This window comes from Pinus tabuliformis, chromosome X (genome assembly GCF_031772625.1).
Source record: "Pinus tabuliformis cultivar Carrire ecotype Pingquan chromosome X, CPIR1, whole genome shotgun sequence".
Taxonomy (NCBI): domain Eukaryota; kingdom Viridiplantae; phylum Streptophyta; class Pinopsida; order Pinales; family Pinaceae; genus Pinus; species Pinus tabuliformis.
Genome location: NC_142308.1, coordinates 498,117,816 through 498,189,904, shown reverse-complemented (window position 1 = coordinate 498,189,904; position 72,089 = coordinate 498,117,816). Strand labels below are relative to the sequence as shown.

Genomic DNA, 72,089 nt, shown 5'->3' with positions numbered 1-72,089 from the left:
TCCTTGGATTTGAAGGCAGTCTTCCACACATCGGAGGGTTCGATAGGCACTTGGTGATAACCAAATTTCAAGTCAATCTTGTTGAAATATTTGGCCCCCTTGAGCTGGTCTAGAAGGTCGTAAATCTGTAGGATTGGGTACCTATTCCAAACAGTGATCTTGTTCAACGCCCGATATTCGATATAGAGTCTCCAGGTTGCATCCTTCTTCTGTAGCAATACAATCGGGCTCCCACAAGGTGATGAGCTTTGCCTGATGTGCCCTTTCTGCAACAACTCCTGAATCTGCCTCTTGATCTCATCGTTCTCCAAAATAGGGCGTTGATAGATTGGTCCATTGGGTAGCGGCCCGCCCGAGGTCAGATCGATGGAGTGCTTAACTTGACAATGTAGTGGTACCCCTATAGGTGAGGAGAAAATGTCCCTGTACTCCTCCACGACCTTGCCCATTTGTTGCTGCTATGCAAAGGAACCCTGTCTGGAAGCCATGGCCACAACCTTCTTCTTTCCCTAAGGGAGAATCATAAGGAAAAAAATTTCCTGATTTGGGAAATGATCTTACTGCATTATTTTGCAATGATTAAAGAGATGGCAGTAGGCGGGGCTACCTCCCGTATCCTGTACAACTTATTGCCTAAAGTAATAATCAGAGAGCGATGTTTAGACTCATATATAACATGCCACTTCCACAAGTATGGTTGTCCTAATAATACATCACAAACTTCAATAGGAGAAACATCACAAAGTACCTCATTCGTGAAGGGCTTTATGTTGTAGGGAAGGCAACATTGTTGGCTAATGCAGAGATCTTGTCCTTGATGAAGCCACCTGGTGGTGTATGGTTGTGGATGTGTTGTCATCGGTAAGCCCAACAGCTTCATGACCTCTACTGAAATGAGGTTCTTTTGTATCCCGATGTTGACAATGAACTGCAACGGAGAACCATTCACCCACATCTGTGAGTGGAAGAGGCATCCCCCCTCCTCTGGATCTTTGAGCTCATTCTTCTAGATCTTGGTGGTGGCTCTGGTAGCACTAGTCTCCACGTCAATGATCTTCTTCCCTTTGTCATTCCCCTTGTCGGGTTCTGACTGAGAGTCGAAACATGCGTCTGATACAGAAGCCTTCAGCTCAAACACCAATGACTGCTTGGCCTGATATTCACTTGTGTTGTGAGTGGAGCTTTAATGGAAATCACACCATTTTCTCGTGTCCTTTTTTGTCTTCAGGGTGTTGTTCTTTGCTTTCAAGTTCAATGGGTTGTCATGGGTCACCCTGCCTTGGCTTTGGCCTTTGCTCTGTGGTTTGGGGGTGCCTTTTCCTTGCTTCGGATTCATAGATCCAAAGTCTCATTCTTATGTTTAAACTTCTTCTCAATCTTGACAGCGTATCGGTATGTCGTGCCGAGCGTGGTGATGTTTAGGAACTCCATCTTATCTTGGATGTACTTGTGTGGGCAATCACGGTACTTGAGTACCAAATACTTCTCAGAATTCTTGATACCCAATTTTGTGTAGAGGGTATGGAAAACATTTGTGAACTCTGACACATCTTGGTCCCTTCCTTGTCATAGCATGGTCCAATTTATGTATTTATCTTCATAGCTCCCGACAAGGTAATATTGTTACTTGATGGCATCTCGAAAAGAATCCCAAGTGGGTGCAACTGAAAATAATGAGGATTCCCTCTCGTATTTTTGTTCACAGTAGGTTTACCACCAGTCCTTGCATGTGGGGCAGCTTTGAGAAGTGAAAAAGTAATATTTTCCCGATTGGAAAAGTCATGAACTGAAAAATATCCTTCCAACAGATTCAACCATTTATCTACGGCGTCTGCATCTATTTAGCCTTCAAATATTGTAATTTCAAAGTTAAATTGTACCTTAAAAGGAGTGGGGCCTCGAGAGTGGTTGTTGGATGAAGATGTGTCGCTTGTGGGTAGTCGTCAAAGGATCTGGGCAAAGTTATCCATCATTGCGTTCCTCTGTCGCTCGAGGGCTTCCTCGAGCAATATTTTGATAGGATATCCTTCCCCCTCATCTTTCTTTTCTTCCTCCATAGGAGCTCGTTGGGGTTTGCAAGGCTGGTCTTGCAAAACTTCAACTAGATCGAGCCCTAACTCCTTATACCCTGACATCATTGTGGACATGCAGATAAAAATAGAGAAAGAGAAAACCACTATGATAACACTTATCCAAACTTAAACAGGAATGCAACAAATTAAAGATATAACCATAAATACAAAGATGCAGTAGAAATAACACTTCATTTCATTAATATCAGAATACTGAAATATGCTTACAAAGATAATGGAAGTAAACTAGCTCGGGTGATGGTAGCTTATCTCTGAGAAGAGATGTGGTGGCTACATGCCTTTGAACTGTGTTACAATGAAGCTCAAGGGCCTATTTATTATTGAACAACAAGGGAAAACCCTAAACAACCAAAACCCTAACCCCAAGAGATGGAACACCAAGACTTTGAGGGCCCCACTGGGGTTAGTTGGGAAGCCAACTTCCTAGGGTTGTAACATGGTCATATTATATCCGTTTGGCATGTACGATACCTTGTCCCTGGAGTTGGGTTGGACAAATTCTCTGGAGCCTCGGAAGGTTGTGGGTTGAGTTACTAGTTCATGAAGCCTTGGACAACTTGGGTAAAGACTGATCTGGTTGATGTTATTGATGTTACACCATAGAGGTGGAATCATTGTGGATGAGAGTTGAGGTGGTTTGGCCTCTGGAAGACCTGGTTTGGTTTGGTTTGGTTTAATCCATGAGATCCCGTATTCATGCTTGGAATAGGGGGTGGTTGCCTAAAAGGGAGATTTGGTTCAACCCAATCTATGGTCGAATGGTACGTGGAAGTCCCTGAATTTGTTTTCATTTCCATATGTTAATACAAGACATTTTACTATTGTGATCCATGATTAGTTGTAGTGATTATATTGGTGATATTATGGTTGAGTTGTTGTGGTTTCTATGTTGGTTATATGATGTGTATTATCTATTGCTCTCATCATAAATTGTTTAGCTATTGATTGGTTTATTAATGTATGGACTAATAAGTATTGTTGAAACTATGTGGAGAGGGCATAGAGCCTTCTTGGTGATTCTTAGATGAATCTCAGACTATTATGATCATATATGCATTCATGACCTGTAGCTTACATGTCTTCCATGTGTTTGACAAAATGTCTAATTTGTTCTAGGCTATCTAGTTCAAGTTCTTGATTCGATTTTGGATGTTTAGCTCTGTCCTCATGTCAAGAATGATTTTGGAAAGTCTCAGGAAGTTATGGGTAGTGGTCTGGACGCTGGCCTGTAATTGTGGCTCAAATATCGAGACCGCACCCTCTAAACTGGTCGATCTTCCCACTATGCATAGGATCACACATCTTAAAGAGTTTGAAGAGGAGGAGAGAAAGACAAAAGAGGAGGAAGAAGACAAAGAAATTATAAGAAGAATTAATTGCAAGAAAAGGAGATCAAATAAAGAATGTGGAAGTTGAACCAATAGTAGCCACCCTTAACATTCAACCTCCAACTCCTCTCATAGGAGGACATCTCCCACCTAGTGAGATGGGTATCCCTACATCAGGAGAAGAAAGGATTTTGGACATCTCCAATTTAACTTTCAATCAACTCAAGCATAAGATCACTCAAGAGAGGAGGAAATACTTTTCCAATGAGCTACACATTGGATTAGAGGCCCTGGTTCGAGTACATAAGATACCTTCTGTTGGTGTACCTGGAGAAGTGAATCCAAGAGAAGAAATAAAACGAGAGCTACAAGGAGCATTGGATGTCATAAAGCATGATATCATTCAAGAATATTTAGAAGTGACCAAGGAAACCATTCTTTAATATGTTGTCAAGCTTGTTAAATTGCATACCAAATTGACATTGCTTTTGAACAAGTTACAAGTGGATTCAAAGACAGTGTTTCCAGATGCTTTAGAGTGCATAATAAGGTATGAATGAGAGCTAGTGTAGAAGGTGAAGGACATAATAGCTGAGTACAAGGCACGGTACTAGTATGTCACTAAAGAGCTCCATGTCGAAGTGCCAAAGTTACTCATTACACAAATTTGCACATGAATGCATTTTATTTTTCATAATTTTAGTTATATTTGTAAATGATCATTTTTGTAAATAGAAAAAAAATGAAAAGACACGTAGAAGTCAAAAGGTCACATAGAGGTTGAAGAGTCACGAGGGAAGTCCAAGAGTCACATGGGAGGTGCAAATTCACCTCATTTCTTATAAATAGACCCTCATTGATAAAGCAAATGGAATTTTAGCTTTGGTTTCTCTTGTAAGCATATTGTAGAGAGATTGTTATTCTTTTGAGAAGCAAGTAGTAGCTTTCATGTTCCACTATTGGATCGAGTGAGTGCTTCTTGTAATTGTGCATTTAAATACTTCTACTTGATCCTCAAAAGCTCTTTGAGCCAGACAGTTGTTTCACACATATTTCATACAACATTGTTAGACTCTCCTTGTTATGGTTGATGGTATGAGTTTACATTTATATGTGTTGAAGAGAAATGAACTATTTTCTTATTTCTAACACAAATCTAATTTGAAATTGTATGCCTTTATGCTTTAGTGATCATTTTGGTTGTAAACTATTTTCTACATGTATCTTTATTAGAGTAATGCTAACATTGTTTTGGTGAAGGTTAATGCTATTCACTTTGCTTGTAGCAATATTTTATGCATATTATTTGTAAGTAGTTCACAAAGATATCATTACTTGTATATATCAAAAGTGATAGTGGTTTTCTCACGTGTTTCTGATTTGTACCAAAGCATATCATTAAACAAGAAATAAATGGCAGTTGGACCAATATATTGGATGGGACTCCTATTGTTATGAGGAATTTTGCTTCTACGGACAAATACTAATTCCCTAGGTAGCTAGCTATACCTAGAACAACAAATTTAAAGCGCTTATCCTTTTCTATAGACGATAAATAGACAAGGGAATCAAAGGACCTACTTGTTCTTTCGCTTTCCTTTTGTCTCCTTTGTATGACTCTCGTCGCTCCTTCTTGAACTTAACTCACTCATAAAGTCCTTGCAAGCATAAACAGAAGACAAAGAACCAATCAAAGCAAGAGATCTATCAACCAAAAGCAAATGGAATCAGATACATTCACAGATATAAACATCATATCTCAAGATAAGCATATGGAAAAAGGTGTAAACAACATTATTACGTAGAAGGAAGAATTACAACAATGAAGTCTGATTCATTGCCACTCTTCCAGCTTGGGTTCCAACCAACATCACATCAATAGCATTGCACTCCAGCAACATAGCAATACTTTCTTATACTCTCAATTCTCACACCAACAGTATCTCCTTACAAATTCTCAAAGTCTAGCCCCTGATCACTTAGATGAGTGCTCATTTTATAGGCAGATGGAGAAGGTTTTGTCATAAATGAGGGTATTGAATGGCCTTCCATACTTAGAGTTAGTTTCCATGGAGAAAGGGATGAGAGGATAGGAGGTTATTTAACTCATTCCCTATCTAATTTCGAGCTTATAGGAGATGATAAGTGTGAGAATCTTCCAAATGGCTTCAGAAGATAAGAATATTCCCAGAACCCTATGTGAATTTCACTCAATCTCACCCAGCGCAGGTCAAAGTGGGCCTAGGTGCTCTGCAGAGCGCCCTGTCATGGGCCTACCTACACTGAAGCGCACTTATTCCTGTCCAAGGTTGCGCTGGTCCCTCAAGGAGGCAATTCTAGAGGGCTTCAGGCCAAGAAACTCTCAGGGAAGTGTTGAAGCCCCGAAAATCGGGTCTACAACAAGGGGGATACCCGCCCGGTCCGGACCTTGGTTGGCAACTCCTTTTCCGTTTGGTATAGCAGGTTCGACTGGGGATATGGGACCAGTTTCCCAATTTCAGTGTGTGTGTGAGAAAGATTGATATTTCTGTTTCTAACAGTTTCTAAATGGAATACTTCTAATCTAATTCTAATCTAATAATAAGGAAATTATTATTCTAATGACAGAAATATGTAAATCTACACTAACCCGGGGTGTAATCTTTCTTCTATGCGATCTAAAATGATTTCAAACAACAACTGGTAATAAAGATCATTCAACTGTTATGAGAAAAGAATTCAGTACAGATGAACCACTTCGTATAAAAAGTTAGACGAAACAGTTGTGCAAAACATATCGCATAATGAGCTATTCATACACTAAGCATAAATAAATAGCTATCACTGTACAAAAGTGCCAAATGATAACTCAGGCATTCATACATTAATATATAAATAACTGAACTGGAAATCACTCTAACACAAGGCAGAAATAGTTAAGAGATAGAAATACCATTTATAACTATTCCTACTCATGAGCTTCAAGTGATAACGATTTATCTCTCCTTGATCAAATGTCCACTAAGAGTACAAAAGTGCAACATCAGTAGCAGATATCAAATGCAAACATCAATAAATCTTGTTCCATTCATTCATCAAAACCTCCTCATAGGGTACAGAAGTGCATGTTCCGGGGATAAGTTTTTGATAAATTTCAGGACCCTTCTCTAAATGCATGAGAAGGGTTTAATTACTACTAACTAAATCTAAAAATAAATTATTACAAAAATGTAGGATGCGGTTTAAATGACCGTCCTCTTTTCAGGAAAATAAAACAAAATAAAGCTAAAATTAAATCTAACATTAAACTACTTCTGTATTTGGTCCTTGAAATCGCATGCATGCAGCATCTGTTTGAGAAGAGTCGGCTGGCTGACTTCCGCTTTTAGCTGAGCTGAGAAAACAGAATCGACAAGAGCTGGCGCCATTTTTTCGGCCGAATTGATGATACACTTAACAGTCATCCACTGGCTATGTGGCTTTACCAAGTATGCCCAGTAATAATCCCAGTTCAACCTGGTTAATCCTTGGATTGCTTTTGTCTTTTCTTGGGCTCCTTGTTTCCAATCTGTTTCTAGTTGTTGTGCGTTAGGTAAATATCCTGGAGTGGTCTCTGCGATCAAATTTTCCCTGTGCAAATTTTCATTTACACAATCAATATTACTGCTTGTTTCCATCGCTGCTCCTTCTGCTGCTTGCTCTGCCTCCCTGATTTGCTCGTCCCATTTGCTAAAGAGCATTTCTTTGTGGTTTTCGTTGATCCTTGGTGCACCTGCTCTTTTTCCCTCATCTTTTTCTTGCCAAGCCAAGTATTCAGTCACCCGTTTATCAATTAGATCATAGTCACTTCGTAAATCTACCACTTGATTAGTGATCTTATCACTTATTTCACAATAATAGCTCCACTGTGATATCTTTTGGCCCAACGCTTCTTGCTGCTGTAGTAGTTGTTCATTCAAGGAAATGGCCTCCGTGATAAATTCTGTAAGTTTAGGATTTTCCTTGTGCATCTCCTGTAAATCCTGTAACTGTTTTCCTTTCTCATCCAAAAATTTCTAATATCCTATCTGCATTTGCTGGAAGTCCTGCTGCAACCTCTCAAGCTGTTTCTGTGCTTCATTGTTGGCGTTAGCTTGTTGCAACTGTTGTTGCAATACTTGTATCTAGTCTTCCCTTTCTTTTAGCAATTGTTGTACCTCAGATGCTTTATCAATAGTCGCAGAGGCGTATGCTCCTGCGATCTGAGATAGTTTGGTGAGATTCTCAGTAGGATTGCTAGTGGGATCTTGCCACAGGACATCTAATTGTTCTGCATCTTGAGGGAGCACGTTTTCCAATTTCCTTTTCTTCCTCTGTCTTCTTACTACTGCTTTGTGCTGTGGGCTATAAAACACATCAAGGGGAGGAATTTCTTCTATTTTGAGCATAAGCTCAGAGGATGGGGCAATAGGAATATGCTCCATATCTGAGACATCGCTGACTGTTCTTGTGACTACTTCTTTTGCTACCTGTGTGTTGCTCACAGGTGTTTTTATGGTTTGTCCTTCAAGATTGATCAAGTCGTTGAAGGTTTCCCATTCTTTGTCTAGTTCGGTTATGACTAGCGGTGCTTGAATGACGAGAGGGGGAGGATCTCTTTGCGGGGAGGCAATAACATGTTGGTGTAGAAGTTCCATTGACTGGGCAGTATCCTTTACTGACCCTTCGCTCTTATCCTGTTCATTTCGGATCTTTTAGAATGTTCAGACATTTCTTTTTCTGACTTGGATTTAGATCCGTTAGTGCTTGAACTCCCACTAAGACTAACACTTGGAGTTGGTTCTCTTGCGGGTTTTATGCGTAGTTTCTCTAAAGGAATATTGGCTATCCTTCTTTCCCTGTATATTTTGAACTTTTGAAATTCTTCTGGAGAGAATTGCAATTGGGCTGCATGCAAAATTTCTTCAAGTGTGCTTTTCTATTGGAATATATCATCGAATAAATCCTTTTCTCCAGAGAACACCTTTATCTTGACTGTAGTGGTGAAATTCCCGGCAACCTCATTAGGGTCAAATGGTCTTCTTGAAAATTTGAATAACTGTAGACATGTTATATTATTTACTTATGTGAATGCGTGGCCTACATCAAAAAGCGAAAAGGCCCCACAAGCTACAGGAAATTGTGGCCATATAGCCTTCTTTTTGTCCTTTAAATCTTTAGTTAGACCACCTTCCCCACAGGTTTGATAGGAAATCTCTCGAGCCAAGAGTTTATCAGGGATATACAAAGGCAGGACATGAGGGGGAGCAGAACTTCCAAATACTCTGACATAAGTAAACAATTCCTCTTCGAACCATCTCGCGACAAGGAGCATGTCTACCTCTGCTTCAGGCGAGCATCTCGGAGGGTCTTTATCATATAACATTCTATACAAGGGCAACATAGTTCCATGACAAATCTGGTAGAAGTATGGAGTGAACTTAGAGTCCCATAATTCTTTGTGATAGACATGAATGGGTAGGGGGTCTTGAGTTGTCCACTTCCAACCCATAACAGGAAATTTAGAAACATAACATATCACATCCATTACATATGCATATAGGTAAAAAGGAGGATAAATTCTCTGAGCCGTAGCTCTTTTGGACCGGTAACTAACAATGGTCGTGACTAGGTTATCAGACAAGATTTTGGCCCAATCTACAATAGTGGCATTTGTGGCGGCATCTAATAATGGTAGCCATTCTGATGATTTTTTTTTATATCTGGCATTCCGAACAATCTACAGAGCATGGCAGTAGCAAAGCAATATGGGGAGGTAAGAGAACCAGTATTGTACATACTGTGTTTATCTTTCTTCAGCGGTTCGTCCCTCCTAGACCAGTCTTTGGTGGTTTCTGCCAGGTCCTGATTTTCCTTTACAAATTTCTCCATAAACTGCTTGTTATAAGTTGCCTGTGGCTCCGGCAAATGATACATGAGCTTTAAATCCTGTGCAGCGAATGAACCGATGAGTCCTTGACACTGAATTTTTAACTGTCTATTTCTGATTTCTGCGTTGTCCAATATCCACTTGACCATGTCCGAGTATGGGAGGATTTTTGGCCTTACTGCTATCTGGTGTAAGAATGAGCAAGCTAGCTCTGTAAGGGATGCTTCAGGAGAACCATTTGAGCCCGCGGTAGCAACTACTTCCATTACTCTGGGATTCTCCTCTTCGAGCAGATTATACATGCCTTCCCACATAGTTATTCCTGCGTCTCTGTTACAGGCCGTGTCTGTATATAAGGGCGCCATTTCCTTTTCTTCTGAGCTCGGGGCTTTGCTTTTCTTTCCCATTTCAACCTGCGTATTTCTTTGTATCGGCCTCTTTTGTCCGTTCCTGCAATTCACAAGTGAAGCGAAAATGAATGACAGGGAAGGGTGATGGGAAAAGTTTTAAATGCCGCAGACATATCAAGCATACCACCTTACGTGAAATGATTCTTTTGATAAGCACGCACCCATAATCCATTAATAACTGGAAACTACCTCATTTATTAGCATTAAATCGCATAACCAGGTGTCAGTTTAGGGAAAATACTTTTCTTGAATAACGTGCCCGAAAGATCTGCGATGAAGCGATTTTGCGATTTGCTTCGCAACATCGCAGATCGCAAAATCATAACATCGCAAAATTGATCGCTCGTGACATCGCATTATCGTATTATCGCAGTATCGTGAAATCGCAATATCGCAAATCGCAGAAATGTTATGCATGACAATCTTTGTTAACCTATCTTCTGCGAAATGCGATCTGGCGATCGACGTCATCGCATATCGGCAAATTGAAGTGTTTCAATGTGAGTTGTGCTGAATGCGATGCGATATTTGTTTATTATCGCATATCGCGATCTCGCAAATGTTGGAATTGTGCTTGTAAGGTGGCATCCCGCTATCTTATGCGATGCGATATTTCCTAAGGAAAGATTTTATTTTACCTTATCATAAAACTTAGCTTTTTTGGATTTTCCAAGAGGGTTTCCTAAGCTTATGATGGTAAGTTTATTCAAAAAGGAAATTTAAACACTACTTTGATTTTTTAGATTTTTAACTAAGGGTCCCCACTTATTTAGTATTAGGAATAACACTTAATAAAAAGGGGGGTTGTTGTTGGCCACAACAATTGGCGATTCACTTGGAAGAACCAGTTATCTCTGCTGCTTTTTGAATTTTCAAAACTTCCAAAACAGAAAATTTTCCAGAAAGTTAAACTTTATTATAGAAAGATAAAGTACATTATATTCTAACCTGTCAATGACATTTTGTTTCAACTATTTTCAACTTTGATTATTTGTTGCCTCAAGCTAGTCCTTGTATTTACATCAGTCATTACTTGGTTTGTAAAGATAAAACAAAGTCTTCTCTGTAAACCAGTTTTAAATATGCTCATTTGTCGTAGGTAGAGCCTCTGCTGCCAGCAAGCGTTTATAGCCTCGACAGGGTTACCTGTTATCCAGCAATGATCCTGTATCCTACTTAAAGAAACCCATAATTCCCAAAGAAGAATCCATATCCACACTTTCTACTTTCATTTTCTTTTTATTCTTAAAGAGCAATGTCTTGGTTTGATAGCCAATTTATGACATAGTCATTCACTGATTTATAACTTTGCTGAACAAGCTGGCTCGTGATGAGACCCCTTGCCTTTTGATTGCAACAATCTTGAGTCTTTGCCCTGTTGTGGTATGCAGTATTGGCAAAGTTAGCAAGTTATAATATCTGTGATTATGATAAGCCGGCTCGTGATGAGACCTCTCACTCTTTAAGATAAAGTGTATCCTTGGATTGTTCCTCTGAAAGTTGTGATTCCCTTAGTAGGGAGGAAGTCATTGTTTCCTTAAGATAGCTCTGGACGACAATAGCAGGGTTTTTGGAAATAGCTGTTCTACATAGAATCTTTATTTTGTTATTGATACTTTTCATTGCACTGATATAAAACAATTTCTCACTAAAGGTTGTTTTCATCAAATTTTATGAAGTTGAAACTAGTATCATATCTAGGCTAGAGTTTTTAACTGTATCTTTCAATAATAAAGATCAATTTTCCAAAAGATTTGCTATTTATACAAGCGAAAGATCAAAATTTGAAAGAAAATTGGTGTCTTTTTCATAAATGCCTATCGTAACCATTCACAACTGGTTTTATTATGAAAAGAAAAACAACTACTCTACAAAAATAGAAGAATATTCTTCTATGGAAAATATTTCTTGAGAATTTGACCATTAACAGGTAGAGAATCTCTTTTCCCTGCTAAATCTTGTAACATGAAGGTCGATGGACCTATGATTTCTACAATTTGAAAAGGACCAAGCCACATTCTTTGAAATTTTGTATGTTTTCCCTTTTCCTCATGAGCTTTGTCCCATTTTAAAACTAAATCTCCTATCTGAAAATCTTTTCTGGATACCATATTGGAATCAAAAGAGGCTTTTACCAATGCTTGATGATGAGTGTGAGTAATCTTAGCCCTTTCTCATTGTTCTTCTAATTTAATTAATTCTAGCTGCCTAAGTTGTAAAGAAGAAGTTGGTACTTCATCAATGTACTGAACTAAGGCTAACGAAGGAATTGCCAGATGTGTTGGAAGAACCACTTCTTTCCCATAAACTAAATTAAAGGGAGAAGTGCCGATAGAGGCTTTTTGCATTATTCGGTCTACCCATAAAGCATATATTAAAGACTTATGCCAATTCTTATGATTTTGGTCAATGGTTCGCTTGATAATTCTAATTAAGTTCTTATTTGTTGATTCAGCTAACCCATTCCCTTGCGGATAATAATTGGCCGAGTATTTAAGTTTGAAACCCCTTTTGAGTGCGAATTCAGTCATTGTATTACCAGAAAAGTATGATGCATTATCAAACATTAAAGCGGAAGGTAATCCAAACTTGGTGATTATGAACTGATCTATGAATTCAATGATATTTTCAGCATTAGCCGTCTTGAGTGGAACTGCTTCTACCCATTTAGTAAAGTAATCTGTCGCTGTGAGGATGTATCTATGCTGTTTAGAAGAGTGAGGAACGATCTCACCTATTATGTCTAATCCCCACTGATCGAAAGGTTGTTCGATGGTAACTGGTTGCAGTGGCAAGGATGGTTTCTTTTGTCTCCCAGCAGCGGTTTGACAGACTTGACATTTCCTTACGTAGTTATGTGCATCCTTGAATAATGTGGGCCAGTAATAGCCTGCGCGTAAGATCTTATGAGCAGTTGCATCTCCAGCGTAGTGTCCGCCTGCTGGCCCATCATGGAGTTCCTGCAAAACTTTTTCAGCTTCAGCTTTCTCAAGACATCTAAGTAGAACAGAATCATAATTTATTCTGAAAAGAACGTCATTTACAAGTTGATATTGTTTGGCTTTTAGCCTTAGGGCTCTTTTCTTGGTGTGATCAAGATTTGGAGGAGCATATCCATTCTTTAAATAATAAATAATATCAGCATATAATGACTCAACATCGTTTAGGCTTACCTCATACACTTGTACCTCTTCAGATGGATTTTCGGGCATTAGCGATGCTCCTGCCAGCAGTTTGCAAAAGCCTTGACCTTTTACAATGTTTGTTGGTTTGATTTCTACATCGTATTCTTGTAAGGCAGTAACCCAATTTGCCCTTTTCTCACCCACATCCTTCTGTACTAGAAGACTTCTTACCGCTGGAAATGGTACTATGATCTTGGTATGTGTTTTGAGTAAGAAAGGTCTGAAGTATTTAATTGCTTTAAAAACAGCATAGGCTTGTTTCTCCACATCTGAATAATTCAATTCAGCACCTTGTAAATTGGAACTAAAAAAAGCAATTGGGGCTTCCACCTTCTCTTGATTTGCTTGAGTGAGTATCGCAGCATATGATCTATCTGAGGCAAAGGTATACAAAATAAAAGGATCGGAAAAATTTGGAGTTGCTAACGATGGAGCATTAATAATGGCTTGTTTGATCAGGTTGAAAGCCTCATGTTCATCTTGGCCCCATTTAAAGTTTGCGTTCTTTTTAATCATGGCTTGTAAAGGAGACACAATTCTTGAAAAATCTGGGACGAATCTCTTTACAAAGTTGATCTGGCCAAGGAAAGATTGCATGGCTTTCTTATTGTGAGGTAGGGGAACTGCGGAAATTTCTTTGATTCTGTCAGGATCAATGTGAATTCCAAATTTTGACACTATGAATCCTAGAAGCTTTCCTTCACTTAATGCGAAAAAGGATTTTTTTGGGTTAAGCGAAATTCCATACCTTAAACAACGTTGGAAGATTTGTTTTAAATCCCTGAGATGGTTGTTTCGTTTCTTGGAATAAACAATAATATCATCCAAATAGATTACCACTGACTTATTAACTAACCCTTTGAATGCAATATCCATGGCTCTTTGAAATGTGGCGCCTGCGTTAATCAAACCAAATGGCATCTTTTGATATGCGTATGTGCCCCATTTAGTTCTGAATGTAGTTTTCAATTGATCGTCGGGATGTACCAGCACTTGGTTGTATCCTGAGAATCCATCCAAGAATGACATTAATTCTGAGCCTGCAACTGCCTACAGTATTTGTTCCATGGGAGGTAAAGGAAAATTATCCTTTTGGCAGGCCTTGTTAAGGTTTCGAAAGTCAATGCAGATTCTGATATCTCCGTTTTTCTTTCTAACATGTACCATATTGGAGACCCATTTAGAATGTCTAACGGGAAATATTATTTTGGCTTTCAATAACTTGTTGAGTTCAGTTTTGATCTGATTTTCTAAATTTGGATGGATCTTTCTCAACTTCTGTTGGACAGGTTTTTCATTATCAATCATTGGGATAGTATGTTGGATGATGGAGGTGTCGTATGTTTTGAGTTCATCGTAATTCCAAGCAAAGACACTTTTGTATTGTTTCAAGAGACGAATATATGCTAATTTCTCTTCAGGGGCTAGGCCAAGGCCTAGGTTGATATTCTGTGGTTTGGCATTAGTTCCTAGATTTACTAATTCATAATTCAAAGTTGAACTTTGGAGTTTTGAATTGGTAGATCTTTTAAATCGATCTTTCAAATCATAAAGGTCTTCTAATTTGACTACTGATTTAGGTATAGCATTGTTAGTACTATCCTGTTGCAATTGTTGGTCATGTTGGTCTTCGTCAATTATTTGATTGGTGTAGGATCCTTCAGATGTGAGAAAACTCACGATATCAGGATCGTCGTTGAAAATCCTCCAATTGGTGATGTTATCAGGGATAGATGGTCTAAAGATTAACTCAATTGAAAATCGGTCAGGGCTAAAATCTTCTGAAGGAATGAGCTTGGAAGCTACGTTGGCTAAGAGGTCTGCGCTAGCATTCTGGAGTCTGGGAATTGACGAGATATTAAATGCTATAAAATGTTCAGTCAGATCTTGAACTAAAGATTGGTAATGCTTTAAATGACCTAATAAACAATGTATAGTATTGCGTACCTGTCTGATTATTATTTCAGAATCTCCGAAAACTTGCAGGTATTTGACGCCTAATCTGATTGCCTTGTACAAGCCTTGGACTAGAGCTTCGTATTCTGCGGTATTGTTGGTGCACTCGAATTCGAGTCTGCAAGTTAACATGGTTTTATCTCCCTCTGGGCTTACTAACACACATCTTGCTCCTGCTCCTTCGTTAGATGTAGAACCATCAAAAAATAATTTCCAAAACAAAGATTTATTTACAGGACTATCTATAAAATTAATGCATTTAGAACTATCTGTTTGAGAAAAATTTTCTACTTGAAACAAAACATAATATTCTAAGTAAGGTGATGTGTGAGCATTAAAATTTCCTAAGAAAGAATCTACTGAATAGTTGCCAATGATGTTAGAATTATATGCTACAGGTTCATTTTCTTCCTCGAGTTCTGTTACTATGTATTTCTGATGTCGTTCACGTTCAGCTTTTATTTGGTTTGGTTTACCACTATAAGGCAGCCACATATGTGACCAGTCAGTTGCAAAGTATCCATGAAGTTTTTCTGACCAATCTCTGCTAAGAATTAAGCCATAAAATTCAGGAATATCAGCAACTAAAATGTCGATAACTTGACATACCTTTGGATTGGATGACAGCCTTATGGTAACCTGATTTAACTCGCCAATCACTTCAACTTGCGATCGATCTAGCTGAACTATGCGCACAACGGATTTCTGTGGTTGAACATTCAATTTTGCACAAATTGATCTTGGCAAAATATTTGATGAAGCTCCAGAATCCACTAAGCAATTATGCACATTTTTATTGAAAATTTCATAAGTAAGGAGAAATGGGGGAGTATGCGATCTCGATCTTCCTCCAATTAATGCGATATCGTTTGGATCAACTTTATTTATCGTATTAGTTGGAGGTCTTCCCATATCATGGGAAGCTTGAGAGATTACAACAACTGGTAAAGGCGCAACTGGCACATCATGTAATTCTTTCAAAAGTACTTTCTGCTGGTGTTTTAACTTGCTCAATTCAAAAAGAGTAATATTTGCCCTAGTATTTTTTATGTCTTCAACAATATTATACTCCATTTCATCGGAAATGATTAGCGTTTTAGATGGAGTCGATGTGTCTGTTTGGACTGGGCTGGTTTGAGTCGCTTTAGGTGATGTTTTCTTGGCTACGACTTTATCCTTAGTCATCGAGCTTGCGCTCTTTGGCTTAGGTGTAGGCTGAGGAGGATCAAGTTGATTTCTGCTACGAGTACTAACCGGGAATACCTCTTGATCTTCTTCATTTGGGAGGATGAAATCCCACATACCTTGTAATTCTACAACTTCTTCTTCATCGGTATGCTCTTCAGTAGTGTTTTCCTCTTCTTCTTCTTCTGATTCAGCATTTGAAATAGCGTTAGGGGGTTTGGAATCAGTTGAAGGATTTCTTTTAAAAGGCCTGTATGGCTTTTTAGAAGAAGTTTCTGCCACTTGTTTCTTAATGTCGACCATTTCATTAGACATGGTCTTTAAAACTTTTTGTAATCCTTCTAAATCGAATGGATCTTTGGGTTGTTTTTTCTTGGGATCTTCTTTGAAAGAGACCTTCTTAGATTTTCATTCTTCCATCGCATTTTTCTTTTCTAGGGCTGTAATACGTTTCTCTACTGCTATTGCTTCTTTCATATTTTCAACTAAGGTTGTTTTGTTAGCCCTATCAACAAAGATTGCTAAGTTTGATGGTAAAGCAGTAATATACCATTCACTTCACACTTCTTCACTAGGCTGAGAAGCAGTAGGTATTTTGTTTAGGATTTTATTGAAACGTAAATTGAAATCTTTGATAGGTTCTCTTGACTCGGCCCTAAGGTTAGACAAGTCATTGATCAGTGTCGCTGTAGACCTGTCATCACCAAACTTGGTCAAGAATTGTTCTTGGAAGATGTCCCAACTAGTAATAGATCCAGATGGTAATGAGAAATACCATGATCTGGCTGTCCCTTGCAAAGTATAAGGGAAAAGTCGAACAACAGCATCTTCATTAACAACTCCATTGAGATTTATGGATAGCATAAAGTTATTTATATGTTCTTCTGCTAGCATGCCTGCCTCAGGGTTAAACTTAGGCAACCCTTTTTCAGGATGGGCTGGTATCTGACTCAAGGGTGCAGGCATTAAGACTGCCCCTGAGTTATTCCATGGAGATTGGGCCATTGCTGAACTACTAACAGAAGAAAGTGCAGAAGATGATCCCTGCGGTTGAGAAGATGAGGATATTATAACTCCAGATGTTTGAGAAGGAGTTGAGGAAGTTGCAATAGGCTGATGGACGATGATCTGAAGTGGAGGAGTGGATGGTTGACTTCGCGGTGAAGAGGTTGATATGGATGATGATGATGAAAGAGTCTCGCTATCGGATCCTTTAGGAGACTTCCTTGCTCTCTTCCTAGAAGGTAGAGGTAATTCTGTTAGTTGAACACCAAACTTTTCACTCTTTAATTTGGTGAGAGGATGAGCAGGGTTGTATTGCGAAGTCACGCTGCCTTGAGATTTATCAGATTTTTGAGGAGATATAGAAAATCGTTGAAGTTTGTGAATCAAAGATTCAACTTCAGGAGGTTCAATAGTAGATTGTTTTGAAATGTCAGGGTTTGTAGTAGCAGTTGTTGCTCCAGCGACTTGTAACTCTGGATTTAAAGTTTCTGAATGTAATGGAGAAGTCGGAGGAGATGGTGAGGGCGATTTACTCTCAGAATGGTATTTAGATTTGGATTTGCTTGCCATTCACAGTTTGGAGGCCCTCCTTCTAGCGCCAAATATGTTGAAGCCCCGAAAATCGGGTCTACAACAAGGGGGATACCCGCCCGGTCCGGACCTTGGTTGGTAGCTCCTTTTCCGTTTGGTATAGCGGGTCCGACTGGGGATATGGGACTAGTTTCCCAATTTCAGTGTGTGTGTGAGAAAGATTGATATTTCTGTTTTTAACAGTTTCTAAATGGAATACTTCTAATCTAATTTTAATCTAATAATAAGGAAATTATTATTCTAATGACAGAAATATGTAAATCTACACTAACCCGGGGTGTAATCTTTCTTCTATGCTATCTAAAATGATTTCAAACAACAACTGGTAATAAAGATCATTCAGTTGTTATGAGAAAAGAATTCAGTACAGATGAACCACTTCGTATAAAAAGTTAGATGAAACAGTTGTGTAAAACATATCGCATAATGAGCTATTCATACACTAAGCATAAATAAATAGCTATCACCGTACAAAAGTGCCAAATGATAACTCAAGCATTCATACATTAATATATAAATAACTGAACTGGAAATCACTCTAACACAAGGCAGAAATAGTTAAGAGATAGAAATACCATTTATAACTAGTCCTACTCATGAGCTTCAAGTGATAACGATTTATCTCTCCTTGATCAAATATCCACTAAGAGTACAAAAGTGCAACATCAGTAGCAGATATCAAATGCAAACATCAATAAATCTTGTTCCATTCATTCATCAAAACCTCCTCAGAGGGTACATAAGTGCATGTTCTACGGATAAGTTTTTGATAAAGTTCAGGACCCTTCTCTAAATGCATGAGAAGGGTTTAAATACTACTAACTAAATCTAAAAATAAATTATTACAAAAATGTAGGATGCGGTTTAAATGACCGTCCTCTTTTCAGGAAAATAAAACAAAATTAAAGCTAAAATTAAATCTAACATTAAACTACTTCTGTATTTGGTCCTTGAAATCGCACGCATGCAGCATCTGTTTGAGAAGAGTCGGCTGGCTGACTTCCGCTTTTAGCTGAGCTGAGAAAACATAATCGACAAGAGCTGGCGCCATTTTTTCGGCCGAATTGATGATACACTTAACAGTCATCCACTGGCTATGTGGCTTTACCAAGTATGCCCAGTAATAATCCCAGTTCAACCTGGTTAACCCTTGGATTGCTTTTGTCTTTTCTTGGGCTCTCTATTTCCAATCTGTTTCTAGTTGCTGTGCGTTAGGTAAATATCCTGGAGTGGTCTCTGCGATCAAATTTGCCCTGTGCAAATTTTCATTTACACAATCAATAATACTGCTTGCTGCCGTCGCTGCTCCTTCTGTTGCTTGCTCTGCCTCCCTGATTTGCTCGTCCCATTTGCTAAAGAGCATTTCTTTGTGGTTTTCGTTGATCCTTGGTGCACCTACTCTTTTTCCCTCGTCTTTTTCTTGCCAAGCCAAGTATTCAGTCACCCATTTATCAATTAGATCATAGTCACTTCGTAAATCTACCACTTGATTAGTGATCTTATCACTTATTTCACAATAATAGCTCCACTGTGATATCTTTTGGCCCAATGCTTCTTGCTGTTGTAGTAGTTGTTCATTCAAGGAAATGGCCTCCGTGATAAATTCTGTAAGTTTAGGATTGTCCTTGTGCATATCCTGTAAATCCTGTAACTGTTTTCCTTTCTCATCCAAACTTTTCTGATATCCTATCTGCATTTGCTGGAAGTCCTGCTGCAACCTCTCAAGTTGTTTCTGTGCTTCATTGTTGGCGTTAGCTTGTTGCAACTGTTGTTGCAATACTTGTATCTGGTCTTCCTTTTCTTTTAGCAATTGTTGTACCTCAGATGCTTTATCAATAGTCGCAGAGGCATATGCTCCTGCGATCTGAGATAGTTTGGTGAGATTCTCAGTAGGATTGCTAGTGGGATCTTGCCACAGGACATCTAATTGTTCTGCGTCTTGAGGGAGCACGTTTTCCAATTTCCTTTTCTTCCTCTGTCTTCTTACTATTGCTTTATGCTGTAGGCTATAAAACACATCAAGGGGAGGAATTTCTTCTATTTTGAGCATAAGCTCAGAGGATGGGGCAATAGGAATATGCTCTATATATGAGACATCGCTGACTGTTCTTGTGACTACTTCTTTTGCTACCTGTGCGTTGCTCACAGTTGTTTTTATGGTTTGTCCTTCAAGATTGATCAAGTCGTTGAAGGTTTCCCATTCTTTGTCTAGTTCGGTTATGACTAGCGGTGCTTGAATGACGAGAGGGGGAGGATCTCTTTGTGGGAGGCAATAACCTGTTGGTGTAGAAGTTCCATTGATTGGGCAGTATCCTTTACTGACCCTTCGCTCTTATCCTGTTCATTTCCGGATCTTTTAGAATGTTCAGACATTTCTTTTTCTGACTTGGATTTAGATCCGTTAGTGCTTGAATTCCCACTAAGACTAACACTTGGAGTTGGTTCTCTTGCGGGTTTTATGCGTAGTTTCTCTAAAGGAATACTGGCTAACCTTCGTTCCCTGTATATTTTGAACTTTTGAAATTCTTCTGGAGAGAATTGCAATTGGGCTGCATGTAGAATTTCTTCAAGTGTGCTTTTCTGCTGGAATATATCATCGAATAAATCCTTTTCTCCAGAGAACACCTTTATATTGACTGTAGTGGTGAAATTCTGGGCAACCTCATTAGGGTCAAATGGTCTTCTTGAAAATTTGAATAACTATAGACATGTTATATTATTTACTTCTGTGAATGCGTGGCCTACATCAAATAGCGAAAAGGCCCCATAGGCTACAAGAAACTGTGGCCATATAGCTTTCTTTTTGTCCTTTAAATCTTTAGTTAGACCACCTTCCCCACGGGTTTGATAGGCAATCTCTCAAGCCAAGAGTTTATCAGGGATATACAAAGGTAGGACATGAGGGGGAGCAGAACTTCCAAATACTCTAACATAAGTAAACAATTCCTCTCCGAACCATCTCGTGACAGGGAGGATGTCTACCTCTGCTTCAGGCGAGCATCTCGGAGGGTCTTTATCATATAACATTCTGTACAAGGGCAGCATAATTCCATGACAAATCTGGTAGAAGTATGGAGTGAACTTAGAGTCCCATAATTCTTTGTGATAGACATGAATGGGTAGGGGGTCTTGAGTTGTCCACTTCCAACCCATAACAGGAAATTTAGAAACATAACATATCGCATCCATTACATATGCAGATAGGTAAAAAGGAGGATAAATTCTTTGAGCCGTAGCTCTTTTGGACCAGTAACTGACAATGGCCGTGACTAGGTTATCAGACAAGATTTTGGCCCAATCTACAATAGTGGCATTTGTGGTGGCATCTAATAATGGTAGCCATTCTGATGAAAATTTGTTGATATCTGGCATTCCGAACAATCTACAGAGCATGACAGCAGCAAAGCAATATGGGGAGGTAAGAGAACCAGTACTGTACATACCGTGTTTATCTTTCTTTAGCAGTTCGTCCCTCCTAGACCAGTCTTTGGTGGTTTCTGCCAGGTCCTGATTTTCCTTTACAAATTTCTCCATAAACTGCTTGTTATAAGTTGCCTGTGGCTCCGGCAAATGATACATGAGCTTTAAATCCTGTGCAGTGAATGAACCGATGAGTCCTTGACCCTGAATTTTGAACTATCTATTTCTGATTTCTGCGCTGTCCAGTATCCACTTGACCATGTCCGTGTATGGGAGGATTTTTGGCCTTGCTGCTATCCGGTGTAAGAATGAGCAAGCTAGCTCTGTAAGGGATGCTTCAGAAGAACCATTTGAGCCCGCGGTAGCAACTACTTCCATTACTCTGGGATTCTCCTCTTCGAGCAGATTATACATGCCTTCCCACGTAGCTATTCCCGCGTCTCTGTTACAGGCCGTGTCTGTATATAAGGGCGCCATTTCCTTTTCTTTTGAGCTCGGGGCTTTGCTTTTCTTTCCCATTTCAACCTGCGTATTGCTTTGTATCAGCCTCTGTTGTCCGTTCTTGCAATTCACAAGTGAAGCGAAAATGAATGACAGGGAAGGGTGATGGGAAAAGTTTTAAATGCCGCAGACATATCAAGCATACCACCTTACGTGAAATGATTCTTTTGATAAGCACGCACCCATAATCCATTAATAACTGGCAACTACCTCATTTATTAGCATTAAAGCGCATAACCAAGTGTCAGTTTAGGGAAAATACTTTTCTTGAATAACGTGCCCGAAAGATCTGCGATGAAGCGATTTTGCGATTTGCTTCGCAACATCGCAAAATTGATCGCTTGTGACATCGCATTATCGTATTATCGCGAAATCGCAATATCGCAAATCACAGAAATGTTATGCATGACAATCTTTGTTAACCTATCTTTTGCGAAATGCGATTTGGCGATCGGCGTCATCGCATATTGGCAAATTGAAGTGTTTCAATGTGAGTTGTGCTGAATGCGATGCGATATTTGTTTATTATCGCATATCGCGATCTCGCAAATGTTGGAATTGTGCTTGTAAGGTGGCATCCCGCTATCTTATGCGATGCGATATTTCCTAAGGAAATATTTTATTTTACCTTATCATAAAACTTAGCTTTTTTTTGGATATTCCAAGAGGGTTTCCTAATCTTATGATGGTAAGTTTATTCAAAAAGGAAATTTAAACACTACTTTGATTTTTTAGGTTTTTAACTAAGGGTCCCCACTTATTTAGTATTAGGAATAACACTCAATAAAAAGGGGGGTTGTTGCTGGCCACAACAGGAAGGAGGCATTCAAAATGGTGACTTGTATAGGAGGCATTCCCAACAAGTTTCAATTTGGAAATTGGGGTATGAAACCACTTTGAAACATTCCAAATCCATTTGAGGCATCAAACAACATTTTTTGGGGTTAAACCTCTCCTTTCTTGCACTAGTACCTTTGAAGTTGATCTATGTTCAAAGACCTTTCCAACAACACAAGAATCACATCAATAAGAGCTCGTATGAAAAATGTATGCCTATCACAAGTTTCCATGTCATGTTGACCACCATGGTATGAGAAGATGCGATGTCAGCCTCCATTACTCACATATATGGGGCTATCCATATCTTGACTTTTGAGAAGATTCTAGAAGGTCCATAAATATAACTCTAATTAAGGGTCGAGGAAATCAAAAACCTGCCCCTATATGGCTATGGAGCAATATTAAATATTGAGTTTCTAGGAGAAGAAGGGGTTCCATTCTGTGTTATTGATCCATAAACTATCGTGGATATTCCACTAGAGAAATCATCACAATAGATCTACTAAAATATATTTGAAAATTTAAAATCTATATTATGAGGGTTAATTTTTCCTTTGGTTTCTAGATTCGTCAATTATTGTGTTATGCTTATGCATGCAATATATAAAATGTGGAAAATAGAGAACAAATAAATAAAACTCACAAACCACAATGAACACAAGATATGATTTGGGAAACCCTTATGGGATAAAACCTAGTTAGAAGGTGAGGTTGTTATGTTGTCTCTTTCTTTGAGTGGAAATGGATGCAAGTGAAAAGGAGTGAGATATGTGGCCATGGGTTGCATATTACATAAACTCTCTCTATTTTATCTCTCTCTCTATCTATTCTTAGCTACTCTTCTCATCTATGGAACAAGATGCACTTGAATAGACTGGAACCCCTTTTCCTCCTATTGACCTAGTTATAACACAACGTGATAGCTTACTAGTGGTTAAGTTTGACTCCTTCAACTCTTAACTAGAGTTACAATATTAAATCTTCTAGAATATTCTTTACCATGATCAAGTGTCTATTCCATTTTCCATGAATAATAGGGAATAACATGGCATCCTCTCAAATCGTGGTGGTCAAAACAAGAAGGTCAACTTTCGAGTAACATAAATTTTGCATACAAACTTTGTTTTAGGTATTTCTTGCATTGTTGGAAAGGTATCTGAGTGTAGAATAGTGCTAAGAGTGTGATGTCAAAGTGACAAAATTTTACTATCAAACAATGTTATTTGATGCTAGACCTCAATTCACCAAACTAAAACCCACAACTAAAAATTATCTTGTGAGTTGATTCCTCCTCTTGTTCCACTTAGTGTTAGGTCCATATACTACTAGTGTAACCCCTTATTGTTATTAGTTAAACCCCCTTATTATATTTTTATGCCCATGTAGTCCCCATATTGTTATTATTGTGCCCTTACATTATTATTGTTATGTCGGCTATGATTATATTATGCCCCTTAGACTCCTATATACAGAAAGGAGGTCTTGTCATTTGTATTATCCAATAATTGTTAATTTGTGTAATGTAAAGGAGGTTTCCCCCTCAAAGAGGCTTATTTTGAAGGTGTTTATCTATCTTTTATATATTTTTGTGAGCTAGTTTCATAAAATTTGGTATTAGAGCTTTAGATTCTAGGGTTTCGCTGCTCCAAATAGGCCATTGTGACATTTTCGCTATAATTTTTTTTCTCGGACGTTTCAGAAGCTAAAAAAAAAACCATTTGAGCCGAAATCGTTTTGAAGTTTAGGTCCGAATTTTAGAGTTTGTATCGCTATACTTTCGGAGATATGATCTGATGAAGTTAGTGTTTTGCAGACTCCCGAATTACATTCCAAACAGATGACCCGAGGAAAATCGTCATAACTTTTGTTCTGAGCATCAGATTGAAATTTCGTAAGAAGTTTCAGAAAGAGGACGGCCTTTAGTTTTCTATATATCAGTTTCAAGTACTATGGTGGAAACAGTGACACGTGGAACTTTGTACAAGTTCGCTCTACTGAACTAGTCTATAATCAGGTCACCGTGGGAGATTTCGCATAACTCTTCCTTAGAGAATCCAATCTTGATCAGACTTGCGGGGTTAGAAAGAGGACTCAAAGGGCTACTGAAGGACACGATTTTAGATATTTAAGATCCGTAGTTACAAAGATACAATAGATTGAATATCGAGCTCTTACCAAGTGAAAAAAAAGGTGTGTTTTATATATATATATATATATATATATATATATATATATTTTTTTTTGCATAAGATTGGTTTGAAAACTTAGTTTGAAGGAATTCAAAGGGAATAGTGAAGAATTATTAGCATTAATTGATGCCTCGAAGAAAGAAATGGAAACACCTAGTAAGCAACCTGGAAGCTCTAGCATGACTCGTGAAGAAGAGGAAGAAATGCAACATGATATATCAAAATTACAAGACCAAGTACAACAAATTTCACTCTCACAAAAGGTAACTTAAGCCAAGATGAATGACGTGGAAGCTAATATGAATGGTGTGCAAGTTAAGATGGATGGCATGGAAGCTAAGATGGATGGCATGGAAGCTAAGATGAATGGCATGGACGCTAAGATGAAAGAATTGAAGATAAATTTGAATAAGTTGCTACAAGAAATGGTTACTAATGGTGAAAGGGTAGTAAAGGAAACTCATGATGAGAACAAAAGAAATGTTAATCATGATTTCATAGACTCTAATGTTGGATTGAATACCCACCATGTTCCAAAAATCGATATGAGGAAGTTTGATGGCAAGGATCCCAGAACATGGATAATACAGATGGAGCAATTTTTCGATCTCCATAATGTGCAAAATGCACAAAAGGTACGTATTGCAACTTTATATTTGGAACCAAATCAGTTTGTATGGTATTGATGACTTTTCTCTCGTAAACAAATTGCCACTTGGCCAATTTTTATGGAAGAAATGATAGCACATTATGAGGATACAAAAATCAACACCTTTTTTAGCCAATTGATAAATCTCAAACAAAAGGGTTCAATGATGGAGCACATTGAGGACTTCCAAAAATTGAACATAAGGGTAAAAAATATTCCAGAGGAGCATAGGATTGATGTGTTCATAGGGACTTTAAAGGATAATATCCAACATGAGGCTCCCAAAGATTCATTGGAGAAGGCATTTAGGTTAGCAAGAAAAATGGAAAGTAAAATTATGGCAACCAGGAAGCCTACCACTCACAACTATAAAGATGGAAGTGTTGTTTCCCCTAGCCTTCCACAACCTACAAGGTTGACACCACAAAAATTGGAAGAAAAAAGAGCAAAAGGGCTTTGTTATAGTTGTGATAGCAAATACACTAAAGGTCATAAGTGTGCTGAGAAGAAATTATTCTACATAGATTGTGAAGAGGAGGAAGAAAAGGGACAAGAAATTTCAAAAGAAGAGGATATACTCCAGGAACAAACCCTAGATAAAGAAGAAATGAATCCGACCATATCTTGTAATGCATTGGCTGGAATTACCACTCCTTAAACTATCAAGATAGAAGGACATATCAAGAAGAAAAAGGTAATAGTGTTGATTGATTCGGGAAGTACCCATAATTTTATTCATTGTAAGATAGCCAAGGAATTGAATTGCTTCCTATATCCAACACCAGAGTGTCAAGTGTAGGTTGCAAGTGGAGGAACCATAAATTGCTCTGGAAAGTGCCATAATATCAAGCTATCCATGGGAGAATATGTATTGAATAGCCCAATGCTTTCCATTCCAATGGGTGGTGCTGATGTTGTACTAGGAGTCCAATGGCTACAATTCTTGGGTACAATAGATTTTAATTTTCAAGTACTTTTCATGAAATTTTGTGCGGAGGGAAAGGAAGTTGAATTAAGGGGTGTTGCAGGGAAATTGGGAAAGATAATCAGCTCTAACAGTATGACAAAGCTTCTAAACAAGGAACAACGAGGCGTAATTGCACAATTATGTTCGCTAGAGGTTCCCACATCAAAATCAGCTATTTCTCCAAATCTCCAAAAAGTATTGGACAATCATTCCAAGGTATTTGAGACTCCCAAAGGCCTCCCACCTATTCGTGAGCATGATCATGCTATTCATATGATTCCAGGAAGTATTCCTCCAAACATCAGGCCGTACAGATATCTCTATGCCCAAAAGAGTGAAATTGAACATATGGTTGCAGAAATGCTATAGGCTGGTATAATTCAACCGAGTCAAAGTTATTTCTCTGCTCCAATAGTATTGGTGCACAAGAAGGATGGATCATGGCGCATGTGTTTGGACTATAGGGAGCTCAACAAGCTCACTATTAAAGATAAATTTTCCATTCCTGTCATTGATGAATTATTGGATGAATTGCATGGATCAATTTACTTCACCAAGTTGGATCTTTGTTTAGGATATCATCAAATCAGAATGAAGAATGAAGACATTTCGAAAACATCATTTAGAACTCATGAGGGTCATTATGAATTTTTGGTCACGCCTTTTGGCCTTACCAATGCACCTTCTACATTTCAAGGTTTGATGAATTCCATTTTCAAACCCTTTCTTAGAAAATTTGTGTTAGTAGTTTTTGATGATATACTAATCTACAACAAGTCTTGGAAGGATCATGTTCAACATGTTGACAGGGTGCTCAAACTATTGGAGGAGAAACAATTATATGCAAAAAGCTCCAAATGTTTCTTTGGAGTACAAGAGGTGGAATATCTGGGTCATATTGTATCTCATGAAGGTGTTAAGGTAGACCCTAGCAAAATTAAAGCCATTAAGGAATGGAAAATCCCCACATCCATAAAACATCTGCGAGGATTTCTTGGGTTGACAGGGTATTATTGCAAGTTTGTTAACAATTATGGGAGAATACCAGCACCTCTAACAACATTATTGAAGAAAGATGCATTTTCATGGACTCCAGAAGCAACAAAGGCATTCAAACATCTTAAAGAGGCAATGTGCCAAGCACTGGTCTTAGCTACACCAGACTTCACACAAAAACCTTTATTGTGGAATGTGATGCTTCAGGAAATGGAATTAGTGTTGTTTTAATGCAAGATGAAAGACCCATTTCTTTCGAAAGTTGTCCAATCAAAGGAAAGTATTTACACAAAGCTATTTATGAGAAGGAAATGTTGGCAATACTACATGCACTTAAGAAATGGTGACCCTACCTAATGGGAAGACACTTCAAGGTAAAAACAGATCATGATAGTCTTAAATACGTTTTAGAACAAAGATTATCCTTTGAAGAGCAACAAAAATGGGTCACAAATATGTTGGGTTATGACTTTGAAATCATTCACAAAAAAGGGAAGCAAAATGTTGTTGCAAATGCACTCTTAAGAAAGGATGAGGATGTGGAGGCATTGTTTTGTGCTATTTCTATTATCCAACCAGATTGGATAAATGAAGCAAGGGATGAATGGAAGAAGGATGAAGAAATGTGGCCAGTCATTCAAAAGTTGCAGAAGATCCCAGTTCAAACAATATTGCTAGAACTTGATGAGGAAGGAAATATCATATTGGAGCCTGGAGCAGTCACATAAACAAGAACCCGGCCGCTACGAAATCGATCAATTTCAGAGTATCTCATCAAGTGGAAGAACTTACCCGCTGAAGATTCCACATGGGAAGACAAGAATTTTATACAGAAGCATCAATAACTACTCAAGCGTTGAGGACAACACTTTTTGAAGGAGAGGGGCATGTTAGGTCCCTATACTACTAGTGTAACCCCTTATTGTTATTAGTACAACCCCCTTATTATATCGTTGTGCCCATGTAGTCCCCATATTGTTATTATTGTGCCCTTACATTATTATTGTTATATTGGCTTTGATTATATTATGACCCTTAAACTCCTATATATAGAAAGGAGGTCTTGTCATTTTTATCATCCAAGAATTGTTCATTTGTGTAATGTAAAGGAGGTTTCCCCCTCAAAGAGACTTATTCTGAAGGCGTTTATTTATCTTTTATATCTTTTTGTGAGCTGGTTTCATAACAGTTAGAGTAGAATGGAGGGGGATAAGATTCCATAGTAGCCTTGTAGGCCACAAGTCTCAAGCAACTTAGACAAAAAGTACCTCTTTCTTTGTATTTGCACATTTGCATACTAGAGAAAGAGAGCAAAGTAGCCTCACCTTCTAGCTAGGTTTTCTCCCTTGAGGGTTTTTCAATGTAAAATCTTTTGTTTATTTGTGGATGGTGTGTGTGCATAATTTTTTGTTCCCTATTTTTTGCATTTCAGTTATTACATACATTTAAGTAAAAAAATAGTAAATAAAGAATTTGAGATCTAAAGGAAACTAACCTTCACAATGAGGATTTCAAATTATATTTTCATTAAATTTGTTGCGGTGAATTGCTCTAATGGAATGTCCACAATAATATATGGAAGAATATTGCATGGATTTTATAGGGACTATGGGGACACCTTCACACATCACTAAAATAAAATAAAAATAAAATAAAATAAAAATTGGCCATTAGGAACCACAAACAAGTCTTAGATATAGTTTAAAATTAATCACTAACTGAATAAAAAACATAACATATAGGAATGATGATTACTACATCAACCACATTATCATGAATCCAATTAAATTTCATTTAAGTTCTGTCCTTCACACTGAACCTCATAGCCAATACAACTCCCAGGTTTGTACACTTCAAGGATTAGATTCATTAAGTGTCATAATGTGGATAACTTTCCTCCATGAAGAGATTTGTTATAATGCAATCAATTAATTCCACATATAGAGTTATTCTTAGGAAATTCCATAGAAAATGACACATCTTACACCATTGTAAGCATAAAATCACAATTCAACTTAGCTACATATTAAATTCCAAAGCATAATAGAAAAGCTTATCTAATTTCAAAGTTTCCCAACAAATTGACTGGGGATGATTAATTTTTCACCTAACCATAGGCACTATTGCACGTAGTCTTTCTATAGCTACACAACCCCTAGCCAAACCATAATACCACAAGGGAAAATTTGAACACTCTTAAATATTTATGGGAAATTGGAAAACTCTTCAAGTGTAAATTCATATGTATAACATTTGGAAGGAATTCCCTTTAATGAGATCCTAAGACTCGATGACGTTAAGGTGATCCTTTTTTGACTCTACATGGCACAAGATCTAGTTCTATTCACTACTACATAATCCCTCGAGTAGCTCCTCCATTAATGCCCATTTATGTACCCATGAAACCCTTAATTCATAGCTCCACATTCCTAGTGAGACACCACCATTCCCATGCAAATATGGTAGCAAATAATATGTTTTTCAACTAAGGCTTCCTCACAGACCTCCGAGTTTGTGACTTACCTCACTTTTCCCTCTGTATGTGAAATCCATTGTCTTTTCTTCCCATGCATGTCCCTGCTCGTGCATATGATCTTCTCTACTACTCTTGCACCCACAAGTGTGGGTTTGCTCTGCCTAGTCTCATCAATTTCCATCTCTCATGCAATTCACCCCCTTCAAGGGTGGGCACATTTTCCAAGGATGTGAGAGAAACTTTAAGAGGTGATTTGACCCTTCTTCTTTCAACAATCCTAAACTTAAAGTACTCAACCCATTCCTCTCATAATTGTAGAAGGTGGTCCTTTCACCAATTGCATTCAATCATTGGCTTGTAAAGTCAACAAAGGAAATGGAGGATAATTCTCAAAATTTAATTTGGCATCACAAAAATAAAGTGGCAAGGGTGGCTAGGGATCATTGGGCATGTTGAGCCCCATTCATGCCCCCTATATTCCCTTCTCATGGTATCAGTGTTTCTATAAGTGTTCATGCCTCAATCAATTGCTGGAATTTTCTTATCAACTGAAGAATATAATTTTACAATATTAACATGCCTAGATTATCACAACATTGTAATTAATTATCCATACAAAAAATAAACAATAGTTAACATTATTAACTACACATTGAATTATGGGTCAAAATGAGTATATTATAGTGAAGATGGGTGAACTCTAGAAGTGACTGAGGAGTATATAAATGTCAAATCTTCCAATAAAAAATAAGCATAAATTAAACCCCGAAAAACATTACATATATATGTGACAACTTTAAAACTTAAACATCCTCAATTAATACTAAACAATGATAATATAGAACCAATCTAAAATAAAGAAAGAATAGTAATGATTTTCCAAATATAATAATGGGGTGTCAAATTTGATCAGAAAACCATAAAAATTTCTGTACAATTTTGATAAAATCCTATGGAAATTTTTGTAAATTTGAGAGATTTTTGACAGCACTAAATCTATTTTAACCATGGAAACACAATTCAAACACTCCTATTATCAAAATTTTTGAAAAAAATTACCACATTCCAACCATTAATTTTTGACCATCACAAATTTGACGCTAGTTAGACAACGCCATTTGAAATAGAATGAAATTATGTGACCTACATGGTCACATAATTTGGATAACAAGGGTGGAGTCATGTTCACGGATTCTTAATTTCGCAAAGAGAGGTGCAGACGATGAACAAATTGCAAAATTTATGACCCTCGTTATTGTTTATTGTTATGGGGGCAAGCGGTTTCATATTTTTGAAAATCCTAGTTCGACAACTAATGGGTCTTTTAATTTTTAATTAATAATAAGTTATTTTATGGAATGCGGGGTAACATTCGTTAGATTTTCCTTTTATTTAAAATTTAATTCGGAGACATTTTCATTAATCCCATGCCCACTACGTACTTATTATTTGCCATGCAATCCCCTAGGGTCCAACATCGGTACACATAACCAGCTCGGGGACAAACCCCAGCCCCTGGTATGGAGTACGATGTTTTATACTCAAAATCCATGGTCTCTAAATCCGAAATTATATGAGCAATCACTTTGTCGATTCCAGGAAACTCCTACATAAACCCAACTAGCGAGGAAAACCCATCCCTCACTGTGAAATACTGTGGTTTATACCGAATCCACAGATTTGGGCGCGCAATGACTTGTCCAAACTGTTGCAGTATTGCGAAGTATATAAATTAAGGATTTCTGCCCTCCACAGCAACGCAAACACTATTTCGTTATTTTCATACCAAGAGAAACATCTGGGCAGATCGATACTCGAAGGAAAAATGGCGAGCTCTGTTGCAGGGGAAGTTATGACAGGCAAAGGTAATTGGTATTGCCCACATTATAAGAATCTTTTAGTAACAGAATGGCAACTCATTTTCAGTGATTCAATCCATTTTCAGTGTTTAGCACAAGAGATCGTTTGGGGAGATCAAGCCTTCAAGGAAACGGCCAATCTTTACTGCAGGGCAAGTTCTCGCACGTAAAGGTAATTAAAGACTACCCAAATTCTAAATTCCATTTGGTTTGTTAAGGGAATGATAACCCATTTTTCAGTATTCAATCCATTTTTAGACAATCTGGAGAGATCGGTCCTTCAAGGAAAACGCCAGGCTCTCCTGCAGGCGAAGTTGCCGAACGCAAAGGTAATTAGGAGTACCCAAATTCTAATTTCCATGTGATTTATTCTGTTAGGGATTTATAATCAATTTTCAGTGTTCATTCTATATTCAGTGTTCAGGCTCACAAGAAGCCATTTGAGGACCAGATCGATACTTCAAGTAAAATGCCAAGCTCTACTGCAGGGGAAGTTATCACATGCAAAGGTAATTAGGCCTACCCACGTTCTAACAGTCTCCATATGATTTACTCACTAAGGAAATGGTAATCAATTTTCAGTGTTCAATACAGCGAATGCATATAGCTTGATATCTAGTTCATACTTACAAAATGGCTCCAATTATATAGATTGCCATAGAGCCTCTCGGAAATGTTTCTAGTACCTTAACAACCTTCTATTTAAAAACTTACTATCCCAGGATTTGTCCGCTGTAGAATACAATTTCCACATATCATAATTGCAAATGAGAGAATTTGTCCATTATGCAATATAACTCTATGAACATAATAACAATAAATAAGCCCTCCTCGGTTTGTGAAGAAGGATCTTGCCAGGTCCTTAGGACAATAGGGCAGCCTGAATGGAGTAGAGCCTTAAGGGTTTGAGGAGACGAGTTTTGCCAGCCTGAATAGATTAGAGTGCCTCCCGGGTTTGTGAAGATGGATTTTTCCTATTCTTTAGGGCAACAAGGAAGTCAGAATGGAGTAGTGCATTTTACTAGCATTATGGTTTAAGTTTTTTTTATCATGTTAACTATGTTAAGAAATGTAATAATAAATTAAACCAGCCTAGATTTATGAAGATGGATTTGGGTTAATCAAGAGAGTGTGTGAATCGAGTAGTGCTTTTTTTGTTACATAATGTAATTGTGTGATGAAGTTTTGTTTGTATATTAAACTTTTTGCTGTGAGGATGAATTTAGGTTGTATAAGAAGGTAAAGATATTGAGGATGGATTTAGGTTGTCTAATAAGGTAAAGAATATGGATTGATGATTTTTTACTAAAGTAATGTGTCAGGTTGTGGGGATAAAACTTTGTTGTTATGTTAAACTCCATATTGATAGGAATAATGGAGTAATGTCTTTTAGGTTTTTGAAGATGGATTTAGGTTAGTTAATAGGCAGAAGCAATGGAGTAGTGATTCTTACTAATATAAAGATGATTAGTTGGGTGAAATTTTGTCATCATATTAAATTCTGTTTGTGAAGATGAATCTAGATTGGCCAATAAGATAGAGAGAATGATGTAGTGCCTCTTCCTAACAGAATGCTGATTGTTGTGAGATGGAATTTGTTTGCCATGTTAAACTCTGATATTTTTAACTTTTTTTTTGTATAGCTGCTGTTGCTTTCTGATATTTTTAACTTGTTTTTTGTTATAGCTGCTGTTGGTTGGGGACCGGGGCAACCTCTGAAGATTGAAGAAGTACAAGTTGCACCTCCACAGGCAATGGAAGTCAGAATCAAAGTACATTATACTGCTTTGTGCCGCACAGATCTTGTATTTTGGGAAGCAAAGGTAAACTATAAGAAATATCAGTAATTAGAAGCCCTCCATCTTAATCTTGGTTTTAAGATTAAAAAAATTGAAAGAGCAAACCCTTGTTTAAGATTAAAGGGTTATGATGGATCCATGCTATTTGGAATCTTATAACTCAGGATCTTCTAAGTAGCTAGCGATTTGCACTTGGGTTGTTTTGACACCTGTTAGTGTTTAGTAGATCTAAATTATATTTTATTAGGGTTACAGGAACAGAAATATGCACACACATCGACATCTCACCACCCGGGCTCTACAACATCTAGTTTCTTCGGGTGCAATTAAATTTTCTTGGTAATGAATTCTCTATTATTGCTTTGGTTGCAGGGTCAAGCTCCCCTCTTTCCCCGCATCTTTGGACATGAAGCAGCTGGGTATCCACTCTGTTCTTACCATGAAATTCTGTATCTAAAATAATAATTCAATCAGGCATGTAGTATTTCATGGAAAAAATTTCCTGCTGATTAATTGCTGGCCAATTGTGGCAATGATTGACAGAGTTGTTGAGAGTGTTGGAGAAGGCGTAACTGACCTTAAGCCGGGTGACAAGGTGCTTCCAGTGTTTACTGGAGAATGCAGGGAATGTAGACACTGCAAGTCAGAAGAAAGCAACATGTGTGATCTGCTGAGAATTAACACTGAGAGAGGGGTTATGATAAATGATGGAAAGTCAAGGTTTTCCATAAATGGGAAACCGGTTTACCACTTCCTTGGTACATCGACTTTCAGCCAATACACTGTTTTGCATGCGGGATGTGTGGCCAAAATTAATCCTGAGGCTCCTCTTGACAAAGTTTGTATTTTAAGCTGTGGTGTTTCTACAGGTAATTACTAACGGTCTTTTTGTAATCATTTTTTTACATTCACATGTTCAGTATCATCCATATTTAGAACTATAGCTGTTCATATTAACTAAGCAGTTATATATGTATATTGAAACTAAAACGCCCAAACAGATTGATCACTGCAGATGTCCGTACCTCTTATTATCGAGATTCACCTTGCCCCTAATAAGTTGGATAGTTTTTATTTTCCAAGAGACCATGTTTGCCATATTCACAAATTCTGTGCGGGGTTTTCGGATAGATATGGTCTCTAATAAGCATCTAGCTTTCCCCATTCATATGGTTTATAATAAGTTTTTTCTGTCCTTTACTCTTCTTCGGCCAAATGCCAAGCCTACTTCTCTGTTTGATGCCCAAAAACTTGGCTCAAAATTCCTCCAATACGACCATGGTCATATCTAAGCACTGCGTCCGCCACTCCCCTTAGCTTGCTTGTGCAAGAGATGGCTTACCCTTGGATGTTCTCTTTTTCTGGTTGATTGTTACATTTGGTATCCAAAAACTTGACATCCTTGGAATGTGACCATGCTCGTAAACGCTTCCCTGCCACTCCAAGGTCTGGGTTTCTTTTGGACTGTGACCATGCTCAGAAGCACTCCCCTGCCCCTCCAAGGTCTGGGTTGCTCTTGCACTGTAGCCATGCTTATAAACAATCACCTGCCCCTCCAAGTTCTGGGTTTGCTCTTGGATGCTCCACTAAAAATTGAATGTTACTCGGATGACACTTTTTTTATAAAGTGGGTAATTTGATTATGGAAGATTCAAGGGGAATGAGTTTATGAAATACTTGACCCAGTTGACATTTTAAAATGTTTTACAAAGTGGTTAATTCAATGCTGGGGATGTTTTGTTGGCTGGACTGTTCATAAAATTATCCATATAATGGTTTATTTGATCAGAATTATTGTTTAAAATTCATTTCTTTTGTGGAATCAGGGATGGGTGCTACTTTGAATGTAGGCAAACCCAAGAAGGGTTCGACAGTAGCAATATTTGGCCTTGGGAGTGTTGGGCTTGCTGTAAGTGTTCTCACTTTATGTTCCTGTGTGTGATTCTTAGTATATACTGTAGTTCTACAATCTGCAGACTTTCCTTCTAAGGACCAATATTATCAGCGTACTGTTTAATCTCTGTTAATCTTCTGATCTGGATTTGACTACACAGGCTGCTGAAGGGGCAAGAATTGCAGGAGCTTCTCGAATAATTGGCATAGATTTAAGCAATGACAGATATGAACCAGGTTGCTTATTTGCCCATTTCCATATCGGATAATCTGTGTATATATGTCGACTCTAGAATTGCCTTTCTAATTCGCTGTTTGAATACTTTTTGTAATCTCAGCGAAACCATTTGGCGTAACAGAATTTTTAAACCCTAAAGACTACGACAAGCCCATTCAAGAGGTATGTTGAGCTGCCTACATTACTGGATATTGTTGCATCTTGAGAAACTTGGTGCTCTGTGCTAATGCTTTATGTGCATAAAGTAAATTTCCTTGCTAGAATTATTATGCCTACGTAGATTTATCAAATTCCTTTTATAAGCAAACCTATAAATTAATTCATAATGTATTTATCCAATAATTTCTGAACTCTTTTACTAACAAAAAGTTGTCAGAAAAAGATTTAATCAATTCAGAGTTAATATCTCCCATCGTTATTGGTTTTACTGATATACACCTATCTCGTTCAATATTTTATAGGTAATTGCAGAAATAACTGATGGAGGAGTTGACTGCAGTATCGAATGCACAGGAAACATTAAGGCGATGATTCAGGCCTTTGAAGCCTGCCATGATGTATTTACTTTGAGTTCCCTTTTGTCTAAAAGAATATATTCATTCAAAAGATATCTAAGAGCTGATTGCTTCTTTTCTTAGCAAACACCTGCCATGCATATGAAAGGTAATTTAATATCATATTTTTGTTTTTTCAGGGTTGGGGTGTATCCGTGTTAGTGGGTGTCCCTCATTCAGAGGCAGTGTTTGCAACGAGTCCTGTGAATTTTCTGAACGAAAGGACGTTGAAAGGAACCTTCTTTGGAAACTATAAACCTCGTTCAGATTTGCCAGGCCTTGTAGAGATGTATTTGAATAAGGTAAGAATTCAATTACTATTCAATGATGCATTTATTTGTTTGCTTAGATTTTCTTGCTAGAAATACTGTCAAACCATGGTCATCAATAGATGTTTGTTGGTCTATCAATGTAAATGACAGCACCAGACTCTGCTTCCTAGATGTAATTTAGGGTTTTAGTAGATCTTGTTGGATTTTTGGAGAAGCTTGAACTGGGTATGATGCAATTAGGTTTTTAATTGATTATTGCTTGTTGCGGCAAATAGGTTTGTAATTGGTCATTACTTGTTTCTTGCAGACGCTTGAACTGGATAAATTTATTACATATGAGGTTTCTTTTGCGGAGATCAACAAGGCATTTGATTACATGATTAAAGGAGAGGGTTTGAGGACTGTGATTAAGGTGACTGAGTAAATGTTCAAGAGGAAGCCATGAATTTTGACCTTAGAATAGTGAAAAGTCTGATACATTGGAAAGGAAGCCATAAATTTTGAGCTTAGAATTAGTGAAAATTCTGATACATTGGAAAGTGTTAATGGTTATCTATTGGATAAAGTTTTGTTCTCGTAGATTAGGACACTTCGTTTAAATATGGAATTATTTTAAATGTGGCTGGCTGCTATAAAATTTGTAAAATATGAATGCTGGATTTTGGTGGAATTTCCTGCACGTGTAACTGGGGATTTATTAACTTTTATAAAGGATTTATTTTTAGTTTATATAAATTTCTTTTAGTTATTTTAAATTTGTGTTATATTAAATTATTTGATATGACAAGATGGATGGTGGTGGTCTTTTTTGTTTAACATTACAGTATACTATTTGAATGATGTTATAAGAATGATGGCTCAGAGATATAAGAATTTTAGTTTGATGAAAGCATATAAAATATTTAGAAATTTTGGAGTGTTTTGATAATAATGAACAATAATTGTGGAAATAATTATTCACTATAGAATTTGAAGATTTAAGAGTTCCACAATTATTCACTATAGAATTTGAAGATTGAAGAGTGGTAATTTGATTGGAAAGCTTTATTGATTTTAGATAAAGAGTAATCATTAGTCAAAAGGGTTTTTGTCAAGTGAGTCTTTTTTTAAAGAAATTGGCCAGCAAAGATTCCAAAGATTGGAATAATCAAAAATTTTAAAAGTATAGATTTTTGGGTTGGCTGATGATAAGACTGGTCACAAAGATATCTATCTGTGTGAGTCATTTTATAGATTTGGGGGTTGAGGGTGTTTTCAGATTCACTAGTAATGAGAACAGTGAAGAATGAGGAAAGAGTTATCTTCTTGGATTTCATATATAGTCATGTATAAATGGATTTAGTTACTCAAAAAAATCCCTGTTGCATTTTAATTGTATAACTTGATTGGGTCTAATGGTTAAAGCATTGTTTACTCTATGTAGTTGTATAACTTGATTGGGTCTAGTGGGACATTTTATTTTTCAAATAAATTTTCACCAGTACTGATATTGGTCTTCTCTTCTTCTATTAGTGCTTTGCAACATAATCTAGGAGAAATGCACTAGCAAGATTCCAAGACTAGATCAACAAGACCTCTTATTCCTTGGGTCCAACGTTGTTGTTTGTAAAGTGGTCTGTGTGTCTTTTCCATTCCTTTGTCTACTTTGCCCTCAATCCAATTTGTTTCTAAGTTAACCATTATTGATGCCAAGTAGTAGGCTTTGCCCAACTCATGACTTCTCAGATATTGAAGTAGCATTTGTTCCTCAGTTCTTGAATCATTTGGAGTGGCACATCATAATTACCTTTGCTCCCATATCCAAGGATCAAGACCAATCTGTAATTTTATCCCCTTTTCTAATTTGTCAAGTTAACTAATTGTCAACCAGATGAAAAACATAGATAATAGCTTTCTATATTATTGAGACACTATTATGTAGTTTGTGTTAAGAAATAACGCACATAAGGCATGACAAAAAATGAGCTCTGACAGAAAAAACTCCATGCCATATTCTTCACATTGTATTCATTTCAATGATACAAATATATCATACCTTAATGAAACCACCTCATTTGTTCTCACAATGACATCTCATCAAAAGATAAGGTGGAAAGAAGAAATATAGGATTAGATATACATTTAGGAGAAAAGTTATGTCCCATAATGTAGAATATATAAAGTTGGTGTGGGACTTCATAATTGTGTAGGAGTCACATGCTAACATTCCCCTTCTCAATCATAAAATTTGAACAATAATACTAGTGATGCAAGAGCATCTTGCTCAGAATATTATTGTACATTTGGTTGATTTAGGGGGTGATGTTTTTAATTATTTTTAGGAATATTGTATAGATTGAGTGAGAAATCTATGTGTGAGGTTTTCAGTTGTGAAATATTCTCAACTATGTGAGAATATCATGGATAATTAATATGTGTAGATCTCATAGAGATCTTAGGGATACAAGATCCTCGAATAGGAATTAGTTGAGTGAATTATGGAGAAAATCATGGATTTAGTATAATCCATAACTATGTAATTAATTTATAAATGTAAGCCTGCAAGGAGACTAAGAAATAGAGTGTTATAGAGTGTTAGAGAGGGCTAAATAGTGGTGTGAATAAATCAGAGCACAAGATGTTTTGAATGTATATACTGTTATGAATGAAAGGAGTTTGTGTGTTAAAACGTGTTTCTGCGTGATCTTTATTATGTGAATTGATTGCGTTGAGTCTTTAAATAGTCGCTGAATCCTCTATTAATTATTATGAATCATTAATAGCCTAGTTATGTTTGAAGGTCACAAGAATATAGTCTAGTGATGGACTAAACTTGGCAGAAGCGCTAAAACTTGGCAGGACGAAGAATCCCTGATAAATTCGCAAAGAAATTTAGAAGAAGACTAGGATTGTTCGATCGAAGATCCAACAAATCTAATAGTGATCGCGTGCTAACAAGCGCAGCCGATAATTCTAAAAACAGATGCGATCATTTATAAAACTGAGTTAATAACTCAGTTAATCGTGACTGTCCGCTTGAAAAGCTCAGATCAGATGGTAATCGCGTTAAAAGATGCACGAGGTTTAATATAAAAAATGGATGCGATATTTTATGAAATATGTTTTGATCTAGTTGAGTTCTGGATTGATCACAACCGTTCATTATGATGGACGAGATCTGATGGATATCGCTTCTGAAAGTGTGCGCAGGTTAATTTAGAATTTAGACGCGATAAAGCTTTAGACTGGAGTTTAATTTGTTTTGAGTTCTGATAAAGCGATTGGGGTTCGATAGTTTGGTAACCACGTAATTTAATTAATTAAATTACAAATTTGTGTATCGTTGTGGTCATATATGTTCATAACCAGCATAGTAACAACAAAAATACCAAGGAAACAACAACCATATAATACACATATAAACCAATATAATACTCATGAATTAACAAGGGGAAATAACCTCATTAATGATGCAAAGGTCAACCAGGTTTGGGACTTCCACGGACCACTCGACCATAAACATGGTTGAGCCAAATTTCTCTTCATCCAGTCACCTTTGTGCCATATTCCAAGAATGAATGTGGGATCTCATGGAACAATCCATCAAAACCACACTAGGGATTCCAGAGGCCAAAACACCTCAAGCCATCAAACAATGATTCCACCTCACGGTCGAACATCACAAACCATCACCACATTAGTCTCTACCTAAGCCTTCCAGGGCTCTATAGTGTTTGTTCCAACCAAGGCTTCCAAGACTAGTAACTCAACCCACAACTATCATTGGGCTTCCAAATTGTTTTTTTAACTAGGGCGTCCAAGACTAGTAACTCAACCCACCAAGGGCTTCCACAACGTTTTTCCAACCAAGACTTCCAAGACTAGTAACTCAACCCAAGTTGTTACAAGGCTTCCAGAGCGTTTGTCCAACCAAGGTTTCCAAGAACTAGTACCTTAGCCCAAGCTAAAGGAAACATGAAAACCAACAAAAAAAAACAAAGAAATGAGCCCACAACACCATGGCTATCCCGAAAATGGAAAGGCTAGGCAAATCCACTATCAATCCAAGCAATCCTCCATTCCAATGACATATCATAACCAATAAACCACATGCATAGCCATGCATGCCATAACTAGTGAGGAAAACATACATGCAACTCTGTACCTGCAAGCAAAACCTATTGTAGTTGCTAATCCCGATGTCCTCTTGCACTTTCATGTTCTTCCTTTCCTTCTTAATCCAAAACTCAAAGTATTCCACACTCCTCCATGAGTGCTCCAAGAAAACTCTGTGTCCAAGAGTATGAGAGAGAGAATAGAGAGAGATATCTAAAATTGAATTGACAAAAGTCTCTGAACTAATCCTCATAAGCCTTTTTAGTAATGAGGCCTCTATTTTTTTCATTTTCCATTATTTTCCTTCATTTTTCTCCTCGCATGCAACTTGTGACCTTTTGCCCCCCTTTTCTCCTAATTTCCACTATTTTCATAAATAAATGTACCAAAATGCCACGTTGCCTTTCCAAAGCCTTTTCCATTGTCTTTAAATCTTAATTACATGGAAATTTTACTAGGGTTGTTATAGGAATTCCAAGTGTCAATATTTGAATGTGAAGAGTCGTGATGTAATGTAATGATTTTTTTTGTAAAGAATGAGAAGAGTCATAAGGGTAATCCAAAACTCATAAGGGGAGTTGAAGAGTCACCCCGTCTTGTTATAAATAGAACCTCATAACTCATGTAAAGGGATTTTGGGGAGCCAAAATTTTAGTTGGGCTTAGGCGTAGAGTCAGGAGCTTGGGAGTTTTGTGAGAGCCTTGGCTTCTCCGTAGTGTAGAGGAAGTATGTTTCTTTGGAGGAGCAGGTGATCTTTAATTCATGTTCCACTATTGGGGATAGTGGTCCGTCAATGGTGTATGTATGATTGGAACTTTCACTTAATAAAAGCTCAGAGTTGACATGTTTTCATGCATATATTGTAAATGTAGTAGGATTATTCTTGTTATGTTTGCAATGTGTTTTATTTAACTTATGTGCATGCTTATGAAATATTTCATTTTCATTGGTACAAATCTTGTTGAATGCGTGTTGTTGTATTAATTCATCATTGTTTACTTGTGAACTATTTCTCATATTATCTTGTGATGTCACTATGCTTGTGTGTTCCTTTCAAGCTACGTAATATTACAGGATTTTAGGGGGGTCGCTTATTTTCCCTTCCGCATGGCTAAACCTTCATGCATCACACTTGAACCTCCGTAGGGTCACACACTTGTTCTCACCAAATTCACTATACATCACTCTATGTGTAATTGCAGCTAAGGCATATCATTAGCACCCACTGCATCAACAATCGGGTCGTAGTACCAGATGGGACTCCTACACCAAACAATGTGAGGTCTAATTGGGACTTCGTATCGAGGAGATCCCCTTAATGTTGGCGGGTCCAACACCATCAACATTTTTGGTGCTAGGAGGGCTAGATGACAAGTTGAGCCCATGAAGTTTGTTTGAAATTTCCACACTCATTAATGGCTTCCTCCCATATCTTAGCCCTGACATGTTTTTTTAAAACCTCAAAACTAAAAGTGCCGGTGGAAATCATTAATAACTCGTCAAATCTGAAATTCAATGGCAAGGTTGAAACAACCTTCTTTGAGCACACCGCTCATTTTCTTGAATTTTGCACGAAGCACAATAGTCATTGCGAAGAAGCTGCTTGTAGGTTGTTCACTCTTACGTTCAAAGGGCATGTAAGGGAATGCTATGGAGTTACACATTACCTATCGCTTCCATACACTCTTTGGAACATCTTGCCACAACTTTATTACGCCTTTGATAGGTATGATTACAAATTTGTGTTCAAGAAAATTATGCGATTGCAAAAAACACCTAATGAATTTCTTGATGATTTTCACAATCGTTTCGTTCATTTTTTATTTGAATTTTCTGAAAATGATGTTGATTGGCCTTTAATGAAAGAGAAATTGTAAATTATTGTTCACATTTCGATGAATCCACACGAATATGAATCTTTCAAAATCATCCCAACATACCTCAGTATTAGAGCTTCTAAATCTACAACGGACAAGGTTGTTGTACCAAGTAACTCTTTGTCTCCTTCTAATAAAATAGCTCCAGTTCCATAGGTTGAGGTGGGAGAACTTGAGAATTCATTCGTTGATTTACCACCATTTTCTCCCACCCCACATACTCAAAATTCTAGCGTAAATTTGGACTGTGAATATGATGTTTGTAATGAAGTGTTATCTCCTCATCCTCCATCCTTTGGTTCCTTTGATCCTCTAGATTGTGAGTTGTTGTGTTCACCTGTTTCAAATGTTTCTTTGGATGTTCATGAGGATCAAGTTCAAGATGGAGTTGGTGTTGCGCAGAAAACTTGTGATATCATTTACGATGACTATGTGTGGGAGTCCACATCTGAACAAGAATCTACGATGAAGGTTGATTTTTCTCCTTCCACACCTCTCCCCCATTATCCTGACATTTTCTGTGACTTTGTCACTCCTGTTAAATCTTGCAAAAAATTAGTTTCTGATGATATTATTACTTCTGATCATTTTCAGAACTCGTGGAATGTAATTTTTCATCTGAATGCGGAGAGGGAAAATCTTCTCTTTTAAATCTCCCTGATCTATCATCTCATCATTGTGAGGAATTAGAAGGTGAAATTTCTTGTTTTCCATCTTCCCCTCTTTATGATTTGTTAGATCACGAGGATGCCCTTATTTTTTATCTTGAACTTTTTGATCTTGGTTGTCATGATCTTTTCACTCATTCATCCGATCACAATTCTGATTTTTCCACTGTTCATTTTTCTAAGCCACCAGTCTTCGATAATCTATCTTTTGATGATTTGAAACTTCCGCAAGCTGTCGAGGCACTTCAGCCTGAGCTAATTATTTTGTCATGTTCTCGCAATCTTGAGATCAGTTCCAATTCTAATCACAATAGTGATGTAACTTCCAAGGCTCCTCATCACTCTATTGCACACATTGAAAATCAATCTCTCTCACAATTTTCACATCCTCCATTTGCATTACACGATCCTATCACTTAGTCATTGGAGGAGTCATACCTGGAAAACACGGTTGCAAAATGAAAGTTTTTTTTTTTCTTTATGTTATCCTATTTCTGCAGTTTGAAAATTTGTTGTTGCGTATCTTCAAGTCGCAATGTGTCTAAACACAATAATGCATCTGCAAATTGCGTAACATGTGTGTTTCTTTCTTACTTTTTTGCATGCATTTTCAAACTTCGAACGGCTTGGTATGAATTGTCTTATCTTTCTTATTTATGTTTATGTTTGAATATATTTATTGATATGAATTCCCTCACTTACATAGGCCAACCGATGCGTTAGTGGTTACATTGTAAATATCATTTTACATAGATCTGACCTATTCTTTGTTATTTAAGGAGTAGGAGTAGTTTGTTTCTTTCATTGTTTTGTTTGCTTTGATTTAATTTTTGTATTGCACTTTTTTCTGTCTTTTCATTTCTTTTCAGTCATAGAATAGCTTCCACATGAGACCGTGTTTATTTCCAAAGCAAGCATGGTGAAGTCCATGAGGAAGTTGTGCTACTGTCAACGCTTGGTTATCTGTTCATTCCTTCTCTTTGCGTGAATCTTGCATCGTTTAGTCTATGATACTCTGATGGAAAATGTCATTTTCGGAGAAAACCATAGTGGAATCACGATGCTTGAACCTATAACTAGTACTGCCTACTCTAATCGGTATTTTATTTTTGGTTAATCCTTGTTAGCTAAGTCGAGTAGAGTAAGGAGGGGAGGAAAACCTTAACAAGTGTGTCAGAGTTATATATAAATATTCTTCTCTAAAGGGACAACCTCTTATGCTCTCAATAAATCAGGATCCCTCTTCTACCTCGTTAAATCAATAAGTGCCTATAAACAATTCTATGAACAAAATGAAAAAAATAAATTAAATGTGAAAGAAGAGAAAGGCTTCCTGCGTAGAGAGGTGAAGCAATCAACTTTGTCAGGGTATTGTTCAAGCTCGTTGGCAACAGAGCAATGCTTGTGTTCCTAAAGTGACTTTGTCGGAGTACTGTCCAAGCCTACTGGCAGCGGAGCAACACTAGAGATGAAAACTAAGACTCTAACATTTCTTTTCACTTATGCATCTATATACTCCTCATTCGCAATCAAAACAACTTAGTTTGACTTGGCTTGGTTAAGTGTGTCACTGATGAAGAGAATGGTAGGGACTATATATTTACTGCAAGCTAACTAAAGAAGTTATGGCAATCGATGAAATGAACAATACTTCCTAAATATTTAGACCTATTTTGCATGAGACAAGACCCATACAAAGAGTTAGAGTTCTACCATTGTGTCGCCAAGTGTTGTAGAGGATACAACCACCCTCTAAAAAAATTCCTATGCTTTGATTTTGGAGCCTTCTTTTCTATTTACATGAGCTTATCTTTGATTGTCATCAAGTATTCATGATCTGATCAAGACTTATTCTTTTTATATGTTGTTGTGTTTGATTGTTTCCATAATTAACTGATATTTTTGAGTCACAAGCATCCTTCTAACTTGATCTTGTAGCAGTTTTGGGTTTGCTTCCAGAAACTGCACAACCCATGAGGGCAAGCTAGCCTTGATGATGGAAATTGCGCAATCCTGACAGTAATCTCAACCTTGAGCTTGAGAATTGTGTAGTCATGGATGGAAGCCCAATACTGAAATCCACTCCTTAAGCTTAGAAATTACAAAATGCATTGAGCCGGGAAGTTGCCCAGTTCCCCAGAACTACACAATATTCCTTAGCAAGGTGCATGGCAAGTTTCTTAGAAAAAAAAGTGAAAAAGCAATCCCTATAAAACAAGGATTCATCATTAGTTTCCTGAAGGTGACACAGTCCCTATCTTTAGAAATTTTTGCCAAGTGTCATTTTTTCCTTGATTTTAGGCATGCACGTCATAAACCCCAATCCGCCCAAATATATTTAATAGACTGTTACATATCCATTTGGTCACATCAATCCCATCATCCAGATCAGTGTTTTAGGGCTCATCAAACCCTAATTTCAGTTGCTACATGCCCTAAACAAGTCACCCCTTTGAATGCCTCCTTCCCAGACAGTTTCATGACTTGAAGACATCTAGAAATGGCCTCTAGAGGGACCAGCGTAGGTCAGCCCTTGTAAGGGTGCGCTGCAGAGCAATTGAGTCCATGCCAGGGTGCTCTGCAGAGCACTTAGACTTCCTTTCACATGCGCTGGGCGAAATTGAGCAAAATTCACATAGGGTTTGGGGAATATTCTTATCTTTTGGAGTCATCTAAAAGGTTCCCTCACTTATCAACTCCTATGAGCTCGAAAATGGATGAGGAATGAGTTAAGGTGCATCCTATCCTCTCATCCCTTCCTCCATGGAACTGATTCTAAGTATGGAAGGCCATTCAATGCCACCATTAATGACAAAACCTCCTTCATCTCCCTATAAATTGACCACTCATCTAAGTGATCAGGGGCTGGATTATGTTGAATTGTAAGGAGATAATGTTGCTATGAGATTTGGCTTTGAAGCAAGTATTGTAATGCTACAAGTTTGTCATGCTTTTGATGTGATGTCGATGGGATCCAAGCTAGAGGAATGGCTTTGAATCAGACACCAATGGTTGTAATTTCTTCTTCTATTCAATAAAGTGTTTGAACCTTTCTCCCATATGTTTGTATTGTTTCATAATGCTTATATGTGTGAATTGTATTTGATTCCTTTCACTTATATTCAATAGATCGTGTGCTTTGATCGATTCTTTGTTTTCTGTTGTGTTTACAGGTACTTCTCAGGCGTATTAAGTATGGGAAGGAGTGATGGGATCGATACAAAGGAGACAAGACAAAAGCGAAACTACAAGTATGTCTTCTCATCTTCTCATCTTATCTATTTCTTGTAGGAAAAGACTAAGACACTTTAAATTGTTGTTCTAGATATAGCTACTTATCTAGGGAATTAGTATTTATCTGTAGATACCAAATTCTCCAAAACATAGACGCCTCTATAGTGTTAGGATATTCCGACACATAGGAAATAGTTAAGTTCAACTTGGTCTAGTATAGAGTTAGGTAAAGTATGTTTCTTTACTGTTGTACATTTTGTAACTTACAATCCGACGGTCACGATATGTAGTGATCCGACGGTTCATTCTCTCCTCGGTATTACCGACACTTGATCCGTGGCTTGACACCCGATTGGTCCATGAGTTCTATTTAAAGCGCATGGAGGGTCATTGTTCGGGTAATCCGTGCATGAGAGAAGCTTATGTAAATTTTCATTCTTTGATTAATAAATTGCCTGTAGTACCCACGTTGGGACAGGCCGTGGACTGTTTCCCTCTTTGAGGGTTTTAACCACGTCAAAAATACTGGTGTATTGATCTGTGATCTGGTTGTGAGCGGTGTCCTTTTGGTATTCTTTCTGAGGAACTTACCCTGTAAATTCCTACATGGTATCAGAGCTATTTGAGGGCCGCGTCCGTTGGTGATCCAAATCTGAAGCCGGTAGAACTGCATGCGGCTGTCGTTTCCTAGATCTGCTGTTTCTGACTGCTTTCGGGCTGAGAGGACTGCTCTGTTGCGTTCGGAGCCTCTGTTCCAGTGAGGAACCCCTTTCGTTTCACGCGAAAAGGTTTCCGGTAGCCCTAGCTGCGTCATTTTTCAGATCGGGAGGTATACAGTGTTTTTGCAGTTTACTGTTATTTTCTCTTTGCTTATTTCGGTTTCGGTTTATTTAGCCCTTTTTTTTTTAACCGGATCTATACCTTTCATTTCTGCGTATGCTCTTTGCCCTGCGACTCTGTGCGATCTGGGCAAATCAGAAACAGAAAGGAAGGATTTTTCTCATGCGTATGCTCTTTTCCCTGCACCTTAGTGTGATCTCGGAAAATCAGAAACATTGAGAAAAATATTTAGTTTTTCGGCTAAAGCTAACTTTGAGATTTTTTTTAAATTTTTTTAGTTTTTTGGCTAAAGCTAACTTCGAGCCGCAAGGTTCGTTTTTCTTTGCATATTCGTGTTGGGTTTTGTGTTTTGTGTTCTGTAGGGAAAAAGAGCTTTCTCAAGGCAAGCACGCAAACCAAGGCCCCCCCCCCTCTCTCTCTCTCTCTCTAATTTTTTGTATAGATCAATTGGTTCAAAGCTATTTTTAGAGAGTAGAGGTCTTGGGTTCAAGTCTCCATTTTGTGGGGGCGGATTTTTTCATTCCCGCACATTCGCGCACTTTGCCGGCAACATCAACAATTTTTTTTCAAAAAGCCATAACTTCTTCATCCGGAAGCCTTTTTCAGAGCCGTTTTTTTTAAAACCGCCTATTTTTTCGAGATCTATCCATTGGAACACTTACTTTCAGCATCTTCAGCTTCAGTTTTTTTTAAAATGGAAAGTCCATGCCAAGTCATTCTTGACAGCACTAACTACTTCCAATGGGTAGCCTACATGGAAGATTTACTTAGAAGTAAAGGTCTTTTCAAAATAGCCACAGACCAAGAGAAGAAATCAAAAGATGAAGACAAGGCTGCAAAATGGGAAAATATACAAGATCAAGCACGTGGTTTGATAGGGATGTCTATTTCTCCTGATCTTAGATTCCACATTGCAGAACTTGAGACTCCTCATGAAGCATTAGAAAAACTCGCTAAAGTTTTTGGGATTAAAAATGAAATTAGAGCCCATCAACTTGAAAATGAGTTGCTTACTTTGGATCCTAATAATTTTTCTTGCATTGAAGATTTCTTGTCCAAATTCAAGACCCTTAAATATCTCTTGGAAGGTGTTAAAGTTAAGAAAGAAGATGGTAACCTTATTTATTCCATCCTTACTAAGTTGGGACCAGCGTACTCTGTATTTGTTTCCACTTTCCATTCTACAAGGGAAGCTTTCATTTGTCAAGGAAAAGACTACAAGGCCCCTTCCTTTGACTCCTTTTGTGATTCCTTAATAAGAGAACAAGAAAAACTCTTACACCTTGGTCTTCTTAATCTTGGAAACTCTTCCACGAAAGCGTTAGCCGCCCAGCAGCAACCAAATTCAAAGAATCCTAAGAAGTCATATCCTCAAAAGAATGGTCCTAAACCAACTCAGCCTCAAAATGAAAGATCATTTCAGCAAAATGATAAGACCAATAAAAACAAACAGAAGAAGACTGATAGACATTGTAACTTTTGTAATCGAGATGGCCACTTAGAATCTAAATGCTTTAAGAAGATGGAAGCCTTGGACGCCGCAATGAAGAAACATAACATCCATGTGGAGCCTACTTCAACTTCAACTTCCGGAATGGCACTTTCTGCATGTCGTTGTCAATCATCTCAGTCTGGTTATGCATTAAATGTATCTTCTTCTTCTTCTCATTCTCATGAGTGGCTCATTGATTCTGGAGCCTCTTATCACATGGCCAAAAACCAAGCCATGTTTTCTTCTTTAAATGATTGTAACACCAAAAATATATATGTTGGTGATGATAGATCTCTTAATGTTGTAGGGACTGGAACTGTTCATCTAGACAATGGTCAGTTTAATGATGTATTATGTGTTCCAACCTTATCCTGCAACCTTCTATTTGTCTATCAGATAACTCATTCAGGTGAAGGTAAAATTGTTGAATTTTCACCTCATGATGTTGTAATCAAGGATCTAAAAGATCCTAAACAGATTCTAGCTACTGGTCTTGCTGATGATTCCACAAGGTTGTATAAGTTTCACAACTTTGGGTCATCAAATCTTCCCTCAATATTTGTTGCTCATAATGATGAAGTGAGCAAACTATGGCATGAGCGATTTGGTCACTTAAACTATCGCTCCCTTCAGCATCTATGTAAAGAAAATATGGTGACAGGTCTTCCTATGGTATCTTGCAGAGATGGTGTTTGTTCCGGATGTGTACTCGGAAAACATCATCGGGACAGTTTTGACAAACGTGCCTCTTGGCACGCCTCAGCGCCTTTACAGCTTGTGCACAGTGATTTATGTGGTCCTCTTCCTGTTGCTTCATTCTCTGGCTGCAAGTAATTCTTAACCTTCATTGATGATTTCTCCAGACGCACTTGGGTATACTTCTTAAAACTCAAGAGCGAAGTATTTAACACATTTTTGGCCTTCAAAGCCTTTGTTGAAAAACAATCTGGACATCAAATTCTTAAGCTAAGAACTGATAATGGTGGAGAATATGTTAAAAACACATTCATCAACTTTTGCACCGAAAATGGAATTCAAATGCAACATACTGTTCCATACACTCCACAACAAAATGGTGTAGCTGAAAGGAAAAATCGCACCTTAAAGGAAATGGCTAATTGTATGCTGCAATCTAAAGGACTCAGTCTTAGTTTTTGGGCCGAAGCAATTAATTGTGCAAACTATATAATCAATCGCACTCCTACTAAGGTTCTAGAGAATATCACTCCAGAAGAAGCTTGGAGTTCCATTAAACCAGATGTAAGTCACTTTCGTGTGTTTGGAAGTGAAGCATGGGCCCATATTCCAGATGAAAAGCATAAAGCTTTAGAACCTAAGAGTGAGAAATGTACTTTTGTTGGATATTCTGAAGATGTAAAAGGTTATAGACTTATTCCATTTAAGTCCAAAAATGTTATCATTAGAAGAGATGTAAAATTTGATGAAAATAAATCGGCCTGCGAGCCTAGTCCGGCAGATGTGCCACCTCTTCCTATCTCTTCTACTTTTGAAAACATTTCTTCTTCAGATGATGAAAGCGAGGATGATAATCCTCCCCCACCTTCTCAGGATCCTCAACTTCCAAGATGGGTCCGTGTTACTCGGGATGCAGCAGGTGATCTTGCCGGTGATCCTACAGATCAGTGACGTACACGTTCTCAGTTTGAAAGAGCCTCTTCTTTACTGGCTCAAGCTCCAGTAAATCATGATCCTGACACTTTTGCAGAAGCTTCAGGCCATCCACATTGGGAAGCAGCTATGAATGAAGAATATCATTCATTGATGACAAATGATACATGGGATCTTGTTCCTCTACCAAAGGGACGCAAACTTGTTAGATGTAAATGGGTTTACAGAACCAAGTATGGACCAGATGGGAAAGTTGATAAACATAAAGCTCGTCTCGTTGCTAAGGGCTTTTCACAGGTTGAAGGCATTGACTACACTGAAACCTTCTCCCCTGTTGCCCAAATGAACTCTATCTGCCTTGTTCTTTCCCTTGCTGCCTCTTTAAAATGGGAAGTCCATCAGATGGATGTTAAATCTGCCTTCTTGCATGGGGACTTGCAGGAAGAAATCTATATGGAACAACCCATTGGCTTCATACAAACAGACTCCAGCCTTGTTTGTCGACTTAAGAAATCCCTTTATGGCCTCAAGCAAGCTCCTCGGGCTTGGTATGCCAAAATGGATAGCTTTCTTTTAGAATCTGGCTTTTCTAGGTGTCATTCTGACAATACTGTCTACACCAAGAAAGTGGGCAACTCTCTTATCATCCTTGTTCTTTATGTTGATGATCTTATTCTTACTGGTAGTGATCCCAACCTTATAAACCATGTGAAGTCCAGCCTTAAAAAGAAATTTGAAATGACAGACTTAGGACACTTACACTATTTTCTCGGTCTTCAAGTCTTGCAATCCAAGGAGGGTATTTTCCTTTCCCAGTCCAAGTATGCTTGTGATATTCTTCGTCATTTTCACATGGAAGACTGTAAGCCAGCCCCTTCTCCCTTTCAGTCTGGAGTCAAACTTTCAGTCTCTTGTACTTCTCCTAAAGTTGATGCTACCTTATACCGTCAACTTGTAGGAAAACTCTTGTATTTAACCCATACTCGTCCTGATCTTTCCTTTGCTGTTGGCCTTGTTGCTCGTTTTATGCAAAACCCCCGTGAAAGCCATTGGAAAGCAGCCAAAAGAATACTTCGTTATGTTCGAGGTACAGTACAGTTTGGGATTCATTACAGTGCCAAAGCAGCTCCTCTATTAGTTGGTTTCACTGATTCTGATTGGGCTGGTGACCCTGATGATCGGAAATCTACTGCCGGTTATGTCTTCACTCTTGGTTCAGGACCTATTACATGGGCTTGCAAGAAACAGGCTGCCATTTCTCTTTCGTCAGCAGAAGCAGAGTATCGTGGTGCCGTGGAAGCTAGTAAGGAAGCCTTGTGGCTTCGTCAGATCCTATCAGAGTTTGGCTTTGAGCAGCAGCATCCTACCACACTTTGGTGTGATAATCAAAGTGCCATTCAGCTATGCAAAGATCCAGTCCAGCATCAGCGCAACAAACACATTGAACTACACATGCACTTCATCAGAAAGCTCATTCATGACCATGTTCTTGAAATGCAATATTGTTCAACAGATGATCAGGTTGCAGACATCTTCACAAAGGCTCTCACAGAGGCGAAGTTCACTAAACTTCGATATATGCTTGGAGTTCAGGAAGTTGTCACTAAGGGGGGATAGGCTCTAGTGCCTCCTTCCTTCTCCTATTGTGTCATATTTGTAAATCCTTCAATCCTATCCCAAGTTGTTCTTAAGGGGGGATGTTAGGATATTCCGACACATAGGAAATAGTTAAGTTCAACTTGGTCTAGTATAGAGTTAGGTAAGAGTTAGTAAAGTGTGTTTCTTTACCGTTGTACATTTTGTAACTTACAATCCGACGGTCACGATATGTAGTGATCCGACGGTTCATTCTCTCCTCGGTATTACCGACACTTGATCCGTGGCTTGACACCCGATTGGTCCATGAGTTCTATTTAAAGCGCATGGAGGGTCATTGTTCGGGTAATCCGTGCATGAGAGAAGCTTATGTAAATTTTCATTCTTTGATTAATAAATTGCCTGTAGTACCCACGTTGGGACAGGCCGTGGACTGTTTCCCTCTTTGAGGGTTTTAACCACGTCAAAAATACTGGTGTATTGATCTGTGATCTGGTTGTGAGCGGTGTCCTTTTGGTATTCTTTCTGAGGAACTTACCCTGTAAATTCCTACATATAGCTCATTTGTACAATCGATCTTGGAGCTCTAGAAAGATCGAAGAACCTTCGATGGAGTTGTCGTTGCTTTTCCGGGTGAGTTTTGCTTTTGCCTTCTTTTGCCGCTTTTTCTATCACTTTTTGTCATTTCACTTCAATGATTGTTGTTTTTATTGTTTCTCTTCATGGTTGTTGGAGTTTTAACTTGTATTAGCTTGTAGAAGTGTTGTTTCAGTTTTTCGTTTGCCTTTCATAAGTGTCGCATCAATTTTCTTGTTTTTTCACACTGGCGATCGCTAATTCGACGACTCTCCTCACATATTTGTTTTTCCTTCCATTTGTTAAGTTTTTGCACTTAATTCACATTGATATATCCATACTTAGTTAGATCCATGTTTTAAGTTGCATCATCTTTCATATCTGCTTGTTTCTCACACCTTCACGGGGAAGATCTGCACTTTCCCTTTGCAAGTTTTCACCTTGCCCAGCTGGGCTTTGCGCAATTCAAAAGCTCAAGCTAAGGCTTGGCCTCTGAGGCTACACAATGTGTAGTACAGGCTAGCCCAACTGCGCATTGCATAGTTCCAGGGCTAGTTTTCCACCTTGACCACTGAGATTGAGAAATGCACAGTCTCTCCTAGTCACCTCCTAGGTCAGACTATGCATTGTGTGGTCTCAAGCCTCAGGTTGCACCCTTGAATGTTGGAACTATGCAATGCGAAGTTCTTGTAGCCATTCTCCCTCACTTACTCAGAAAAATTGTGTAATCTCTCTCATTAATGCACTGATTTGCTTCCTGATCTTGCTTTGAAAGTGGTTTTTCAAAAGCTAATGTTTGCTTGAAAATAATGCCTTTCTACCCCACAGGTACCACAGTTGTTGAGAACTTATCTATAGTTGTCTCTGTCACCATGGAACCCAAGAGCGCTGTTTCAAAATATACCACTGAAGGTAGTACCGGGGAAGCAGTTGAGAAAACACTAGTCAACTTACCAATATACTCAGAGACTAAACTGTATGTGGAAAAGGAGTCATATCTTACATGGAAGAAGGCGAATGAAGCTTTTTCAGCAAAGGACTTCGCAGCAGATTTAGAGGATTGACAGGTGTTCATTAATGTCCATAGATAAGGGCTACACAACGTCACATGCAAATATCCAACCTTCCCATATACATATGTCATCAACTGGATTGTCTCACATATTGATGTGAAGACCAAGAATTTGAGCAGTGCCAGCGGACGGAGGCTTGCCACTTTTCTAGTAGCAGATTACCGACATATGTACCATTTTCCTGAGCCAAAAAAACTCATGGATTCACTCTTCTATTCCACAAACAACTATTTGGGCATGAAAGAAGTTGTTAAGAGCTGGGTGAAGGAGCCATCAAAGTTTCGATAAACACCCACCAACACATATAAGAAAAGGTCTCTCAAGAGGGCCTATCAACAGTTGATCATCTTAGCTTGCATAATCTACGGTCAGCAGAGCACAAATACATTTCTGGAAGGGTGGGAAATCTTATTGAACCAGGTTGTGAACGAAGGAAAGTCATTCAAATGGTCAGACTTATTGGATCAACAGTTAAGTATTCATGTAGCAAACACCCAAAATCCTCCCAAGGGCAAGCAAACAAGATTCTAAAAGTTTGCATATTTACTGGATGCAATCTGCACACATAACGCATTCGTTGGCATGAACTGGGCTTGGACACCTTGAGACCTTGCCATGCACATCCACTATAGGTTACTCTCGAATTGCAACCATCAAGGAGTTATGGAGAAGCTAACTGACTACCTCCTCATTCTGCTATACAAGATGATATTTAAGGAATAACCACCTTGTATGCCACCTGGGGCAATGGAGACAATATCATAAATTGCATATTGGTTTGCCTCACTGGATGGCACCTTCATTAGAGTGTTTGGCAGAGCGAAGTCACCACATATTTCTCTAAGGTACACCACCGACAAGCTTGTCATGCAAGAAGTGTCATAACATCTTGCCATAGGATTGTCAGCAGCTTTGCATAGGAAGAAGAAAGAACCTTGACAAACTCTTCCTATGCAAATTGGATTGTACGAGATAAATAACCTAAGATACACGGAAACTGATGGAAATGTGATAGAGAAGTTTGCATTCGGTGCTCGAGACTTTAATCCATACGATCCCCTTGGTATTTGCAAAGACCATTGTGCAGAACTCACTTTCAGTGGCTCAGCGGGACATTCCATTGGCAAGAGGAGGATCAATGGAAGAATTGCTACAAAGCGTCCAAGGCCTGTGAGCCAGTCAGTTTTGCAAGAACTTCACAGGTGACTCCATAGAAGGAACCTACTCTGAAAGAAGTGCTAATAGAAGGGAGAAACCTCGCACAGGATAAGGGAAAGTGAAAGGTTGCTTATATTATAGGGGGAGAGTGAAGCCACAAAATGAAAACGGATCAAAATCTTATGAAAGTGGCTTTAGCAACATAGGAAAAGAGGAAACAAAAGATGCAGAGAGAAGAATGGAAGAAGATGGATGAGCATAGGAGATTAGATGAATAAAAGCATAAGCAAGAAGAAGAAGAAAGGCAATACACAATATCAGAAGAGACAGTGCAGAAACAAGTTGAAAAGCAAGAACAAAACCGGCAACCAGAAGAGGAGGAGGGCGGATATATGCAGGATTCGGAGCTTGCTCAAAAGATTAAACAAATGATAGAGATCAATGACACAAAGGTGAAACCGGAACCACATAATTAAGATGTCGACCTGATGCCTAGCACACAACATGTCACTATCCAGTCTCCACCACCTCCAACATCAGAGTCAGCTCCAGGCGAGGAAGGGGAAGTTGTTCCTCTTGATGGCAATCTAGTTATGGACACATATAATCTGTCATACGATGAACTCCAGAAGAATATTGTACAAGCATGTAAGAAGCATTTTCCAGATGATCTCATGTCTCCTGCATTTATTAGAGAAAGGGTAATTGTGGCCAACACCAGGAGAAATCTTGAAGCCGTTTCCTTAGCCAACTTGGCCTTTGTAGGCACAGAAAAGTCGAACACTCAGTATCTAATGGCCGAGAATAAGCAATTGGCAAATAACTTGCAGGCTTCCAGGTAAGAGGTTTAACAACTCCGCGTAGCAGCTAAGAGCGCATCTTCCGCATAGGTCCATTTGGTGGAAATGAAGGCAATGATACTTGGCGAAGTATCAACACTTGGAGAGACCATGTAGGATCTCTAGGAGGAGCTTGTTACCATGCATAAGGCAATTGTTCGCTTGCATGGCTTGCAGCAGTAATGTAGATAATTTATTAAAACTCTCAGAAAAGTTGCAATCATTGTCATGCATGAATGGACAATGTGATACAAAGGGGCACCACTTGACATGGGTAAGAAAATGAAGCCATAGGCAGAGCTAGAGAAAGCAATAGTGCATATGTTGATCCATAACCTCAAACAACTCGCCTCATTCATTGGTAACATTCAGGCGTTGTATGCATGGATATACTACAGTCTGCATTTATTGGTGAATATCCATATGATCACATTAGTTGGCTCACTCACTAAAGCCAAACCTAGGAACCGGGTCAGAAAGAAGATACAGGAATACTTGGAGCAGTTGAGATAGATTTCCACCAAGGAGGACTTGGAGGTAAATAGACATAACATTCACAACTACATTGGTGGCCCTGTCCAAGTGCAGAAAATGTTGATCATGCTTCAGAAGGAAGTAGAAATTGGTTCCAAATCATTGTACCTGAATGCCATTGAGGCTAGAGTCCTCTTCCATCCAGACACCATTACACAGTTTGGGGATGTCATCGCACAGTACCAAGCTTTCCACCACTACATGATTGACAAACATCAATTGGAAGTTGTTGAGCTTGAGTTCTCCCAAACTTAAACATGATATTGTTTTGTATTGTTCGGCTATCTAGTTGGATCTATCCTATTTTGTCTTATATGGGTATGAGTGTAAATTGTAATATTATTTCTAAGTGGAATTCCAAGTGTCAATATTGGAATGTGAAGATTCATGATGTAATGTAATGAGTTATTATTTAAATAATGTGAAGATTCATGAGGGCAGTCCAAAATCCGCAAGGCGAGTTGAAGAGTCACCCCCTCTTGTTATAAATAGAACCTCATAACTCATGTAAAGGGCTTTTGGGGAGCCAAGCTTTTGGCTAGGCTTAGGCTTAGAGTCGAGAGCTTGGGAGTTTTATGAGAGCCTTGGCTTCTCCGTAGCATAGAGGAAGTATGTTTCTTTGGACGAGCAAGTGATGTTGACTTCACGTTCCACTATTGGGGCTATGGTCCGTCAATGATGTATGTATGATTGGAACTTTCACTTAATAAAAGATCAGAGTCGACACGTTTTCATGCATATGTTGTAAATGTAGAAGGATTATTCTTATTATGTTTGAAATGTATGTTATTTAACTTATGCTTATGCTTATGCTTATGAACTATTTCGTTTGCATTAGTACGAATCTTCTTGAATGCATGTTGTTGTATTAATTCATCATGGTTAACTTGTGAACTATTTCACATATTATCTTGTGATATCATTATGCTTGTGTGTTCCTTTTAAGTTGTGTACTATTACATGATTTTAAGGGGATCTCTTATTTTCCCTTTCGTGTGGAAAAACCTTCATGCATCACCCTTGACACTCCGTAGGGTCACGCTTGATCTCACAAAAGTCATTATAAATCAATCTATGCGTAACTGCAACCAATGCATATCATTAGCACCCACTGCATCGACAATCAGGCCATAGTACCAGATGGGACTCTTACACCTAATGATGTGAGGTCTAATTGGAACTTCATATTGGGGATATCCTCTTAATGTTGGCGGGTCCAACACCGTCAACAGGTTATTTGCCAAAGTCTTCTTTGGATTTCATCTTTGGTAAAGATATTGTAGTAGATGGACATAATGATGTGGACAAAGCTAAGAAATTCATTAAGCAAATTCAGCTAGTGCATCAAAGAGTACGAGAGAAGCTACATAAGAGAATAGCCAAGTACAAAGCAAGATATGACAAGCACTAGGTTGATCATGATTTCCAAATGGGAGATCAAGTTTAGTTGTATATCAGCAAGGAAAGACTTCAAGGTGAAGGTAAAAATCTCAAGCCAATCAGATATGGTCCTTTCAAAATCTTGGAGAAGAGTGGTAAGAATGCTTTCCAATTAAATTTGCTACCTTATATGCAAATTTGTTCTATTGTGAATGTGGAAAACTTGAGATTTTATGAGCCTTTAATGATTGATGATCATGAAGAGAATGTTTAGATTCCATTTATAGAATATTTTTCTCTTGAATATTTAAAGAGTTGCAGGAAAACTCAATTATTGACAGGAGGATAAGGACTTCACAAAGAGGCAATGTGGAGTATCTCCGAGTGGACCTCAAAGGTACCAATCCAAGTAAAGCAAGGTGGATTGAGATCAGGAAAGTGAAGGATTTGTACCCTCATTAACTTGCTGAGTAAAAACAAACTTTTGGTGGTCCAAAAGCTTCCATTAGGGAGGAATGATCCAAGGGATCGAAAATATGCTCAAAACTCAAAGTGCTAAAAATATCCCAAAGATAGTTGCAAATCATAGATCTCGTTGTTCTGATTCCAGCAACACTTGAATAGCTTCAATCCAACATCGTATGAGAAAATTATCGCATTCTGAAGTTTTTGGCAAATAACTAAAAAGTCAACCTACAAGGTTGACTGGACAAGTCATACGATGATGTGGCGTTGACATCAGCAAGTGCATGTGCAGTATGGTTGTTAGACAGGCCAATCTCGTGCTGACACATGGCATGATCATACAAGGAGGTTGGTGTATTTTTATTAGTTGAAGTTTTGGTTTGGCCAATAGGGAGGCACCACGTGGCCTTATATGAGGGCGCCACATGGCCCTATAGGAGGGTGCCACGTGGCCCTTGAAGTTCATGTAAACTTTGTTATGGGTCCACTGAACTCGGTAGGGTTCGACCCCAAGACCTTTGGCAACACTGCGTAATGACTTACCGTTAGACCACATAATGAATCTTATTATGTATTATGGGTTGCATATATTTAAATGGTAACGGTTTGGCATTTGGCGGTGTGGGGGGGGGCGAGACGATGGCCTCGCTCTATTGGCCCAGCCTCGGTTATATGGTTAACATGTGTCCAAGGTGTATGGTAGAAGGGGCGAGGAGTTCGCCCTGGCCCCGACCCCATTAAACATAACAGAACCATCGACATAAACCATGGAGGGGCAGTGCGCATGGCACCCTGCCTGCACCCCAGCCCACAAAAATATTGCCACAACACGTGACCAACAAAAGGGAGGAGTTTTATGGTGCGGGAGTCAAATAATGATCCAACATTTTTCACCTTTTTTGGTGGGCACACATCCCCTGTTTTTGCGAATTTGTCACTATGCAAGGCCATCAAAGGCATAATTCGTTGCCATTTTTGACAAAGGGTCAATTTTGCATGACAATTATTAGGGAAATGAAGAAGGAGGCCTAACTTGGCCATTTTTCAACCTTTTTTGGCCCAAGAAGAGCCTACACAAGGGGTTTTTGTGTGTTCTGGACACAATGGTAGTGTTTTTTTATAATTTGAGCATTGTATTTTGATGTAATTTCAAATGCATATAATATAAAGGGCTAACATTAGAAGTTGGAACTGGAGATGTAGCCCAGAAGGGGTGAAATTTGTCATCAAATTGATGTTTGTAATGTTGCATGTTGTGTATTTTTCACTATTAAAATCTGCAAAACTTAACTAAATTTACTAAGTTTATGTGTTTTTGCAATTTCAATCCATTGCCCACAAGACATAGACTGGCTTGCAAAATTTTGCAAGGAACCTTCAAATTTTTAATTTTAGATCACATTTGTGATCATTTTTCTCTCATTAGCAGTTGCAAGGTTTCAAAGATTTTGTACACCTTCTTCTTTCACTAATTCCGTCCTCAAAGTACTCAGTCCATTCCTTTCATAATTGTGGAAGGTGCTCCTTCCACCAATTGCATTTAATGATTGGATTATTAAGTCAACAAGGGAAATGAAGGATAATTCTCACAATTTAATTTGGCATTGTAAGGGTGGCTAGATATCATTAGGCGTGTTTAGCCCCATTCATAGCATTGTCACTTTTCCCCACTCATGGTATCATGGTTACTATAAGTTCTCATGCCCCATTTAGTTGTTGTAATTTTCTTATAAGTTAAAGGATATAATATTTACAACATTAACATGTTTGTATCATCACAACATTATAATTTATTAGCCATGCCGAAAATAAACAATAATCATCATAATTAACTACATATTTAATTAGGGAATCAAAATGAGTATATTAAAATTAAGGTGGCTAAGTTTTAGAGGTGGACAAAGAATTTACAAATGCCAAATCTCGTAATGAAGAGAAACCATAAATTAAACCCTGAACGCGTGAAGAGGTTGGATCCAATGGTGGAAAGCGAGGATTTTTTCATTGTTAGGCCAGATTCAATTCCCATGAGGGCATAAGATGAAGCCATGGGCCCCCCTTGAGGTAGTGGTCAAATGTGTGGTTGCACCAAGAGAGATTATATTAAACGATATCATTGTTATAAATCCATGCACCCCAGGTTTGGTCTATGATTTAGATAAAAAACATAAACACATTGAAAATGCCTAACTTCAAAAACCTTTGCATAGCAAAATATATCACTGCGATCAGATCAATATATAATACACAATATTTATGTCCAAACTTATTTTCTTATTAGTCCATTAACAAGAAAATCCACAAGGCTCTTGTACTAGGGAAAGTGGCCCTTTACAATCCTTGTACCATGCCAAAATACACAAGACAAAATAAAACACTCTTGCACAAGTTAACTGGGTTAAGATTGAGTTCTCTCAGCTCTCATTTACCTTGACAAATTGTTGTCCTTTGCCACCAAAAACTATAACCACTTGTTGTAGCACACTGGGCACTCCTTTCCCACCTTCTAACTACTCAGTTGAATCTCTTTAGGCTCACAATCGAGTCTACAATCTCTCTGCCCACCTGGCATCCCTGTTGTAATAATTTTAAGAGCTTGCTACATCCTTTTATCAACACTTAATCCTTGTTGTTAGGTCCTTAAGCCCTTAGATGTGCCTATAGGCTTGCAACTTGTGTCTTCAGCCCCTCATCCTCCTTATTTCAGCCTACAACTAGCTCTAAAGCCTGTGGTTCCCTTTCCCAGCCCCTGTGGCCTTCTTGTAACAATTGTAGCTTGACCTTGACCTCCCTTTTCTAGGCCTGGTCCCCCATGCAAAGACCTTGATCCTTCTTGTTTTAGATGTGATTGGCCCCAATCCACAAGAAGATGCCCTAACAAACCTCAACCCCTACTCTTCTAGTTGTGACTGGCCTTACCAGACCTCCTTTAGGTTGTGGTCTATCCTATTTAGGCTTAGATCCTTTAAATTCTCCACAACTAGCCCTTCTTTCTTATTCTACAACTCCTTTTGTTGCATATGGTTAAGTCACATCTAGCCTCTTCCACACAAGAAGAATAATCCTTGATATCTTTGTATATATACTTTTCTAAGGGGTGTAAAACCCCAAGGATTGCATTTCTTGGCCTTGTTGACCGACTTGACACTGTAGGTTGACTTATAATTAAATTAAAATATTTCTTGTGCCTTTTAATCGTTCTTGCATGTCCAACACAAAATCCATGTGAGAAATACCTCTCGATGCTACCAAATTTCAACACTCATGACCCATGCAACCCTATGTCCTTCAATTTTCAGCTTAACTTAAAGCCATGGGAGCACCTTGAGGTAGTGGTCAAACATGTGGTTACATCTAGAGATATTATATTAAATTCTCTTATGACACATGCACACATAAGTTGATCAAAACCCGCCCCCATGTCCTTTAATTTTCTTTTAAGTCCAAAGGGGTTGGATAAAATGGTGGAAAACAAGGAGTTTTTCACAATTAGTCAAGGTTCAATTCCCATGAGGGCCTAACTTAAAGCCATAGGGAAACCTTGACGTAGTAGTTGAATGTGTGGTTGCATCCTAGAGAGATTATATTAAATGATCTCATGGTTCATGCACACATAAGTGGATCAAAGCACTCCCCCATGTACTTCAATTTTTATCCTAACTTGAAGCCATGAGGGCACCTTGAGGTAGTGGTCGAACGTGTGGTTGCACCCAGATGATTATATTAAATGATCTCCTAACACATGCACACATAAGTGGATCAAAGTCCGCCCCCATTTCCTTCATTTTTATTTAATCCCAAAGGGGTTGGATCTATTGGTGGAAAGCTTGGAATTTTTAACCATTGAGAAAAGTTCAATTTCTACGAAAGCCTAACCTAAAGCCATAAAAACACATTGAAAGTAGTAGTTAAAATTTGAACAACCTTATAAATACATGTAAAGATAACCCAAAATCAATCTAGAATAAGGAAAAATAAAAAAATAATTATCCCTAATACAATAACTTAATATAACCAAATTTTAATTGAAAAAAAATGTAACAGAATCATGTCAGGTTGTTCACGGAAACTTAATGTTAGTTCACGTGAAGACATGTAAAAATATGTCCCTCATTATTCTCATTGCTCGCTTTGGGTTCAAGTAGTTTCACATTTTTGAAATTTAACAGGTCGTGTGACATTGAAGATGACATGATGATATTGGAATTAATGTTTTTAGGACTTTAAGTTTTTGTGAGTTGTAATTGTGTGAGTTCCTAGGTTAATAGTTGTATTAGATATTTTTAGTAATTTAGATCTACCATTCTCAGATCTAGAAGTGTCATGTGTTCTTATATATGTAATGTCTGTGAGATCAATAAAATATAGTGTGTTTAGTGTTGTGTGTTTAATCAGTGTATCTGATCTATCTCAAATTTTCTAACATGGTATCAGAGCGTGAATCCTTTACGGGAGGGCTCAAGGGAATGGAATATATCTGAGATTTTTTTCTATGTTTTTAGTAATTTAGATTCACTATTCTCGGATCTAGAAGTATCATGTGTTCTTATATATGTAATGTCTGTGAGATCAATAAAATATAGTGTGTTTGGTGTTGTGTGTTTAGTCACTCTATCTGATCTATCTCAAATTTTCTAACATGGTATCAGAGCTGATATGAGCATGAATCCCTCACAGGAGAGCTCAAGGGAATGGAATATATCCGAATTTTTTTTTCCTCTGTATATAAATTAATATAATATTGTGTGGATTTTGGTATGGTAGAAAATATTTTTATCGTTGTTGTTGTTTTTATTGCGTGAATTTTGGTACGGTAGAAAATGTGGGTGTTGTTGTTATTTTTTTTAATAATTTGCGTACACTGTAAATATGGGTGTGGGTGTGTCTCTCAATATTGGTATATGGCAATGGAAAAGAGGCCGCTACCGCAACCTCTGGATCCCCATCCAAAGAGATGGATCAATATATCTCGACTCATGGAAATTCCATGGTTCAAAATGTCTTTCGATGGTCTTTTCATGCATCTTCACATTTCAATGTGGAGAAAAAATCATTCGCTATATCAGTTGAAAATTCTGCAGCGGAATTTCTAGAACCGTTACAGACTTGATCGCAAAGGAGATTTTATCACTGCCATGGGTCACGAGGGACAAATCAGAAATTTTATATTCCAGTCCCTTGGAGCTGCCAGGAAAGCAACGCGTCTTCTTTAGTTGTACTCTATTTCTATGTGGTTCACAACAAAACACATTGCAAGGAATATCCTTAGTGTTGGAATAACAGAAGGGGACGGCGTGGTTGTGAATGCGTAAACTAGATGCAAGGCGCATAATGACTGTATTGGTCAAATCTAAACCACTTCAACGATGCATGTCCAAAGCGATAAAATTGGAGGCCATGGTGAATGTTTTTCCATCGAGATCTGAGAATATTAAATCTGATCTGAATCGTTAAATGGTGACTGAAATCATGTCAATTGCAAACGCTGTGTGATTTCGTGTAGACTTTCCTGCCATTTGGAAGTTGAATTTGGCCCGGGTCCTCTCAGGAAATACGTTGTTGCGTCAAAGGCTCTAGTGACCTGCTCACCTATTTTGGAAGAAGACATATACATCTTTTCTCTCGATTTCGGATACCCATTTCCCCATTCTCACAGTTGGTCTCCCTTAATTCACAGGCATGTTTGTCTGCGATCTTTCATTTGGTAAAGCATGCGTGTGGTCATGTTCCTGCGGGAGAGGTTTCTCCATATATGGTGATGTAAAGCTTGGGAATCAGTACATTGAGCTTCTGAAGAGTAACAAATTCAAAAGGTCGTTGAGTTTGCAAATAATCCCTGCTTATAATTTGGTGAAGTGTGTGCATACAATGTGTTATCGATTGACTGTCTGTGGCGGGTTTAACCAGAATGAGCGTGTGAAAAATATATTTTTTCCCTAGTGCCAAAGAGACCAAGATCTGTGTACAGATTTGAATATGATACCACTCAAAAACTAGTTGTTTGATATAGCCCTTATTTATTAATATTTGTTTTTAATGTATTAATAAACTAATATTATAATTTAAATTTTATTTTTCAAAAACTAACAGTTTATTTTTCAAAAACTACCGGTTTAATATAGTGGTTACCTATTAATAAACTAATATCATTATTTAAATATTATTTTTTTAAAATTAGCCATTTAATATAATCGTTACTTAATAATATTTGTTTTTAATATATTAATATCATAATTTAAATATTATTGTTCAAATATAGTCTTTACTTGAAATTATGTCTCTACATTGCTCTCTATTTAAGCCTTTTCCATGGTCTGCCTCTTCATCTAGTCCTGATGATGAACCACACTTCTTGGTTCGAAACACGTAGGCCAAAATTTTTTCTTATGTGATTTCTACCAAAAGACTTTGCTTAATTCATTATGGATCACATAAGCTTGAATACAGAAACCATTTTATCTCTCTGCTTGGTGAAATGGGTGTAGAGTTTAAATCTGAAGATGCTAGAACTGCAGGGTTTAATGGTTGCTTAGGGTCGTGCTTGAAAAGTGGTGATCAGTTGTTTGATTCATTTCACAGAACCAAGAAGTGGTGTGAAATCTTGTGAATAGCCGCATGAATTGGCCGCATTTATTAGTTAGATGAAAACAATATTTATTTAAGGTTATTTTAATATTGGTTTGAGACTTTTTATTGGTGAGAGAAGGTTTATAATAATACTAATAATAAGAAAAAAAGGATGTTGATGGAAATTTTTTATGTTGTAGTGTGATATTATCCAAATGTAATTTGCAAGAATAAAATGATGCAAAACCAAGAAGAACACACCGACTATTTAACAGACTAATGTGGCCCGTCATGATTCAGGTGCATTAGTCATAGGTAGTTCTTAATTATTTCAATCTGATGTGACTCGTCGTGCTCCGAGAGCGTCAGTACAGGTTATTTTATGCAACGTTAAGTTGTAGAATTGTCTGTTGAAGACATTCTGTACCCAGAATGCTATCCTAAATAACTGGTGAATATAGCAGACGACCATATATTCAACAGATGGTGGAAATTCCATAGTGTGGTTCAGTATCGAGACTAACCCGTTGTACTCCGGGAGGTTGAGAAACCCCAATTCTGCAAAGCAAGTCAACAATGGTCTAAAGTGGTTATGTATTAAATGGATCAAGTGGGAATCTCGAAAGTGTGGTGAAGAAAAGAGCGCAAACCATGAGATTTCAGAGTGGATATGAGCTCTAGTGATGACCATATTAGACAAATGTGACAAAGATTCATTTATTGTTGTAATGCGTGTTTCTATTTTTGTCATGTAAGCATTAAGGGAGGGTATTGGAAGTAATTCTTCCATGACTTTCAAGTTTTCGTGAGTTGTAATTGCATGAGTTCCTAGGTTAATAGTTGTACTAGTTATTTTTAGTAATTTAGATGCACCATTCTCGGATCCAAAAGTATCATGTGTACTTATATATGTAATGTTTGTGAGATCAATAAGATATAGTGTGTTTGGTGTTGTGTGTTTAATCACTCTATCTGCTCTATTTCAATTTTTCTAACACATGGTATGTTTAATTTTTGTTTGTATGTTTAATTATTGGTTTGAGAAATTGCAAGTTAGGGTATTTAAGTTATCAAATAATAAGAAATTACATTTGATTTGGGCCACACTAACTCTTAACGTGGTGTTGTAGCTGCTGTAACACCCTCCAGAATTTTGGCTTGCACTCAAATTTCAGAGCCTTCCTTGGTATTTTCCTTGATTGTTGCAAACATTCAAGCTCATCACATGAGCTTTCTTGAAGTTCTTTGGCCCCTTTTTGCATGTTGGATCACTTGTCGTCTTTTAGCATGTTTGATTGTTATGTAATGTTTGCAAGCCTTTTTTGGTGTTTTCGAGGGTCGATTTTTGTGTAAATGAGTTTTCCTAACCATGTAAACATCTATCGCACTCATACATAAAGTCTTGAACATTGTCACACATGTGTATTCACGGTCGTCTCAAAGTCTATCTTAAGTGCCACACTTGTCGCATCTTATCATGACACACAGTCACACAAAGCGGAATTCTTTGTTTGTTTGTTTTGATGATCTATGTTGTCGGGTTGTCAAAGTATGCTAAGTGTGTGATCACAAAGTCAATCTCATCATGAATCCAACTCCCTTCCCTCGCTTATCCCTTTTTGGAAAATATTCCTGACCAGTCAACTTAGCTCCATCGGGCCCTAACTGAGTTGTGCACTGCACAGTCTCAGTCCTCATTGATGTGACCTTGCTGCCTAGAACTGTTTAATGCGAAGTCATTGTCCTTTAGGGTTGTGGTTCTATATAATTCCAGAACCCAACAACCTCTCTTAACCTCCAAAATTGTGCAATGGTGCCTCCTAGACTTCCTTGAACTACACACTTCGCACCTTCATCCCTCAGGATTTTCCCTTGCTTGTTGGAACTACGGAATGTGCAGAGAGTCCAACCTCCCTTGGCCTCCAAAATTGCGCATATGTCTCCTCCAGTGCCCTTCCCTCAACCAGAGCTCATTGCCCCCAGAAAATGTGCAGATTTTCCCTTCAGGCCCCTCTGTTGCCCAATCCCCCTTGCCTCTTAAAACTGCACATTATTTTCCTCCAAGGGCCTCATCCCGCAGCAGCCACTGCCTGATTGAACTGCACAATTATGACCCTCAGTGAGCACTCCACATTTTTTCTCCTCAGTGAGGATTGTGCAAAAGAGTTCCTCAGTCAAGCCTAAGCTGCGCTCTACATAGTCTCAATGATCAAGCTCTCTCCCTATCAGCTGGAACAGTGTAATGCGCAGTCACTAAGCCCTTCCTCCTAGTTTGTGACTTGTCCCGAGCTCATTTCATGGATAATAATGCATCATCATATACTAGGGATTTTTCGAATTGATGTCGTCCCATCATAAGTGAATTGCATGAACATGTACACTATCAAGTTAGGGTGAGATGAAGAAGAAGGAGAATAAGGAGGGGAGTATTCCTAAAGAGTCACTTATAGATGAACTTACAAGCGGACCTATCATGAGAAAGAAAAGAAACATATTTTTGCAACCACCTTCCAAGACTGAAGATCATTTAAGACCCCGCATCATCAAGCTATGCGAAGGAGAACAGAAAACACATCCAAGAACACATATAACATTCAGCAGCAATAGTGACTTGACATTTCCACATCGTCAAGCCAATCCACATCAATAGTGTCATGTCAAGTCGTGTCATGGATTTTCATATGCCACATCACTAGTCTGGACCATGTATGTTGGAATCAAATGTATTGTAAAGTGGAAGTCCAAAGGACACATATGAATATGAAGAGTCATGTAAGTTGAAAAGTCACTTGAAGTTGAACAGTCATGAGGGTAGTCAAAGAGTCACAAGGGGGAAGCATCACTCCTTGGTTATATATACCCCCTCATTGTAAGAGCAAAGGACTTTTCACCCTGGCTCCTCCCTCAAGGCATTAGAGAGATCAACGAGTTCTTTGAGGAGCAAGGAGTGGCTCCAATGTCCCACTACTGGGGATAATGATGTACAATGTAAATATGTGTCTTGGAACTTTTTCTTAATAACAAAAGCCTTTATAGGTTAGCATGTTCTTCATGAATGAACTGTGAATGTTTGTAAGACTATTTCGTGGACGTTTTTATTTCATGTTTGCTTTCACATGTACTAATATAGTTGAACTATTTCGGTTATTCTAGTACTTATCTTATTGAGAATGTGTTGTAACTGTTGTTATCGCGATCTCATCCTTATGGACTATTTCGCAGGATACTAGACAAACCTTTCCTTGTTCATTGGTTATAATGACTATCACATCCATTGTGGACTATTCCACTGGATGGTTAGATGGATCTTTCCTTGTTTGTTGATTGTAACGACTGTCACATCCATTGTGGACTATTTCGTTGGATGTTGGACAGGTCTCTCAGGTCCATGTGTGGTACTATTACCTCTCACTTAGAGGCTCACTTTTCTCCTCCCCTTTGCAGTAGAATAACCTCAACACAGTTGCATTGCACACTCACCAGGCACACTCCCCTTGCTTTTCAAAGATACCATTGCATCACTCTCTTGTGCTAACAGTTATAGTCAAGGAAAATCTTTTTGGATTTGGAAACTAGACCTTTATACCATATGGGACTCATGCACCAAAGAGTTTGAGTTCTGATTGGGACTTCATATCGGGGAGATCCCATGAATGTTGGTGGGTCCAAAACCAACAACATTTCTGGCGCTAGAAGGGGGGAAACCAGTGTTTTATGGCTAGTAGGCCCACCAAACCTACTAATCCATCTTTTGATCAAGGCAACGACGTTCACTCCATCTCCCCTACTTGTACTTTTGAAGGCGGTGACTCTTCTCATCCCAGGCCTGAACATGAAATCTCACACGATCAGCTTCAGGTTGTCCACCTCATCACCCGTTAGTTTGCAAAAGTTGTTGGATTGATTCAGGGAGAAAAAAATCTTTCGTACTCTCAAAATAAGAACAAGACCACACCCACAGGCATATTAGTATCGTTCATTGAAGAAGTCGTCCTCGCTACTCTTGAATTAGTAGATGATTTGGAAAGGGAAGAAGAGCCTCCACTCTTTCAAGGAGGTAACGAAGGCAACCACTTACTTTTAAGTTCAACTTTTGGTGGTGTTATCACTCAAATTTTCCCTAAAGTTGTAAGAAGAGGGAAAGGGGTCCGAGGTAACCACAAACCAACTTTTAGGTACAGAATCTAGCCAATCTGTATCCAGAGAGGGCTCTCCCTTTAAGGTTTAGCTTTGTTTTGAAAGATATTAGGCTAGTTATGAAAGCTTGGGGGTTTTGATTGTATTTGGTAGTGAATTTCAGTAACAGAGGGGTACGACTGAATATTTTAGGCCATTGGGCTAATGGAGTCAAAAGACGATGGCTCAACTGGATTTGGTTTTTCAACAAAGGATGGTTTCACAGGGTAAGATAGCTAAACATGGAGCAAATAAAGACTTGAAGAAGATGGAATGGGCTTAAAAGGGATGAAGGGAAATTAAGAATCCTTCAACATGTTTTAAGAGAGGGAAAATGACTGATCACCAATAAAAAGCAATTAAGGATTTTTTACTAAATGATCATAAATGAGTAAACTAGGAAACATGAGAAATTAAGAATTCACTGCTTATGCTAGTTTAGAGGAAAAAATTTAGAATAAAAATGATTGAAGACAGATTTTTTTTTTTTCTAGTTAAGACTAACCTAAGTACCCATGGGGATTTGAACGAGTGACCTATCGCAATGAGTGCCTTAATAGCGCACCCATTCACCGTCAATCCAAAGCCCCATGGGCCAATGATTGAAGACAGATTGCACTTAAGCACTTTCTGAATTATTCTTTTTCGTTTTGATATTCATATATGAAACACAATTGATATAATAAACAAGAAAATAATAACACATGAGATATAAGATACTTATTTGTCCGGTGTTTGAAACATGAATCCTGTGAAAAGTCCTTTGCATTAATTCTTCATCCAGCCAGCCATGCAAGATTTGTCCAACAACACTTTATTCCAAAATAATCAGTTTTACAGCAATGTCTAAGAATCCACCCTCAATACTCCGAATGAGGGAGTATTTATACAAAAACTTACAAAAAATATCTCATAACAAAGTGAGATATATTCTAGGATGACTAACAATAAGTTACATGAAAAATAGAGACAGATGGTCTCGTAGATAGAAGAAAAGGCAAAATGATGGCTTGTTGTTCCTATTCTTGTGAATGTGCTGGAGGCAGGCCCTATGATTGGGCATGCTGCTATGTTCTTTGTAATTTTGTGCTCGCTGCCCTGCTTTTGATCTTCTCACTGATACTCTTTACCTGCCCTAATACTCTTTGACCTGTTTGATCCTTGTTTATCTTCAGTTACCATCATTGACCATGGTAAAAAATGGAAATTTACCTTTTTACCAAAGGTAAATCACAAAATTTCTATCATCTCTGCCCACCATTTTTCCTGCGGTATTCTGGTCCTTTGAAGTTTTCTAAGGATCTCATCAACCTCGGTATATCTGAAAAAATCAGGGTGAACTTGGAACAGGTGTTTTATTTCGTGTTCCACATAGAAGAGGTTCTCACGACTATCAAAAAGAACTTTGCCTGTAGGTATTGCTTTAATTGCACTGGAAGATGAGCTCGCCTGGTTGTCTGCATATTTAACCAACTTGTTAACATAGTCTAACTGTGTCATCAGCTTGTCATTGATAACTAAAGGAATGGGAAGTCCTTTACTTTGCAATATGCCAAATTTCTTCATAAGGGTATCAATTTCTTCCTGCATGTTTAGGCATCTTCTTTCCAAATTCTGCATTAAGGACTTTTTAGTCAAAACTTTCTTAATTTCCAAAATAGTCCTGTTCTGTCTTTAATGCCTAGTTCTTCAAGCTGGTAATTATTCTTAGTATTCAAAAAATTAATTAGTCTGGTAGCCTCTTTAGGCATCCTTCCTAATTCTTCCTTGGTTCTCTAGACTTCTTCAAGGGATAGTTTTATCAACTCCATCTGCTAAAAAATTATTTGTATAGATGGCCAAACATCATTTATAGACTGAGTGATGTTGGTCCAAAGGATCTTCCTAATATCTGCCAAGGGTTTATCAAATGTGAGGTCCTTTTCTAATGATTTCACCTTTTGTTCTAATCCTTTGTTTTCCCTCACTTTCTCTGCAAAATTGATCTTTGAAAGATCATACTTTTGTTCTAAGGTAACAAATTGTTCTTTTACCTTTTGCAGCTCTGTAACTTGGAGCTTCAATTCCTCCATTGATTTTATCAATTCATCTGGGCTAAGACCTGAAATCCCTACTTGTGTTGTACCTGTTGTTGTTGTTCCTGCTACTGCTTCTGTTGTGACCACTGGAACGTTTGGTGCCAGAGTTGTTCCAAGGGTTGAAGGGACTGCAGTGGAAACTACTGGAATCACATTGGGAGGCTGAGAGGTTGACTCTCCCTGCTTGTCCTTCAATGATTTCTCTAATTCTTGTTCAGTCTCCTTCAGCTGCTCATTAAGCTTTAGGACTAAATCCATCAGCTCTTCTTCAAACCTTTGTTGTATGACCTCAGCAGTCTGTGGATGCCGTGAAGGAGGCATTTTTAGCTGCTTTCTTAAGGCAGCTATGTCTTCATCTTTCTTTATAATTAAAGCTTCTGCAACTTTCACATCTTTAGGATCATGACCCAACCCAATGATCAATTCTTCTAATGATTTAATCATGTTGTCTTTATCCTGTGAAGAGGCTTTCTCCAGCTGTAGTTGGGCAGTCGTATTGTTCAAAGAATTTTCCAGCCTTTGGGCCATCATGGCCTTGCTCGTCAGTGTAGAGTAGACCATCTCCCCTGTCTGTTTGTGCAATTCAATCTGGTCCAGGGGATGGATGTCCTTTGCCATGACCTCAAAATTAGTTTTGAGGTAATCTGCAGCTGATTGAGGCTGTTGCACCTTGGGCTTGAAAAAACTCATTATCATTTTACCTTCTTTGATGTCATAGGTTGACATCAACCTGTTCTGATTAGTGGGAGCCATTTTTAAATACTGATTGTAAACTTGGATCCTTAATGGCTCATTTCTGGCTTTTATTTCTTTGAACTTTTTCTTGATGTCTGGATTTTCTTTTCCTGGAGGCCTAAAGGATGATACTTCTGCACTCTGTTGTCTTTCCAATTCATGTCTTTGTGAGCTGGAAGGTGTCCCTCCTACTGGGAAAGTTTGATGACTATCAACACCTTCTCTTCTTTGGCTATCAGTATTCTCTTCATAAAATTCTTCTTCTGAAAGAGGATTCAGCCTGTGCCTCTTAGCACCGGGCTGTTCAGAGGGTCCACTGGCAGGGGTAGCTACTTCCTTGTCTCTCTTTTTGGTCCTTTCCTCATTCAGAGGTGTCTGCAAGATGGGTGGTTCTACCACGTTGACTTGAGTTGGAGGAGTTTGTATGTTGGCCTACTCTTTGGAAGTTTCAGGCTGTTTGGACATTATGGACTGTTCTATGGCCTGTGTGCTTGTTTCTGTTTCTTTACCCTTGGAGGTCCCTGTGGCTAGTGTATTGGTCTGCTGTGAGTGCCTTTCAGAGGTCCCAGCTGCTGAGGCACTTATTCCTGATGTTGACTTCTGAGAATTATCATAATGTACCTGTCCAAAAGAATCTAAGTCAAGAGTCTTTTCAAGATCTCTCATTACATTTTCTATGTTGACCTGTTCACTATCAGTAGCTACTAAGGTCCCTTCTCTCCATTCATCCATGTTGGAAAACTGTTCAATTTCTGGGATTCTATGATGCATATATGGAGACAAC

At 38.1% G+C, this 72,089-nt stretch overlaps 1 protein-coding gene across 1 annotated transcript; it reads left to right on the top strand.

Moving 5' to 3' along the window:
- The first annotated feature begins 31,128 nt into the window (after positions 1-31,128).
- LOC149140861 (alcohol dehydrogenase 3-like) lies at positions 31,129-37,028 on the top strand. Its single transcript, XM_089453073.1, has 13 exons — positions 31,129-31,543; positions 31,624-31,709; positions 31,796-31,866; positions 31,955-32,046; positions 33,224-33,360; positions 33,709-33,755; positions 33,880-34,205; positions 35,163-35,245; positions 35,391-35,466; positions 35,568-35,629; positions 35,929-36,024; positions 36,162-36,323; positions 36,601-37,028. Exons 1-13 carry the CDS (start codon positions 31,504-31,506, stop codon positions 36,715-36,717), a joined length of 1,395 nt encoding a protein of 464 aa, XP_089309199.1. The 5' UTR covers positions 31,129-31,503; the 3' UTR covers positions 36,718-37,028.
- The last annotated feature ends 35,061 nt before the right edge of the window (positions 37,029-72,089 follow it).

Excerpts from the sequence above, each read along its gene's own strand:
- LOC149140861 (XM_089453073.1), top strand. The coding sequence starts at position 31,504 with ATGGCGAGCTCTGTTGCAGGGGAAGTTATGACAGGCAAAG. Across the intron at positions 34,206-35,162 it reads AAGCTGTGGTGTTTCTACAG|GGATGGGTGCTACTTTGAAT; the intron begins GTAATTACTAAC and ends TTGTGGAATCAG. Across the intron at positions 35,467-35,567 it reads CAATGACAGATATGAACCAG|CGAAACCATTTGGCGTAACA; the intron begins GTTGCTTATTTG and ends TTGTAATCTCAG.